This window comes from Thamnophis elegans, chromosome 6, assembly GCF_009769535.1.
Source record: "Thamnophis elegans isolate rThaEle1 chromosome 6, rThaEle1.pri, whole genome shotgun sequence".
Taxonomy (NCBI): Eukaryota; Metazoa; Chordata; class Lepidosauria; order Squamata; family Colubridae; genus Thamnophis; species Thamnophis elegans.
This window is the reverse complement of record NC_045546.1, coordinates 3,504,779-3,575,636: the sequence shown is the minus strand read 5'-3', so window position 1 is coordinate 3,575,636 and position 70,858 is coordinate 3,504,779. Positions and strand designations below refer to the sequence as shown.

Genomic DNA, 70,858 nt, shown 5'->3' with positions numbered 1-70,858 from the left:
AAACCTCCTTAACAAACATCTCACTTAATGACAAAAATTTAGTGCTGCCTTGTCCTAAGTTGGTGGACTTATCTGCATTGCCACACTGCCTTTTTTGTGAGCCAAAGGAACATCAGGATTTTATCACGGGATCTGGTTTTGAAACCTAAGAGAACAAGATGCGTTTTTGGATTTATTTATTTATTATTTATTTATTTATTTATTTATTTATTTAAAAAAAAGACAGAAAAATCCATGTTGGAACCAGAGGTCAGGCTGACGGTGTGATTTCTTCCCCAGATTCTTTTGTGCGATTCCTGCGACAGCGGCTACCACACGGCGTGTCTCCGGCCTCCGCTGATGATCATTCCAGATGGCGAGTGGTTCTGCCCACCTTGTCAACACGTGAGTTTTCATTTGGATTTATTTTCCTTATCCTACTCCTTTGCCTTTTAGAAGTGATGGGATGGTTCATCCTGTTCAAAACTAGGCTTCCCAAAAGCACGAAGCCGACTCCTCGTTCTGATAAAACCCCTTTTATTTAGGTTAAAGGGAATTCCTCTCCAGCAAAGTCCCGGCTAAGAGTCTTTCACACGATTTCACAACAATAGACCTTTAGCAGGCTTGGAGAGCTGCCAGGCCGATATCTTCTAAACGCCAAGCTGTAGCAGCAATTACTTGGCAAGAGGTCAGGAACGGATCTTCACCCTCATGAATGGAACTGATTGTCTCCTGCAAACTCCACTCCCCTTTTGTTCCTCTTCATTCCCTACGGGAGGGGCCATTCAACATCCACCTGTGCCTTTTCTCCTGAGGCAACCCTTGTTCCTTAGCTGTTGCCTCTAGCAGATCTGCGCATGCGCCCACTGGGAACAGGCTCCAGCTGTTCTTCTGCCCCACTGATGTCCGACTCTGAAGGCAGCTAATAACTGTCAGACAGCCCTACCCCCCTCTCTGCCTCCAACGCAGAGCCCTCATCAGAGCCTTCCCCAGACTCCAGGACTGGCCTATCTTCCTCCCTAACCTCCTCACTGTCCGAACTCTGCCACCAGCTCTGCTGTCCCCTGGCGAGCCACAGCATATCCATTTGGCCTCACTTCAAACTATTGGCAACTATTTTTAATACAGGCAGTCCTCGACTTACAGTCACAGTGGAGCCCAGGTTTTCTGTCCCTAAGTGAGGCAGTTGTTCAGTTAGCTTTTGCCCCATTTTATGACCTTTCTTGCTGCGATTTTTAAGCAAATCCCTGCGGTTCTCAAATTCGTCACACAGTTGTTACGTGACTCCAGCTTCCCCACTGACATTACATGTCTGAAGGTTGCAAAAGGGTAACGTGACCCTAGAACACTGTGACCGTCGTAAGTAGGAGTCAATTGTCAAGCGTCTAAACTTTGGTCATGTGACCGTGGGGGATGCTGCAATGGTCGTAAGTGTGAAAAACGGTCATAAGTCAACTTTTTTCAATGCTACTGTAACTTCAAACTGTCACTAAACGAAAGGTTGTAGATCGAGGACTACAACCATTAGTAGCTGTTACGTGGAACAGTGTTTGGGAATGGGCCCACTAAGAAACTGACTACATAAAGATATTTTTGAATTATGCTAATGCCGTTGCATTGTTTTGCTTTGATCCCACAGAAATTGCTCTGCGAGAAGTTAGAGGAACAGCTGCAGGACCTGGACGTGGTCTTGAAAAAGAAGGAGCGTGCAGAACGGAGGTATCATAATATTAATTGTATCATCTTTTAATGAACCCCATAATCCCTCGCGGGGTGGAGTTCGGGTACAGAAGGATCTTGACAAACTTGAACATTGGGCACTAGCTAATAAAATGAAATTCAGTGGTGAAAAGAGTAAAAGGTTCTACATTTAGGCAAGGAAAACCAAATGCACAGGTACATTATAGGTAGTAGCTTGCTCAATAGAAGTAACTGTGAGAGGGATCTTGGAGTCCTAGTGGACAACCATTTAAATAGGAGCCAGCCGTGTGCAGCAGCTGCCAAAAAAGCCAACACAGTTCTAGTCTGCATCAACAGAGGGACAGAATCAAGATCAAGTGAAGGGTTAATACCACTTTATAAGGCCTTGGGAAGGCCACACTTGGAATACAGCATCCAGTTTTGGTCACCACGATGTAGAAAAGATGTGGAGACTCTGGAAAGAGTGCAGAGAAGAGCAACAAAGAGGATTAGGGGACTGGAGGCTAAAACATACGAAAAATGGTTGCAGGAATTGGGTATGTCTAATCTAATGAAAAGAAGGACTAGGGGAGACATGATAGCAGTGTTCCAATATCTCAGGGGTTGCCACAAAGAAGAGGGAGTCAAGCTATTCTCCAAAGCACCTGAGAGCAGGACAAGAAGCAATGGATGGAAACTAATCAAAGAGAGAAGGAACTTAGAACTGCCTCCAGAAGTTGTGAATGCCCCAATACTGGAAGTCTTTAAGAAGATGTTGGATAGCCATTTGTCTGAAACGGTATATTGGGTTTCCTGTCTAGTCAGGGGGTTGGACTAGAAGACCTCCAAGGTCCCTTCAAACTCCGTTCATTTGTATCTGCACTTCATGGTTACCGTGAAATTGTGTGGATGCATCAATGCAGTGCATGTCATCTCAGCTTGCAGTGCTTGGATTCATTGAATGAGTTGACCAAATATGCAATTATTGCAGAATGCACAGCCTCATGCTATATTTCCAAGCTCCATTTCATGCTGAATAAACTGAATTATGAATGCATCTTAAATAGAAAACGATTTTCAGATAATTTTTTTTATTCCAAAAGCATTTTATTAAAATAAATGTGATTAAAAAAATTTAAAAATTTGATTTAAATGAAAAAAAACCAATTTAATTTTTAAAAAAATCTGATTTACATATACATACATACATACATACATACATACATACATACATACATACATACATACATACATACTAAAACCCCTTGATTTTTATCCACCCTGCTTCCCTGACCGAAGTCCCAATCATTAGGAAATGCTTATGTGCTGAGCCAAAAAGCAAGATATGCCCTTCGGTTTGTTTGACGCTTCCTGATTGGTCAATGGATAACTTTTGGAGATTTGCAGAGGTGAAAAATCTACTTGCAAACAAGCTTTTTTAAAATTCACGGTCCATTTATGAGCAGGACAGATTGACCTCCTTTTCCTCTAAGGAAACCGTGTCAACAGTTGGATCTTCTATTAATCTACTTCCTCTATTCTTTACCTGCTTCTGGCCTGTTAAATTAACCTCGCCTGAAGCCTTTTTCTCATTTACACCTGAGCGTGGCTGAAAAGGGTGTCCATTTTCGCTCTACTCTGCTTTTAACACTGCTATGTACAGAATACAGAGTTGGAAGGGACCTTGGAGGTCCTCTAGTCCAACCCCCTGCCTAAGCAAGAAACCTTATACAGGTAGTCCTCAACTTACAACAGTTCATTTAGGGACCATTCAAAGTTACAATGGTACTGAAAAAAATGACATGACCATTTTTCAAACTTACAATCGTTGTAGTATCCCTGTGGTCATGTGATTTATATTCGGATGCGGGTCAATTGACTCATACTTACTACAGTTAATACCACTTTATAATGCTTTGGCAAGGCCACACTTGGAATACGGCATTCAGTTTTGGTCGCCACGATGTAGAAAAGATGTGGAGACTCTAGAAGGAGTGCAGAGAAGAGCAACAAAGATGATTAAAGGACTGGAGGCTAAAACATATGAAGAACAGTTGCAGGAACTGGGTATGTCTAGTTGAATGAAAAGAAGGACTAGGGGAGACATGATAGCAGTCTTCCAATATCTGAAAGAAGAGGGAGTCAAACTATTCTCCAAGGCACCTGAGGGTAGGAAAAGAAGCAATGGGTGGAAACTAATCAAGGAGAGAAGCAACTTAGAACTGAGGAGGAATTTCCTGACAGTTAGAACAATCGATCAATGGAACAACTTGCCTCCAGAAGTTGTGAATGCTCCAACACTGGAAGTCTTTAAGAAGAGGTTGGATAGCCATTTGTCTGAAACGGTATAGTTTTTCCTGCCTAGGCAGGGGGTTGGACTAGAAGACCTCCAAGGTCCCTTTCAACTCTGCTATTGTATTGTATTGTATTGTATTGTATTGTAAATGAATGGATCTGACTATTTATTGGCCGGATGCCCTTCCTATTGCCAATGCAGAGTTTTTTTTCCCAGCAGATATATTCTCATTGTGCTCAGAGAGAAATATATTTTGTTACTGCTCCAAAGAACTGCAGAATATTGCTTTTCCATATTTGACCATGCTAAATCTCACCTGGACAATAATAGCATTTTTTTAATATGTTTTTCTTTTCTCTCCAAGGAAGGAACGCCTCGTCTACGTGGGCATTAGCATCGAGAACATCATTCCTCCGCAGGTAAGTGAAACATATCTCCTGATTTCTTATTGAGTTTACGACCTATACTGCTGAAAAGCATAAAAAAATTCTACCTGGGGAAAAAGCAGAATTGGCAACGTCGGTATTAGTTGTAGGTATTTGCCTCCTTGTTTTTTTAATTATTTTTTTCTTCTGAAATATTTGGTTCGTGCTATTTCGGTTTGGGGTGGGGGAGATGGGATCCCCTTTTGCGACCTTCTGACAAGCAAAGTCAATTGGGAAGCCAGATTCACTTAACAACCGGGTGTCAGCCTCTGCTTTGCTGTTGCTTCGGCTGCCATGAAACGTGGAGTGAGGGCATGGTATTTGGGAGGGGTTACTCATTGTGCTGGAGGAAGGTTCTGGAGTTCACCGGCTGATCGGACTACGCATGCGTGGGAGTTTCCCGCCAGGACTAACGGCGCCGACATTCCATCTTCGTGATGCCTTTTGAAGTTATCTCACACCTGACACTTGGGAGAATTATGATTGGACTGTAACTGTGATGCCAAGGGGAGGGGAATGGGCTATTCTATATATCAATCGCTTTCGCGCCTAAATATTCAGATTTCGCTTCGCTATGCCTTTAATCATTTATAATTAGTAAAAGTACACTTGATTTCCACGCATGGAGTCTCGTGGTCTTTCTTTCCTAATTATCTAAATGGAGAGGTGCTGACACTGGGTTACTACTAACTTAAAACAGTTGCAGCGATTCACGTAAGAAATGTGGCCAGAAAAGTCGTAAAATGGGGCTCAACTCACTTAGCAACCATCCCGCTTAGCAATGGTTGTGGTTGTAAAGCGAGGACTCCCTGGTATTTCCATTAACACAAGGCAGGATTGAGGCGGAGCATAAATGGCTGAAGAGTAGAAGGAAGTTGTGACCTTGGCTGCAACAGATGTCGTGTATCTGAAAGGCGTTCGTGTTTTTCAATAGGAGCCTGAAATTCCAGAGCCTGTCGATGAAAAGAAGAAAGAGTCCAAAAAATCAAAGACGAAGCTTCTCGAAAGGAGGTCTACCAGGCAGCGGAAGTGTATCAGCTACAGGTAAATCTATATGCGCCTGTGCGCCTCGAGCAATTTCAACCAAACTTGGTAGACAGATGACTTACTCTCTTGAAAAAAAAAAATACTGTGGGGGTTAAGACACCCCTAACAGTCCTCCGAGTATGTCCGTGTGTGTCCCCGTGTGTGTGTGTGTTCCAGCATAACTCTGGAACGCCTGGCCCGCTGAAATAAAAAGGACTGAATTATATCTATAGTGTCGTCACTGTACTTTTGACAGCGATAGTGTGCATTTTGTATTCAAGCTCTGTTAAGATACAGCCTGTTGCGCCTTAAAATGGCTTCTACTGTGCAGCCCAGTGGAGTTGCCATGGTAACGGCTTCCCAGTACTCCACAAGGGGGCTCCCTCTAATACAGGATTGGGATAACTACGTATCAGGTTATCAGCTAGTTACTAATAAAAGAACATTTGTAACTCAGTGGGAGTCCTTGGTGATCTCCGAGCTTGGTTGTTTTCTTGCAGACATTTCGTGACCCAACTAGGATACATCATCCTGAGTTGCACGAACTAAAGACAGGATAGAAATCAAATAAGTAAACGCGAGCGATATCCTGGTTTCATAAAGGAGATCCTGTGCGATTGCTAAACCAAGTTGCTATCGGTTGACACATAGTCGCCGTCGTCATCATCGTTCTGAATTCCCATTTCTGCAGGTTTGATGAGTTTGATGAGGCCATCGATGAAGCCATAGAAGATGACATCAAGGAGGCTGATGGAGGAGGTGAGCTTTGCAGGGGGGCAATCCCCTTGAGGGAAGCCATGGTGGCACAGTGGTTGGAATGCAGTACGGCAGGCTAACTCACTGCTCACTGCCAGCAGTATGACCCTGACCGGCTCAAGGATTCCTTCCATCCTTCCAAGGTGGGTAAAATGAGGACACAGATTGTTGGGGGCAAAAAGCTGACTCTGTAGGCAGCTTAGAGGGGGCTTTAAGGCACTGTGAAGTGACATATAAGTCTAAGTGCTATTGTGACGGAGGGAGGGAGGGAGGAAGGAAGCAGCCATGGTGGTGCAGCGGTTAGAACGCAGTATTTCAGGCTAACTCTGCCCACAGCCAAGAGTTCGATCCTGACCAGCTCAAATTTGACTCAGCCTTCCCTTCCATATGGAAGGGAGATCATGGAAGCAAGGGAAGAGAAGCGTAGGGTGTAAGAAGGCCTACAGTGGTTCATTGTCGCCATCCTCTTGACACTCCCTCCCCCCCCCCCCAGGTGTCGGGAGAGGGAAGGACATATCTAACATCACGGGGCATCGAGGCAAGGATATCTCCACCATTCTGGAGGAAGAAAGGAAGGAAAGCAAACGGCCCCCCAGAGCCGCTGCCCTCCGACGCAAGAAACGGCGGCGACTGAATGACCTGGATAGTGACAGCAACCTGGATGAAGAAGAGAGTGAGGATGAATTCAGAATCAGTGAAGGGTGAGGCATTTTATAATCTCTTATACTTCCTCCCTCTCTCCCTTCCTCCCTCTTTCTTTTTCTTTCTTTCTTTCTCACTCTCTCCTTCCTCCTTCCCTTCCTATTTCTTTCTTTTTTCTTCCTCCCTGCCTCCTTCCCTTCCTCTTTCTTTTTGTCTTTCTCTCCTTCCTTCCTTCCTTCCTTCTTCCTTTCTTTCTTTCTCTCTCTCACACTCCTTTCTCTCTCTCTCCCTCCCTCCTTCCCTTTCTCTTTCTTTCCTCCTTCCTTTCTTCCTTTCTTTCTCCCTCCCTCCTTCCCCCTTCCCTTCCTATTTATTTCTTCTTTCTTTTTTTCTTCCTCCCTCCCTTCCTCTTTCTTTCTTTCTGTCTTTCTCTCTTTCCTTCTCCTTCCCCGTCTTTCTTTCTTTCTTTCTTTCTTTCCCAAGCATCCAAATGTAAATCACACGACCCTGGGGATGTTGCAACAGTCGTAAGTGTGAAAAACAGTCACTAAATGAACTATTATTAGTCAAGGACTACCTGCACTTTCTTGTCAGTCACTTTAGAAGCCACAGGTAAGGTTTTTTTTCTTTTTTTTTGTTTAATAGGGTCCAAGTTCCTGTTAGTGAAAAGACGTGTTATTATTTGAAACGATTAATTCAGTGAGTGAGTCATTGCCCTCAAAGGAGGAAACCCCCAAAGCCCCAGGCTTTTTCCTACTCAAAATCCAACTCCTTCATCACCAAAGTTTATTTTTCAGTCAAAATACCTTCATTTTAAATACCCTCCCCCATTGATCCCTGTCCCCCTCAGATCTCAGGATGAGTTTGTGATATCGGACGAAAACGTAGACGAAAGTGAAGAGGATCAGCCGTCAAACGACGACAGCGACGTGGGGTTCTCCAGGCGTCGGCCGAGACGGCACCATCCTCGGCCAATGAGGCAAAGCAGACGTCTCCAGAGGAAAACGATCAGAAAAAGGTACTCGGAAGATGATGAAGACGAAGACTCTGAGGATAACATAAGTGGCGACTCCGGTAAGTCGTGACTGTCAGGGTTACAAATAGCATCCAAAAGTGAATCAGAGTCCAAGGCAAAGGATTGCTCAAAGTTCCAATTTATGAAGAGAGACATGTTGGCACATCTGGGAAAACCCGAATCTGTGAAAGCTTCCCGGTTTTCCCCACCCAGTTGAAAGTTCAGGATCTTGCCTCCACAAGTCCATCACATGGTCCAATCTCCCCCAAGTCCATCACATGGTCCAATCTCCAACTGCCATGCTGGCAGTTTGAGGTTTGAGGTTTTATTTAATTCGTATGCCACCCTATTCCCGAGAGACTCTGGGTGGCTAACAATCTGGAGGGGAGGGGGGTACAAAATAAAAATAAAAGACAAACAATTTAAAATAGAGCAACATTTGTAACCTTGAGTGGGGTTGGATAATTCAACAGCCCCAGGTCTGCCGGAACAGCCAGGACTTAGTTGCTTTGCGGAAGGCCGGAAGGGTGGTAAAGGTCCGGATCTCAACGGGGAGATCGTTCCAGAGGGCCGGAGCAGCCACAGAGAAGGCCTTCCCCCGAGGAGTTGCCAGCCAACATTGGCTGGCAGATGAAATTCGGAGGAGGCCTAGTCTGTGGGATCTAATTGGTCGTAGGGAGGTAATTGGCAGGAGGCAGTTTCTCAAGTACCCAGGTCCGATACCATGTAGGGCTTTAAAAGTAACGACTAGCACCTTGAAGCGTGTCCGGAGACCAATGGGCAGCCAGTGCAGCTCGCGGAGGAAAGGTGTGATGTGGGTGTACCAGGGTGCACCCACAATCGCTTGCGCGGCTGCGTTCTGGACAAGCTGAAGTCTTCGAACACTCTTCAAAGGCAGCCCCATGTAGAGCGCGTTACAGTAATCCAGTTCCACCCATCCCATCCAATTCCAGTCAGATGCAGAGACAAAGGATGACCTTGGCTCTCTAGAAAGAATGTTGTTATGGCTACATATCATCTAACTCCATACAATCCTCCCTCCCGCTTACCCACAAGATAAGACAGTGTGGGAGGCCAAAGACCCCAAAAGAAAAGATGGCTGCAGGCCTGACAGTGACAGCTGTCCAAATATCGAGTGGTTCTGACCAATATGTGTTTTCCCAAAGGATCCACCATCTTCTTACAGTTGAAGAGATAAGATAGGAGTATTTTGGCTTTCTGTACAGCATGGGTGTCCAACCTTAAGAGTGGTGTGGTGGCCTAGAGGTGGAGCTCTCGCCTCACAATCAGGAGGCTGAGAGTTCAATCCTAGGTAGAGGCAGATATTTCTCTCTCTGGGCATGTTATAATTATATCTGCTGAATATAACTCCGCATTGGTGACAGGAAGGGCGTCCGGCCAGTCAACCCTCAGCTCCATTCAGTTGCCCAGACTCCACCCTGCAAGGGATTAAGGGGTTGTTAAAAGAAAGAAGATGATGGGTGTCTAACCAAGACATGTGGACTTCCAACTCCCAGAATTTCCCAGCCAGCCCTGTTGAATTCGTGCGTTTTCAGACAGGGAAAACAAAGATTGAGCTGTTCTGAAACATGTTGCATAGATGCCTCCGTGCTCATTCCACCTAATAGGCTCCGACCTGGAAATGGGCTGAAATATTTGGAATGGTCCTGTTTTGAGGTCAGGAAATTTAGTATATAGCCTATCTTCCTTCTCCCATTTTTCCCGCCACAACAATCCTGTGAGGTGGGTTGGGCTGAGAGGGAGGAACTGGTCCAAAGTCACCCAGCCGGCTTTCAGGCCTAAGGCGGGACTAGAACTCACTGTCTCCTGGTGATTGGCCCAAAGTCACCCAGCTGGCTTTCAGGCCTAAGGCGGGACTAAAGCTCACCATCTCCTGGCGATTGGCCCAAAGTCACCCAGCTGGCTTTCATGCCTAGGGCGGGACTAGAACTCACCGTCTCCTGGTGATTGGCCCAAAGTCACCCAGCTGGCTTTCATGCCTAGGGCGGGACTAGAACTCACTGTCTCCTGGTGATTGGCCCAAAGTCACCCAGCTGGCTTTCATGCCTAGGGCGGGACTAGAACTCACCGTCTCCTGGTGATTGGCCCAAAGTCATCCAGCCAGCTTTTATGCCAAGGGCAGTACTAGAACTCACTGTCTCCTGGTGATTGGCCCAAAGTCACCTGCAGGCTTTCATGCTGAGGCGAGACTAGAACACACTGTCTCCTGGTTTCAAGCCTGGTACCTTCCGCACTGGACCAAACTGGTTCTTTCAAACCAAGTTTTACCTCAGAGTGGGTGAAATGGCCGGGATGACAATCATATCTGAAAAGTTACAGGTATTCAGTTTGCTTGATCGGTGTTTTTCCAACATGATGATGGTAAGATTTGTGGACTTCAACTCCCAGAATTCTCAGCAATAGACAAGGGAATTGTGGGAAATGAGGGTCACATACAGTTATTTGGGTAAGAAAATGTTATGGTGGTTCAGTGTTTCTCAACCATGACAGTGGTAAGATGTGTGGACTTCAACTCCCAGAGTTCTCAGCAGTAGACTTGCTAACAAGGGAATTCTGGGAGTTGAAGTCCACACCTCTCAATACGGCTGAGATTGGCAAACACTATCCTCGATCAACTGATGTAGACATTTTTCCTTCCTTTCTCAACTCCTGGCTTGTGGCCTCGTGCAGAAAATGACGCTTCTTCCGAATACAGCGATGAAGATTATTTGGAAACGAGACGAAGATCTCGGCGGAATCAGAAGCGGCAAGTGAACTACAAGGAAGATTCGGAAAGCGAGGGGTCTCAAAAAAGCTTCCGATACGGGAAAGAGATGAGGAGAATACATAAGCGGAGGCTTTCTAGTTCAGACAGTGAAGGTAGGACATGCATTTATTTATTTCCTACTAGCTGATAACCTGGCGTTGCCCGGGTATTTATAGATGTTGAAGCGTTTGTCTGACAGGAAGCCATTGAGAGGGGCCTTTCTTCCCCCTCTTCCTATGCCCATCATCCCTGCCCTCTCCCTTCCCCACTCCCATGCGCTCCTCTTTCCTGCCCTGTCTACAATCTTGGCACTTTGCCCCAAATCCATCCAGCGCTTCTCCATTGGTCCACTGGAGGGCGAACATCATGGCTGGCTTTCCAAAGGAAGCTGGAAAGGAACTGACATCAGAAACAATTGACACTCTAGGACACCGCATCACTCTTCTTAATGGCCCACGCTCTCCCTTCTCCCTCCCATGACATCACGAACAACACTCTAGGACACCACACTTGCTCTCCTTAACGGGCCAGGCATTCCAGAGTTATGGTGGAACACAGACACACAGACACAGGGGTGTCTCCCCCCTTCCCCCAGGTATTTGTTTCCAGAAGGTAAGTCATCTGTGTACCAAATTTGGTTGAAATTGTTCAAGGCACTCCAGAGTTATGCTGGAACATACATACATATGGCCTTTTTTTTATATAGCTATATCATTATTATTATTATTATTATTATTATCCGTCAACATTTAAACGCCATTACAATCATGGAGGACTCTCCGCACTACGGATTGGGGGAATGGGGGTCCAGATAAGCACAAAATAGCCTTGCTGATCTATTTCCTAAGGTAACTAATTCAATTTTTAGTGTGAAATTTGTATTTATTTATGATATTTTTTCCAGATGTTCAAAGGATACATTCTTTTTCTTGTTTTATCATCATAACCCCGCATGGTCGTTTAGATTGAGAAGTAGCCCAAGGTCACTCAGACAATTTCATACAATACAGGTAGTTCTCGACTTACGGCCATTCGTTTAGTGACTATTTGAACACAACAGTAGCATGGAATGAACCCGGGCTTTATGACCAGTTTTCATGACTGTTGCAGCATAGTGACACTGAAAAAAGCGACTTATGACTGTTTTTCACAGTTAACGACCATTGCAGCATCCCCCGCGGTCACATGATTTACATTTGGATGCTTAGCCGTGAGTTCATATTTATGAGAGTTGTGGCGTCATCGCCTTTTGCGACCTTCTGACAAGCAAAGTCAATGCGTAAGCCAGTTTCACTTAACAACCGTGATAGCATGGTGGCGCAGTGGTTAGAATGCAGTACTGCAGGCTAACTCACTGGTCACTGCCAGCAGTTCGATTCTGACCAGCTCAAAGTTGACTCAGCCTTCCGTCCTTCTGAGGTGGGTAAAATGAGGACCCAGACTGTTGAGGGCAAGAGGCTGTAAACTGCGTAAAGAGGGTTGGAAAGGACTGTGAAGCAGCATATAAGTCTAAGTGCTCTTGGGATGGAGGGGAGGAAGGAAGGAGCTATGGTGGCATAGTGGTTAGAATGACTATTGCAGGCTGACTCTGCCTACTGCCAGGAGTTCGATCCTGACCGGCTCAAGGTTGACAGCCTCCATCCTTCCGAGGTGGGTAAAATGACCCAGATTGTTGGGGGCAAGAGGCTGACTCTGTAAACCACTTAGGGCTAGAAAGCAGTGTGGAGTGATATATAAGTCGAAGGAAGGAAGGAGGGAGGGAAGGGAGGGAAGGAAGGAGGGAAGGGAGGGAGCGAGTTATGGTGGCACAGTGGTTAGAATCCAGGAGTTCAATTCTGACTAGCTCAAGGTTGACCCAGCCTTCCATCCTTCCAAGATGGGTAAAATGAGGACCCAGATTGATGGGGGCAAGAGGATGACTCTGTATGTAAACCGCTTAGAGAGGGTTGTGAAAGCACTGTGAAGCAGTATATAAGTCTAAGTGCTATTGTTATACCTCAGTGATTTGCTTAACAGCTGTGGCAAGAAAGCTGAGGCCAGGCTCACTTAATAACTGTCTTGCTCAGCAATGGAAATGTTGGGCTCCGTTGTGGTCGTAAGTTAAGGACAACCTGTATTCCCCCACCCACTCCCCTTCTCTGTGAAACCTTTCCACATTTCGCTCTCTTAAGTCTGATCCTTCTTGCAGAGAGCTACCTGTCTAAACATTCGGAGGACGACCAGCCGGCCAGGTTGTCAAAACGGTCGGTCCGCAAACGGAGCCACACCACCGACGAGTACTCGGAAGGCGAGGACGACCCGGAGGATGAAGGAGGCCGTCCCGTTCGCAAGCGCGTGAACCGCATCGAAACGGACGAGGAAGACAACATCCCCGACGCCGGCAAGCTGCCGTCGTCGTCACCCCCCGCTGAGAAACCCTTGTCCTCTCCCGCCCCGCAGGACCCCGTCAAGAAATCCAGCTACCGGATAGAAAGCGACGAGGAAGATGACTTTGACAATGTGAGTAAGGTGGAAAGCCCCTTGGACTACAGCTTGGTGGATTTGCCCTCCACCAACGGACAGAGCCCCGGGAAAGCCATCGAGAACTTGATTGGTAAGCCCGCCGAGAAAGCCCCCTCGACCAAGGACAGCACAGCCAATGCCACTTTGGCACCCAACGGGACGGGGGGCGGCCTGGAGGCCGGCGGACCAGAGGAAGACGAGGACGAACTGTTGCGAGTGACTGACCTTGTGGATTACGTCTGTAACAGCGAACAGTTATAAGAACTCCCGTTTTTTGTGCTAATTTATTCCATGGTAGCTCATACCAGCGGGCCAGTTATTAAAAAAAAAAGGTGTTTTATTTTTCCTAGGAAACTCCACTACAGTATCAATTTTTAAGCAGTTGAAAATTTCACCAGCCCTGCAATTTTGGGGTACCCCCTTTTTTTTTGGAGCCTCTCCCTGTCTCCTCTCCCCCCTCCCCAACCCGAGCGACTAGATTTTATTCGCTTTTTTTCCCTACAACTATTTTTCTTTTGACCCATCGCTTTCCCTCACCTCCTCCTCCTCCTCCAGTTCCATAATCCTGACAAAACAAAAAAACAATCGTCCAGATGCAGAGCTTGTAGTAAAAAAAGGAGAGAATTGTATATTTTTGACTCTATATTTCCTGAAGGGGGCGCATAAAGTGATTATGGTTGTACGTAACAAAAGCATTCCAATTTGGCCAGGGCCCAAAAAATAAACTTTGGAAGGGAAAAGGGGGTGGGGGGGCAGGAGGGGGGGGAAACAAAAGAAGTGGGGTGCGAGGACAGAAGCGCTTGTGCTCCCAACTTTTTTTTTTTTCATAGGAGATATATATTCTATTTAAATGTTCACAACTTTAGACGACAATTTAACATTGCCATTTTAAGGGGAAACGAAGAAACCAATTATCTTTAACTGTTGCATTTTTGTGAACTTGTAGGCTAACTTAACCTTAGTTGATTTTAGTAAATTGCCTTCCTGGAGGAAAAAAAAAGAAAGAAAGAAAAAGAAAGAAAGAAAGAAAAGCAACTGTTTGACAAGATCCGGAATATTATTTAGCGGAGTGGACAGATTTGGAGGAAATTTCACAGGAAAAAAAAAAAACACGAGACGTTTTTCTTGGCATCGTCTTTTAATTCATGGTCTCCCCTTTCTTCCCCCCACCCCCCCCAATAAACATATTTTAAAGGTGTTTCATACAGTAAACCGTGTAAACTCTCATGAGCTTTCCGGAGTTTGAAACGGCACGGATGGGAAGGGCACAAAGTTGCTTTTTACGAATTTTACTCCTCGGCTGGTCTCTTGCGTACAACAAACTACCGTATTTTTCAAGTATAAGAAGCACCAAGATTTTGAAGAGGCAAATTTAAAAAGTTTTTGCACTCTGCAGACCTCTGCAAAACGGCCCATTTTTCACAAAAACAGGCCCATTTTTTGTCCAAAAAAGGGCATGAATAGCCTTTAGGAGGCTTATAGAGTGCTCTGGGGGGCAGGAGGGGAGAAAATGAGCAAAAAATGGCCTGTTTTTTGTCCAAAAAAAAGGGCATACATAGCCTTTAGGAGGCTTATAGAGTGTTCCTGGGGGCTGGAGGGGGCAAAAAATGGCCTCCTATAAGCCTCCTAAAGGCTCTGCACTACCATTTTGGTGAAGGGGGCAGTTTCAGGAGGCCAAAAAATGCTGTATTCCGTGTATAAGATGCACCAGGATTTTCGGCCCTTTTTTAGGGAAAAAGGTGCGTCTTATACTCCGAAAAATACGGTAATCCTGGGAGAGATTTCGTAGCCAGAGGCGGCGTTCAGCCGGTAGCGGAAACCACAGGTGGGCCTGTCCACCTGCCTCGGTTCTTATGTCATCCTATTTAGGCACATTTTTGTGACCGGACGCATGTGGGGACAGCCACACGCATGAGAAAAGCACATGCGTGGAAGGCCAGGTGTATGCGTGGCCAGGCGCGTAGATTGGCGAACCAGTAGGGAAGGTAAGTGAAAACTATCCCTGTCTGTAGCCCAGAATTTGCGACCATTTTCAGCCGCGGCAAAGGAAAGTCTCCGCTGCTTTCAAAACCCTCGCAGCATTTTCAATGTCTGTTTCAAATTGAAGTACGGAAATAGAGCAGGATTTAATGCATTTGTTTTTCCTGGGATATTTTTTTTTTCTCTTTGGAAAACGTGTGTTTGCGTGCTTGAGTGCGTGTTGTAGTTTTACTTCTCTCTAGATGCCCTAGCAGATTTTAACCGCTGTTGGCATCTTAGGGTTTTTTTTTTTTTTAAAGGCATTTCATAGGTATTGAGGAGCCGAGGTGGCGCAGTGGTTAAATGCAGCACTGCAGGCTACTTCAGCTGACTGCAGTTCAGCAGTTCGGCTGTTCAAATCCCACCAGGCTCAAGGTTGACTCAGCCTTCCATCCTTCCGAGGTGGGTAAAATGAGGACCCGGATTGTTGTTGGGGGCAATATGCTGACTCTGTAAACCGCTTAGAGAGGGCTGAAAGCCCTATGAAGCGGTAGATAAGTCTAACTATTGCTATTGCTTTCCAAGTGGTTTTTAAAATTAAGATTTTCCTGGGAGATAGTGTTGCAAGTCTTCAGGTTTAAGATACGAGTGAAAGTATGGAGGTCAATCAGAATAGAGCTGGAAGGGACCTTGGAGGTCTTCTAGTCCAACCCCCTGCTCAAGCAGGAGACCCTGTACCATTCCAGACAAATGGTTGTCCAATCTCTTCTTAAAAACATCCGGTGTTGAAGCGTTCACAACTTCTGGAGGCAAGTTGTTCCACTGATTAATTGTTCTCACTGTCAGGAAGTTCCAGAGTTGCTTCTCTCCTTGATTAGTTTCCACCCATTGCTTCTTGTCCTGCCTTTGGGTGCTCCGGAAAATAAATTGACCAGAATGTCTAAAGAGATTCTCCGTCATCTAGATCAGTGTTTCTCAACCTTGGCAACTTGAAGATGGTCCGGACTTCAACTCCCAGAATATTCGCTGGCTGGGGAATTCTGGGAGTTGAAGTCCGGATATCTTCAAGTTGCCAAGGTTGAGAAACACTGATCTAGATCATGGTTGTCCCCAAAAGTGCTTTCTGGTTTTGCTTTTTGAAGACATTTCGAAGCGAAACGTCTTCAAACACCCCCCCCACCCCTCCCCCCAGAAAGTCCAGTTGCCTCTTGGAAAAAAACACCTTTGGGATAAGTCGGGGGTGGGATTGAAAAGCGTTAGCAACCGGTTCTCTGCCCAGGTGCTGGGTGGGCGTGGCTGTGGGGGTGTGGCCTAGTCAGCTTCCTGTACCGCGGCAGTCGGGAGCATTTTCACCCTCCCCAGGCTCCGGAAGCTTTCCGCGAGCCTCTGGGAGGGCAAAAAAGGCTTCCCCTGGCTCCGGAGGCTGGAAACGGGCCTGTATTTCCGTTGGGCCCGTTTTTCGCCCTTCCAAAGCCTCCGCACGGACCCTGCACTTACCTGGCATGATGAATGAGCTGTGTGAAGAGACCTGGGAAGGGAGGCATGGGGTGGCTGGGATCAGCCAATCTTTGTAACCACCGGTTCGACGAACCAGATTAAAATTTAACATCCGGTTTGCTCGAACCGGCTGAATCCCATCCCTGGGACCAGAAATGTTGATCTGCCAATTAATGGACATTCAAACATTTGTGGTCTTGTCTCCCACTTCCCTAGAGGTGCTGTTGTGTTTCCTTTTGGATGTGTGTGTGCGCGCGCATGCGTGCACTGTGGGGTCTTTAACAAAAAGCATTCAATTAGTCTTGTCTCACTGCTAACTGAAGGATTTCGTGTGAATTGCTGCTTTTCTTACTTTGCATTGAGAAGTGAGAAGTGTCCTTCCTTGGACTCCCCTGTCATGTTAACACCAAGTTGCATTTTAGAGATGTTTAGCCTGCTTGCTAATTGATTTTTTATTGCTTTTAAACCCAGTACCTGATCTCAGGAAATACCTCCTCAAAAATACCCAGATCCCCTAATCTTCCCGATCTTGAAACTTTGGCTCTCTCCTCTTTTCCCTTCTCTTCTTTCCCAACTTCACACATAATATTCCAGCAAAGTTTATTTCTGCCTTTTTTAAAATCCTAAAGTTCTTTTTTTAAAGGTGAGGGGGGATTGGCTTTCCTGGAACGGTATTTCTGTAGTCAAATGAAGCCGACACATTGAGCTGTGCGACATAAATTTTCTTCGAACGCACCACTTCTGACAGCATCCGCAGAAATGATCAACTCGTTCTTTTAAATGTTAATTTTTCCTTTCATATGGGTGATGCTTGAAGGCAGGATATATATAGCATTAGCTGGAACCCACTCCGGCTAACATCCTAGATAGAAGATAGGCTCAAGATCCAGATCTCGACAGACTTGAACTCTGGGCCCTATCTAACAAAATGAAATTCAACGCAGAGAAAAGTAACGTCTTACACTTAGGCAAGAAACATCAAAAGGACACATATAAACTGGGTGAAACCAGGCTTAATATCAGTCACCGTAAGAGGGATCTTGGAGACTTGGTGAATAACCAGCTAAACAGGAGCCAGCCGTGTGCAGCGTCGGCCCAAAAAGCCAGTGCAATCCTAAATTGCATTAACAGAGGGATACAATCGAGATCAAGGGGCGTACTAATACCACTCTTACCCTGTTTCCCCAAAAATAAGACCTCCCCGGATAATAAGCCCAATCGGGCTTTTGAGCGCATGCGCTAATATAAGCCCTCCCCGAAAATATTTAACTGCATGCGCAGTCGGTCCCCGCCATTTCCTGAGGGGGAGGAAGGGGGAAGATGCCCCTTGCACCCCATATGCACCTGCCATCCACGCGCAAACTGGATGCCACTCCCGCAAACCCTAGCTATCGTGCTGCTTCTCTTAGTGGCGGCTGCAATAAGACCGGCAGGCCCAGCGACGTTAGGGCTGTCGAGAGTGTGCCAGAAACAGAGACAGAACTTCCGTCCCTCTCTGATCAGTTGATCTGCGGGCCGCAGGCCAAGGTTAAGGGGCCTCCTGCACCTCAAAAATAATAAACCTCTCCAAAAATAAGGCCAAGCACCAGTGGTGGGTTTCAAAAATTGTTCGAACCTACTCTGTGGGTGTGGCCTCCTTTGTGGGAGTGGCTTGCTGCCCATGTGACCGGATGGGAGTGGCTTGCTGCCCATGTGACCGGATATGAAGATGCCGACGACACTTGTCAGAACAACCTTAAATGACCTCACACACAGCACTGGCATGCATAAGAATATGATGTAAACTTGTTTTTTAAAAGGCATCTTTGGTTTGCGTTAAAACAACTTCAACACACGCAATGTTCGGATTGCACCACAAACGCAGTAGTCATCCTTACCTTTCACAGAGGCACTGAGTTTTATAAATATGAGCATGATTGTGTAGAATAATCCTATCCAAGGCACCTATTTCGAAGACCGAAAGAAAATAAGACCCTGTCTTATTTTCGGGTAAATACGGTACTACCTCGACAGTTCTGTATTTAAATATTTTATTTATTGGAGTTTTTCCCATTTGCAAAGATACTCTCCTTTCGAAGTGTTCTTAAGTCTGGATTTCCATCCCACCAGGGCAGTTCAGTCTTTAAAATCATAGACGAGAGCTTGGAGATCATCAAGTCCACCCTCCTGCAAACTGCTGGATTTGTCATTACAGCTAGCCTTCGACTTACAACAGTCCGCTCGAAGTTACAACAGCACTGAAAAAAGTGACTTAACGGCCATTCTTCACACCGTTGCAGTATTCCCCACAGTCACGTGTTCAAAATTCAGACACTTGGCGACCAATTCGTATTTATGATAGCTTGCCATGTTCCGGAGTCACCTTTTGCCACCTTCTGACAAATAAACAGCTCAGCACGGGAAAACCAGATTCATTTAACAATTACGTTAACAACTGCAGTGATTCACTGAACAACTGTAGCAAGGAAGATGGGCCAAATTTACTTAACAAATGTCATTGTGGCCCGCCAGTGGCCAGCACAGCTGGCAGCAGATTCAGACAGTGAGGAGGTTGGGGAGGAAGATGGACCAGTCCTGGAGTCTGGGGAAAGCTCGGACGAGGGCTCTGTGTCGGAGGCAGAGAGGGGGCCTGGGCCGTATGCCAGTTATCAGCTGCCTTCAGAGTCAGATATCAGTGAGGCAGAAGAACAGCTGGAGCCTGTTCCCAGTGTGTGCATGCGCAGAGTTGCCAGATGAAGGGAAGAGCTAAAGAACAGGGGTCGACTTGGGAGGAAGGCTACAGATGGACGATGAATGGCCCTTCCCAGAGGGAATAAAAGAGGAACGAAAGGGGAGTGGAGTTTGCAGGAGACCATTAGTTCGCTTAATTGGTTCGTGACTCTCCGAGATTCCTTGCCAAGTTTTGCAGAGATCGGCCTGGCAGCTCTCCAAGCCAGAGAAGGTCTGTGACTGTAAATCCTCTCTCGAAAGACTTTGCTGGATGTGAATGAGCAGAATTCACAGGAAATTAATAAAAGTTTTTGTCGGGACAAGGAGTATGGGAAGCCTAGGCCGGAACATGTCTCACTTTAACAACGGAAACATTGGGCTCAATTGTGGTCATTAGTCAAGGACTAACTGTACACCCATTACTAAGAACTAACAGCAGCACAGGAGGCCAGGCAAGGAAAACATCTGGGTAGCACACCTGTCTGAATAATAATAGTGCATTTAATATTTTTTAAACCACCTCCTCCTCCGTTGAGTCCCTGAGTTGCAAGTTAACATTCTCATCTCTTAAGAATATTTTACTAAGCCCTGTTTAAAACTCACAACCTGATTTTGCTTTTCAATAAAAATATGAATCGGTTTGTAGGGAAATAAATTCTGGGTTTTACGCATGGGGTGTACGCCTTTCGGGGTGCACAAGAATCTGTAAATACACAACCCATCCCAGGATTGGGTGTCTCGGTCCCAAGCTGGTTGAGACGAATTTGGAAACGATGTGCAGTTTTTCATCTACCGGTGTGTGTGTTGTGTGCCTACCTCATCCTACAAATTTTTCCTATACTGCCCTCTTATATGGATGTTTCACGTTGCTTTTTTCCTCTTTTTGGGGGGGAAATGTTGTATTTGAACTGGAGGTTTGGAGTGAGAAATAGATGATGTTTCTTCATATTGTGCAAAATTCTTTTTTTTTGCCAATGTTTTTCCCCCTCTTCCATACCATTTTAAGTATACATTCACATAATTGTTATTCTCCTTTACGTTTGTCATTCTTATACATTTGTTATTCAATTTAATAGGTTATAATATACAGTTTGGGTTGCTTTATTTCCCATCCCTTCCTTCTTTTGTAACACCTCCTTGTTTTCTCTTTCTTTTCTCCCTCCCTCCCTTCTCTACTTCCTTCCTCCTTTCCTTCTTCCCTTACCTCTCCCCTACTCCTGCTCTTCCTCTTGCCCTTCCTACCCTCTCTCCTTCTCTTTCTCTCCCTTGCACCCTCCTCTCCTTCCCTCTTTCTTCCTTCCCTCCTCTTCCTCTTGTTCTCTCCTCCTCTCTCCCTTTCTTTTTCTGTTGTTATAGGTGTCTCTTTCAAATCTCAGTTTACGTTTTCTTGGATGGCATTTCCGCGAACCCAAATATAATTTAGCATCATTTTTATTCCCTTTCCTTCGCTAATCTATCCAAACTGTGTTCCTCCCCCCTTCTATATATCACTCTTGAATATATACTTGTATATTTAATATTTTCTTTTCTGTTTCCCCCCTCTCCCCTCCCTTTTTCATTTAATATTGTACAAAATTCTGAGCTTGCTTTATTGCCATATTTTGATTTTTCTTCCCTCCCCCTCAACCCAGTCCATTCATTTGCATGGATCCTTTTTTTTTGCTTGATCTAGAGTGTTCGAATTCTCTCAGCCCACAAAACTAGTGAACTGCTTGTTGACTAACAGCTGGTGTTCTTAGCTTTGAAGTACATGACTGTTTAAATACTGTATTCCTTGTAAATTGAAGGTGTTTTTTTTAAGAAAAATGTTATGGCGGGTGCCAATATTTTTATTAACAAAATGTTCAGTGTTTTGTCACTATGGTCTGGTCAGAACCTTTAGTGTGTAAGCTGGGCCTGCGGCCTTTAAAAAAAAAAAAAAGCTCAGAGGCCTGATTGTGTAACTTTTTTTTTCATAACATTTTGTTTATAATATCTGATGTCCTTTCTTTCATATAAATATGACATGTAAATTGTCATAATAAAAAAAACCATTTAAATAAGCTGGTGCACTGAGTACCTATCAGAAGAGACATAAAGGTATCCTTTTTTGTCAAAAAGTTTTTATTTTATTTTTAATCTCTTACATACAATTACAGGTATACATTCACATAGTTATTTATTCTTATTTATATTTATCACTTTTTTAAAAAAAGTTTTATAAATAGGAGGCTGATAGTGTAGAATAATCATATCCAAGGACCAGTGATGGGTTTCAAAAATTTTTGGAACCTCTTCTGTAGGTGTGGCCTGCTTTCCGGGTCATATATATATATATATATATATATATATATATATGTATGTATGTAGGTAGGTAGGTAGGTAGGTAGGTAGGTAGGTAGGTAGGTAGGTAGGTAGGTAGGTAGGTAGGTAGGTAGGTAGGTAGGTAGGTAGGTAGATAAGAAAGACAGACAGACAAATGAAGGAAGGAAGGAGGGAGAGATGACGGAAGGAGGATAGATGGATGGAGGAAGGATGGATGAATGGACAGACGGACAGACATAATGGAAGGAAGGGGGCAAGGAAGGATGGTAGGTAGGTAGGTAGGTAGACAGACAGACAGGAGAAGGAAGGAAGGAAGAAGGGAGGGAGATATGACGGAAGGAGGAGGGAGGAAGAAAGGATGGATGGACAGACAGATACATAATGGAAGGAAGGAGGCAAGGAAGGATGGTAGGTAGGTAGGTAGACAGGCATGCAAAGGAAGGAAGAAGGGAGGGAGAGATGACCGAAGGAAGGAGGAGGGAGGGAAGAAGGATGGGCAGACAGACAGATAGATAACGGAAGGAAGGAGGCAAGAATGGATGGATAGATGGAGGGAGAGAGCGTGCGCGCGCAGGCCGGGAGAAAGTCACGTGACACCGCCACAATCGGTGCTGGGAAGCGCCGTCTTCTCATCTCTATGGTGACGGCCCTAGGCGCGCGGGGCGTTCACTCTCTCCCTCCACTCTATGGTGACGGCGAAAGGAAGCGGCGGGGCGTTTCGGGGTCAGCCTTGGGCGGGTTGTCCTTCCTGTGTCTCGGGGTAGGCCTGGCGCTCGCTATGAGCTTCTTGAAGCGCATCCCGGAGCCGAGCGAGGGGATCCGGCTGAGGCAACCCGATACGGAGGCCGTGCTCGCGGGACGCGGCCTGGGCACCGGCAGCCTCTACATCGCGGAGAGGTGAGGAGGGCGCACCTACACATACCCGAGGAGAGCTGCGGAACTCCCTGCCACTGGAAGGGCAGGGAGGAATAATGCTGCAAATCGGCCTTTTTTTTCGGAGGAGGAAGAGAGCCTGCCCGTGGTCAGATTTTTCCAGCCTGCAGCTCAGGAACCTCGTCCTGCCACAATATAATGGCATTTTCCATGAGGGACCATGGACCCTCCTGGATGCCTGGTTTCTAAGGGGTCCCCGGCGACTGTTGACGGCTGGTTGCCCTTCATCGAATCATAATTTTAGCAATGGGGAGACTTTGGGTCAGCCCCTCTCTGTGCCTGGACTCATTGGGTGGTTGTGGTTGTGGTTGGGGAAATGGGAGGGAGAAAGCACGTTGGATCTCTGCTCGCCTTGGGTTGATTTGTAAAAGAGGCAGGCAAGCAGATAGGGTAGAGATGGATGGATGGACAGATAGGATACAGATAGGCTATAGATATAGTTAGGATATATAGATAGATGGGATATGGATGGATGGATGAAGAGAGAGTGATATAAAGGATATAGACAGAGAGGATATAAATAGACAAATGGGAGATACACAGACATGAGATAGATGATAGGATAGTTAGATAGATAGATAGATACATACATACATACATAGATACGGATGGATGGATGGATGGATGGATGGATGGATGGATAGGATATAAACAGAGATAGGATATAGATATAGTTAGGATATATAATTAGATGGGATATGGATGGATGGATGGAGAAAGCAAGAGTGATAGAAAGGATATAGACAGAGAGAGGATATAAATAGACATGGGAGATAGACAGACAGATGAGATAGATGATAGGATAGATAGATAGATAGATAGATAGATAGATAGATAGATAGATAGATAGATAGATAAATAGATGATAGATAGATAGATGATAGATAGATAGATAGATACGGATGGATGGATGGATGGATGGATAGATAGGATATAAACAGATAGATAGGATATAGATATAGTTAGGATATATAGTTAGATGGGATATGGATGGATGGATGGATGGAGAAAGCAAGAGTGATAGAAAGGATATAGATAGAGGATATAGATAGATAGATGGGAGATAGACAGACAGATGAGATAGATAGATAGATAGATACGGATGGATGGATGGATGGATAGGATATAAACAGATAGATAGGATATAGATATAGTTAGGATATATAGTTAGATGGGATATGGATGGATGGATGGATGGAGAAAGCAAGAGTGATAGAAAGGATATAGATAGAGGATATAGATAGATAGATGGGAGATAGACAGACAGATGAGATAGATAGATAGATATATAGATAGATAGATAGATGATAGATAGATAGATTAGATAGATAGATAGATTAGATAGATAGATTAGATAGATAGATAGATACGGATGGATGGATATGATATAAACAGATAGATAGGATATAGATATAGTTAGGATATATAGTTAGATGGGATATGGATGGATCAACAGAGCAAGAGTGATAGAAAGGATATAGATATAGAAAGCAGATAGATAGATAGATGGGAGATAGACAGACAGACAGATGAGATACATACTACACAGAAAGACAGACAGATACTGTATTTAAGGCTCAAATGTCCAAGCATGTGGCATCCTTACAGTTTAACCCAGTATTGTTCAAACTTGGAAAAAGTATGAGACTTCAATTCCCAGAATCTGCTGTACTGGCTGGGGATTTTTTGGACTTGGAAGGTCGGTGTCCACCTGTAAATGTCATTGAGACACAGGTGGCTTCTGCCTTCAAGCTACAGTAGCTATAATGGCCATAGGTGATCTCAGGATATATGTGGCAAAATGTGTAAACCCTTAAAAATGTTTACCTGAGATCCTAGCTGTCGGGTCACAACAATAGCAAAAACGGCTGAGCCCACCGTTGTTATGGCTGATTCTGTTTTAGATGGCTACAGTCTATGGTTTGGATAACTTTATTTTATATTGGTTTGATGGTATGTTTTTGAACTCAAAAGTGGCGAATAAATCTTTCTAATTTTTATTTATTTGTATCCAGCCTTTATTATTTTATAAATAACTCAAGACAAAGAACGTATACCACACAATTTCTTCCTCCTATTTTCTCCGCAACAACAACCCTGTGAGGTGGGTTGTTACCCAAGAAAGGGTGACTGGCCCAGCCCTGAATCCCTCTTCTGTATAATCCCGACTAATACTCCCACCTCCTGTATCCATTAGCAATCTGTGTCTTGGATCCAGGTTTTATTCTGTAGCAGCTTTAAAAAATAATCAAGTATGTCATTCTTATGGCTCAGATCAATGTTAACAGTGATTTATGAGTAGGTTGCTGTAAAATTCTGTTCTTATCAACTCGGTTATAACTTATTTTTTTGTGTGTTGCTTTGTATTCTTAGTCGTCTGTCATGGATAGCAGATTCGGGCCTAGGATTCTCATTGGATTATCCCATCATAAGTTTACATGCCATCTCCAGGGATTTGAATACTTACCCGTGGGAACATTTGTATGTCATGGTGAATGCAAAGTTTGAAGGTAAGTTGGACTAGTTAGCAACGGCCCTTAGATTTATATACCACTTTACAATGCTTTACAGTACAGCCCTCTCTAAGCGGGTTACAGAATCAGCCTATTGCTGTTGTGGTCTGCCAGCGGTCAGCACAGCTGGCAGCAGATTCGGACAGTGAGGAGGTTGGGGAGGAACCTGGGCCAGTCCTGGAGTCTGGGGAAGACTCGGATGAGGGCTCTGTGTCGGAGGCAGAAAGGAGGCCAGGGTCGTATGCCAGTTATCAGCTGCCTTCAGAGTCAGATATCAGTGAGGCAGAAGAACAGCTGGAGCCTGTTCCCAGTGTGCGTATGTGCAGCGTTGCCAGATGAAGGGAAGAGCTAAAGAACAGGGGTGGACTTGGGAGTAAGGCCACAGGTGGACGGTGAATGGCCCCTCCCAGAGGAAATAAAAGAGGAGCGACGGGAGTGGAGTTTGCAGGAGACCATTAGTTCACTTCATTGGTTCGTGACTCTCCGAGATTCCTTGCCAGGTTTTGCAGAGATCGGCCTGGCAGCTCTCCAAGCCAGATAAGGTCTGTGACTGTAAATCCTCCCTCGAAAGACTTTGCTGGATGTGAAGGAGCAGAATTCACAGCAAATTAATAAAAGGGTTTTTTGCTGGGACAAGGAGTTTGTTTCATGCTCTTGGGAAGCCTCGGTCACAACAATTGCCCCCAACAATCTAGCTCCTTGTTTTACCGACCTCGGAAGGATGGGAGACTGAGTCAACTTTGAGCGGAGAATCAAACTGCTGGCAGTTGAGAGAGTGTCAGCCTGCAATGCTGCATTTTAACCACTGCGTTACCACGCTGCTTTTCTTCTTCCTTCCTTCCTTCCTTCCTTCCTTCCTTCCTTCCTTCCTTCCTTCCTTCCAGTTGTGGTGAAGAAAAACGCTCAGGCAGGAAGAAGGTTAATGGGAAGGCACACCGAACAGCTTGTGGGAGCTCCTTTTTATTGTCATACACAGTCTCTGTGGCAGAAGCTGATTCATTGATCAAAGTATTATTAAGGAAGGATCATTGTGCTGACGTTGCATTCCTCAGCGTGGTTGGCCAGCTACTGAGAAAACAACTATCCCCACACCTACCTACCTACCTACCTACCTTCCTTCCTTCCTTCCTTCCTTCCTTCCTTCTTTCTTTCTTTCTTTCTTTCTCTCCTCCCTCCCTCCTTCCTTTCTTGTATTGTATTGTATTGTATTTGGTTTATTTATATGCCGCCCTTCTCCAGGAGGGACTCAGGGCGGTGAACAACTCAAAGGGGAAAGGGAACATAAACAACAGTACACATAATTAAAATACACGAAAATCACACAGCCATACCAGTCGAGAGGGGAGGGGAACTCATCAACCCCAGGCCTGCTGGCACAGCCAGGTTTTGACGGCTTTCCGGAAGGCCTGGAGAGAGGTGAGGGTCCGGATCTCCGCGGGGAGTTCATTCCAAAGGGCCGGATCATCATCTTCCTTCCTTCACAATAGCATTTAGACATATACCGCTTCACAATGCTTTACATCCCTCTCTAAGTAGTTTATAGAGTCAGCATCTTCTCCCCAGCAATCTGGGTCCCCATTTTACCCACCTCTGAAGGATGGAAGGCCGAGTCAACCTCTTTATTCCAATCCTTTATTCTCTTGAGTCTTCCTTTTGCCTCCCTCCATGTCTGTGGAGATTCTCCATCATCCAGGGCGTGGTTGTCCCAAAGGAGCTTTTTCAAGAGGCAAATGGACTTTCTTGTTTTTCTCTGAAGATATTTCACTTCTTATCCAAGAAGCTTCTTCACCTCCCCACCATCCAGTCAGAACTGAAGAAGCCTCTCGGATGAAAAGCTAAATGTCTTCAAAGAAAAACAAGAAAGGCCAGTTGCCTCCTGAAATAGTGACTTTGGGTTTTTGCCACCCTCCCTCTTTTTCTCTCTCTTTTTTTCTAGCCCTTTATTGTCTTGAATTTCTCCTTCCCTCCCTCCCCTTTTATCTTCCTCACCCTCTTTCTCTCTCTTCTCTCCATTTCATTCTCTCTCTCTCTCCCCCTTTTCCCTTGCTCTCCTTTTCTCCCTTCCCCCTCTTTTTTCTTTCATTTCTTATACCAGAAACCAAAATTGTGTAAGCTACACCCAGTTATTGGGTTTTAGTGATTATCCCTGGCCATTAGCTATCTTTGCTGGAAATGACAGCAGGAGCTCCCAGTGGCTCTACTTCTTTGGAGAAGTGAGGCAGGAACGCCAGGTTCCTTGACAGGCATCTTCATTTTTGATTTCTTAGTAGAAGAATCCAGAGAAAGTCCCATTCCGGAGGAGGAAGAGGAGGAGAGCGACGATGAGTTTGAACCCATCTCAGAATTCCGATTTGTTCCCAGCGACAAATCAGCGTGTAAGTAGGGGAAAAAGATCACACAAGTTTTGGCATAGAGAATATATCCTATTCTCTAGAATAGAGACTAGAACTCAACATCTCCTGGTGATTGGCCCAAAGTCACCCAGCCGGCTTTCATGCCTAGGGCGGAACTAGAACTCTCAGTCTCCTGGTGATTGGCCCAGTCACTTAGCCAGCTTTCATGCCTAGGGCAAGACTAGAACTCTCAGTCTCCTGGTGATTGGCCCAGTCACCTAGCCAGCTTTCATGCCTAGGGCAAGACTAGAACTCTCAGTCTCCTGGTGATTGGCCCAGTCACTTAGCCAGCTTTCATGCCTAAGGCGGGACTAGAACTCTCAGTCTCCTGGTGATTGGCCCAAAGTTACCGAGCTGGCTTTCATGCCTAGGGCGGGACTAGAACTCTCAGTCTCCTGGTGATTGGGCCAAAGTCACCCAGCCGGCTTTTATAACTAAGGCAGGACTAGAACTCACCGTCTCTTGTTTTCTAGCCTGATGCCTTAACCACTGCATCAGACACAGTTGTTTTTTCAGAATAATGCTGGCACCCATTTAACTGGCAAGCAAACACTATAATTCTGATATACTCTCCTCCTCCATAGATTTTCAGTCCGTGGGGCAAACACCAGTAGCCCTCGACTTACGACCAAATTTCCACTGCTAAGCAAGAGAGTAGTTCAGTGAATAGCCACCCCCAAATTTACGCTCTTCCTTGCCACAATTGTTAAGCACACCATTGCCGTTTTTCAGTGAATCATTTGGTCGTTAAGCGAATCTGGCTTCCCCCATTGGCTTTGCTTGTCGGAAACAAGGTGGGAAGGTCCCAAAAGGTGATCACATGACCCTGGGCCGCAGCCACCGTCATCGCCACACCCCAGTTGCCAAGTGCCTGTCAAAATACCTTCATGGAGCAATTACTGAGTGAAGTCAATTTTTGCTCTTGTGTTTGAACCTAGTGGAAGCCATGTTCACCGCCATGTGTGAATGCCAGGCCCTGCACCCCGACCCGGATGACGAAGACTCCGATGGCAATTACGATGGGGAGGAATATGATGTCGAGGCTCACGGTGAGTGGGGCTTGGATTCCCCTAGTGTGCCATTCCCCCCCCCCCCCCCCCAATTGACTTTGACCCAGGTTAGGCCCCATTAACTGGCAGTTTTGCATCTGTGCCAAGAGGCCAAAATGAAAAAGGAAAAAAAAAATTATTTATTAATGTCCCAAACGGGCTTTTTTTTTTTTTCAAGAGGCCACTGGACTTTCTGTTTTTTTCTTTTGAAGGCCTTTCACTTCTCACCCAAGAAGCTTCTTCAGCTCTGACAGGATGGAGGGGGAATGGAAGGATTGATCCTCCTTGCAGACAGCTGGTCATTTGCATCCTTTTAGAGGGTCGTTGAGGCCACCTGGAGGCTTATCTGTGTCTTCAGGGTCACCTGAGTGGTGCAAATGGTTCCTGTAGCCTGCAATTTTTCCCTCTGGAAATCCATTCCTACTCCCACCTCATTCCAAGGGTCTTCACCACAAATTGCATAGCTAAAAGTCCATAGAGATTCTCCGCCATCCAGGTCATGGTTGTCCCCAAGGTGCTTTTTTCAGGAGGCAACTGGACTTTCTTGTTTTTCTTGGAAGATGTTTCTCTTCTCATCCAAGAAGCTTCTTCAGTTGTTATTGGATGGTGGGGGAATGGAAGGATTGATACTCCTTGCAGGCAGCTGGTCATTTGCATCCTTTTAAAGGGTCGCTGAGGCCACCTGGAGGTTTGTCTGTTTCCTTAAGGTCACCTAAGTAGTGCAAATGGGTGTGGAGGCATCTTGGAACTGCTGAAACATCCTGCAGAAAGCACAGCTCCACAACACAATCCTTTCAGGAGCTCCAAGAAGGCTCCACATCCATTTGCACCACTCAGGTGACCCTGAGGACACAGATAAGCCTCCAAGTGGCCTCAACGACCCTCTAAAAGGAGGCAAATGACCAGCTGCCTGCAAGGAGGATCAATCCTTCCCCACCACCCGGTCAGAGCTGAAGAAGCTTCTTGGATGAGAAGCGAAACGTCTTCTAAGAAAAAAACAGAAAGTCCAGTTGCCTCCTGAAAAAAGCATCTTTGAGACAACCCTGACCTGGATGATGGAGAATCTCTACAGACTTTTTAGCTATACAATTTGGGGTGAAGACCCTTGGAATGGGGTGAGAGAAGGAATGGATTTCCAGAGGGAAAAATTGCAGGCTACAGGAACCATTTGCACCACTCAGGTGACCCTGAGGACACAGACAAACCTCCAAGTGGCCTCAACGACCCTCTAAAAGGATGCAAATGACCAGCTGCCTGCAAGGACTATAAATCCTTCCATTCCCCACCATCCAGTCAGAGCTGAAGAAGCTTCTTGGATGAGAAGTGAAATGTCTTCAAAAGGAAAAAGCAAGAAAGTCCATTTCCCTCCTGAAAAAAAAGCACATTTGGGACAATCGTGACCTGGATGGCGGAGAACCTCCAGAGACATTCCTTGATTAATCATCGTTTTAGTCTGTAAGGTAGTCCTCACCTAACGACTGGTCGCTTACTCACTGCTTGAAGTTACAGGCTTTCCCTGAGTTACTTATGACCTCTCCGTAAGTTTCTGAACACTCCCTTGTTACAGAGGGGAGGGGGGCGATGTGATCGTATTGTGGGCGCTTGGCTTGCATTTATGGCTGTCCGTCATGCTCTAAAGTCATGTGACTGTTTTACTCTTCTACTGGTTTCTGGTCTTTCCTTCCAATTTCTGCCAAACAAGGTTCATTGGGAAAAACAGGCTTTCTTAACGACTGCAGTGTTCACTTAATGACTGTGCTTTCTGCTTAATGACTGTGCCATTAGCTTAACGGCCACCACCACCCCTCCACAAAGATAGGTAATAGAATCAGGTTACTTATTGAAATAATTCCTGGAAAGTAACACAGGTAGTCCTGGATTTACGGCCACAATCAAGCCTAAAATTTCTGTCGCTAACTGGGACATTTGTTAAGTGAGTTTTGCCCCGTTTTGCGACCTTTCTCACCACCGTTGTTAAGCGAATCGCGGCAGTGAGGTGAATGACGTGGTGGCAGAGTGGATGCAGCTTCCCCATTGACTCTGCTCATCCGAAGGTCGCAAAATGGGATCACCTGACTCCAGGAGGCTGTGACCGTCATAAGTACAAGTCAATTGCCCGGCATCTGAATTTTAATCACATGAGCAGACCATGTTGTGTTCTCTTCTAAGGCAGAGTTCCCCAAACTTTTTGGGTTGGCGGGCCAGAGCAGTGGGAGAGGGGAAAGATGGGGTGGTTTTATGGGCCTGCACGAGCGCCCACAACATTCACAGCGAGTTGTGCGACCCGGCTGCAAGTAATAATGAGGCTCGCGTGAGTGGGACCACGAGCGCCTATGGCAACGCTCGTGTTCTGACCTAGCTCCACAACCACGACCAACCCTCTGACGTGAACTCCACAGATTCCTTTATTAGGAGCACCGGCAGCCCTGGCAAAAAATTTCTCGCACCGCTGTCTAACAAGTCTGTCCGGCTGGGAGATGAATAGTTGTCTGCCACACCTATTCATCACTGTCCCCTGCCTTCTATCCCCAGAGCTAAGGTGGGGCTTTTCTAGCAGCTTTGGCTCTTCTGTCCCAAGGATCAGCCCATAGATTTCCACTGCTCTCCTCTCCTCTGCCATATCTATTCATCTCCGCCCCCTCCCTTTGATCCCCAGAGTTAGGGTGGGGCTTCGCTAGCAGCAGTGGCTCTTCTGTCCCGAGGACCGGCCCATAGATTTCCATTGTTCTCCTCTCCTCTGCCACATCTATTCATCTGCGCCCCCTGCCTTTTATCCCCAGAGCTAAGGTGGGGCTTTTCTAGCAGCTTTGGCTCTTCTGTCCCAAGGATCAGCCCATAGATTTCCACTGCTCTCCTCTCCTCTGCCACATCTATTCATCTCTGTCCCCTGCCTTTTATTCCCCAGAGCTAGGGTGGGGCTTCGCTAGCAGCGGTGGCTCTTCTGTCCCAGGGACCGGCCCATAGATTTCCACTGCTCTCCTCTCCTCTGCATTCTGTGCATCCGCGCATCAGGCACTGGACCCAGCTGTTCTCCTCTTCCTCATAGGCCACCTCCAGACCTGGGGGCTGTTGACGCTCCATCTGAGGGCTGACGGCGGCCCAGGCTCCGCCTCTGTCTCTCTCTCTCTGCCAGCTCCATTCCCTCTTCCCCCTTGGAGCTCTCATATTGCCCTGACTCCCACTCTTCCCTCTCCTTCTCTGATTCTTCTGCCCAGTGGCCAACAGGCTACAACAGCTCGCACAAGTGAGGCCGCATGAACGCACGCACTCTGGCCGGCCACTCCTGTGGCTCAGCGGTAATTAAGCCGCGGCCCCCAGACATTTGGGACCCCTGTTTTAAAGGCTAACCTGCGTTTTGGGTTTTGTTCTTGGCACAGAAATCGGTCAAGGCGATATCCCGTCCTTCTACACGTACGAGGAAGGCTTGTCGCGTTTAACAGCCGAGGGTCAGGCGACCTTGGAGAGGCTGGAGGGCATGCTGGCCCAGTCCGTAAGCACTCAGTACCACATGGCCGGGGTGAGAACGGAAGAGACTCTGAGGGATTTTGAAGGTACGGATTCGGCGTGCAGCTTTTCTTGAGACACCTTGGAATGTTTGAGGGGCCGTCTCTGGTGGTTCACCCACAAAACCGTGCCCTACTAAACCGCGCCCGACTAAACCGCGTCGCTGACATCATCAACAGGGCGACAACAGCGCAGAGACAGGAGCACGCTGTAAACCCTAAACCTAAAATTAACCCCTAAACCTAAACCTAACCCCCCTAAACCTAACCCTAAACCTAACCCTAAACCTAACCCTTAACCTAACCCGAAACCTAACCCTAACCCTTCACGTAACCCTAAACCTAACCCTAACCCTTAACCTAACCCTAAACCTAACCCTAAAGCTAACCCTAAACCTAACCCTTACCTTAAGTTGAATCGGCTTGCTTTCAAAGCGCTATTTAAAGCGCCCTTCTTTCTCCGCGCTGGCTGTTGTCACCCTGTTGATGACATCAGCGACGCGGTTTAATCGGGCGCGCTTTAGTCGAGCGCGGTTTTGACGGGTCACGGTCTGTGGTTAGGATTTAAGGCAGGCACCTCCAAGCTCTGCAAAAGATTTTTGTTGCTCGACGCAACTCTCTTCCTGTGTCGAAATGTAGAGAAATCTGCCAGTGGTGGGTTGCTCTTATCTTCGGTACTCGTGGCCCATTCGTGCACACGCAGGACGTGTGCTCTGCTGATATGTGCTGCCCACGCATGCACACCGATCCTGCGACACCAGGCTGCTTGTCGGAGGTCGCACAGGCGGCGTGCGGGTGTGCACAATTGCCCCGGTTGCCTTAAAAACAGGTAAGGAACGCGCGCAGGTGGGCCAAACGAGCCACTGTACCAGTACGGTGGCCGCTGCTCCTGACTACTACCGGTATGGCTGTACCGGCTGAAACCCACCCAATCATTTTCAACAAACTTTCCTTCCATCTAATGAGAAAGAGATTTGGATGCCGCAGTCATTAAGTGAATCACTGCAGTTTATAACACGGTTGTTAAGTGAATCTGATTTCCCCATGGATTTTGGCTTGTCAGAAGGTCATAAAGGGATCACGTCACACAGATGCACACGAACACTGTGACCGTCGTAAATGTGAACCAGCTGCCGAGCATCTGAATTTTGATCCCGTGACCACGGGGATGTTGCAACATTTTTGTAGGTGTGAAAAACGGTCATAATTCACTTTTTTCGGTGCCGGTGTCCCTTCAAATGGTCATTTAAATGAATGGTCGTAAGTTGAGGACCACCTGCAGTAGCCGTGGCGGCGCAGTGCTTAGAATGCAGTACTGCAGGCTACATTTGCTGACTGCCAGCTGCCAGCAGTTCGGCAGTTTCATCCTGACCAGCTCAAGGTTGACTCAGCCTTCCGTCCTTCTGAGGTCGGTAAAATGAGGACCCAGTTGGGGGTGAGAGGCTGGTTCTGTAAAACCACTTAGAGAGGGCTGGAAAGCACTGTGAAGAGCAAGGAAGGAAGGAAGGAGGAGGAGGAGGAAGGAGGGAGGGAGGGAAGGAGGAGGAGGAGGGAGGGAAGGAAGGAAGGAAGGAGCAAGCCATAATATTGCAGTGTTTCGAGTGCAGTATCCTGTTTCCCCGGAAATAAGACCTCCCTGGATAATAAGCCCAATTGAGCTTTTGAACGCATGCACTAAAATGAGCCCTCCCCCGAAAATAAGCCCTCCCCGAGAATATTTAAGCGCATGTGCAGCCAGTCCCCGCAATTTCCTCTGGTTACTTGCCGCGCAAACAACTTGAGGAGAGGAGGCAAAGGGGGGGAAGGGGGACATGGCCTATGCATCCCACACGCCCTTACCTAACAGCCACTCCCCACAACCCTCACCATCGTGCCTCTTCTGTCACGCTAACGGCCGTCGCAAAAAGAGCGGCAGGCCAAGTGACTCGCCTCGCTGCAGCAGCCCTGAGGTGACCCCGCTCTCCGCCTCCTGCACCTCAAAAATAACAAGACCTCCCCGAAAATAAGGCCAAGCGCTTATTTCGGGAGTCAGAAGAAAATAACCACCTGTCTTATTTTCGGGGGGAAACACGGTATTGTAAACTCTGCCCACAGCCAGGAGTTAGAATCTCACCAGGCTCCAGCCTTCCGTCCTTCCGAGGTGGCTCAAACGAGGACCCAGATTGTTGGGGGCAAAAGGCTGACTCTGTAAACCGCTTTGAGAAGGCTGTGAAAGCACTGAAGCGGTATATAAGTCTAAGTGCTATTACATCTATCTATCTATCTACCTACCTACCTACCTACCTACCTACCTATTATCTATCATTCTATATCTATCTATCTATCTATCTACCTACCTACCTACCTACCTACCTATCTACCTACCTACCTATCTTCATCCATCCATCATCTATCATATGAGCCATGGTGGCGCAGTGGTTAGAGTGCAGTACTGCAGGCTGCTTCTGCTGCCTGCCTGCCATTTGGCAGTTCGAATCTCACCAGGCTCCAGGTTGACTCAGCCTTCCGTCCTTCCGAGGTGGGTCAATTGAGGAGCCCACATTGTTGGGGGCAAGAGGCTGACTCCGTAAACCGCTTTGAGAAGGCTGTGAAAGCCCTGTGAAGCGGTATATAAGTCTTAAGTGCTGTTGCGATCTTCATTCCGTGGCTGTTTTTGCTTTCAGATGGAATGGAAGTCGATGCAGCCCCAGTGGTTACGGGACAATTTGAAGATGCCGATGTTGAGCATTAAAGGAAGGTAGGAACGATGGCCAGGTTGGCCCTCCTAATTATCTCTCTTCAATGCGTTGACCCTCTGGCTTCCTTTCCTTGCTTTAGCTCAGACCAATAATCCAGTTTGTTAAAAACCCGAACCCTCTGCTCTGCGGTTTGTTAAGTGAATCCTTTGGTTGTTAAGTGAATCCAGCTTCCCCTCCATTGATTTTGTTCGTCAGAAGTTTGCAAAATGGTAATCCCATTCGCTCCGGGACACTGCTCCGTCCTACGAACCAAGTGCTCGAAATTTGTTCGCCTCATTGTGAAGGATCCGTGATGGTCATAAGTATCAGTCACTTTGTAAGCCATTTTTTTTCAGCACCGTTGCAACCTGGAACGGTCAATAAGCAAATGACAAGCCCTCCACTTATGTCCACATGATGATGTTAAATGAGACATTTGTTAAGGGAGTTTTGCCCCCTTTTACAACTTTTGTGGCCTCCGTTGTTAAGTGATTCGCCACCGTCGATAATTTAACAACACGGTTGTAAAGTGACTCTGGCTGTTGACTTTGCTTGTCAGGAGGTCACAAAAGGGGATCATGTGACCCTGGGACCCTGCAATCATCCTAAATATGAGTTAGTTGCCAAGCGTCCGAAATTTGATCACATGACCACAGGGATACTGCAGTGGTCGTAAGCGTGAAAAAGAGTCATAAGTCCCTTTTTTTCGATGCCGTTGTAACTTCAAACGATCACTAAATGAACTGTTGTAAGTTGAGGAATACCTGTATGCCAAAGGCCCATGGAAAACCTGTTGCCTTCCCACGGGTGGTACCTATTCATCTACTCACATTTACAGCTTTTCTAAACTGGTAGGTTTTTACATTGTGAGCTTTTCAAAGCTTACTTGAAAAGAACGTGACCCGTCAAAACCGCGGACGGCAAAATCGCGCTCGACGAAAGCGCACATTTGACGTCATCACAGCGCAACGAAAAAAATTAAAAATTGAAATAAAAATAAAATTAAAGCACTTAGGTTTAGGGTTAGGTTTGGGGGGGGTTAGGGTAAGGTTTTCGCTTTATTTTTACATTTATCGATCACAGCGCGATGTTTTCGTCGCGCTGTGATGACGTCAAATGCGCGCTTTCTTTTTTTTGCCGTCCGCGGTTTTGTGGTGGAACCGAAAAGAAAACTAATGTGAAACTCTGTCAGGAGATTCTTTCTTTCTTTCTTTCTGTCCTTCTTTCTCTTTCTTTTTCTCTTTCTTCCTCCCTTCCTCTTTCCTTCCTTTCTTTTCTTATTCTTTCTTTCCCTCCTTCCCTTTTTCTTTCTTTCTTTTTTACTTTTCCCCTTTCTTTTTCTTTCATTCATTTATTTTCTTTCTTTCTTTCATCCTCCCGCTCTTCCTCTTTCCCTTCCTTTCTTTTCTTTCTTATTCTTTCTTTCCGTCCCTCCTTTTTTCTTTCTTTCTCCTTTCTTTCTCCTTTTTCTTTCATTCATTTATTTTTTCTTTCTTTCATCCTCCCTCCCTTCCTCTTTCCCTTCCTTTCTTTTCGTTCTTTCTTTTTCTTTCTTTTCCTCCCTCCCTTTTTCTTTCTTTCTCCTTTCTTTTTCTTTCATTCATTTATTTTTTCTCTTTCTTTCATCCTCCCTCCCTTCCTCTTTCCCTTCCTTTCTTTTCTTTCTTTCCTTCCTTCCCTCCCTTTTTCTTTCTTTTTTCTTTCTTACTTTTTCCCTTTCTTTTTCTCTTTCATTCATTCATTTATTCTCTTTATTTTTCTTCCTTTATTTCTTTCCCCTTTCTTTTTCTTCTTTCTTTCCTTCCTTCCCTCCCTCCCTTTTTCTTTCTTCTTTTTCTCTTTCTTTTGTTTTTTCCTTTCGTTATTTCATTTTCTCTTTTCTTCCTCCCTCTGTCCCTTCCCTCCCTCCCTCTTTCTTTCTTTTTTCTGAAATGCAACTTCTTGTGTCTTTCAGATTCTATTGGCGTCTTCAAAGCAGGATTTCCCCAAGATTGAGAAGATTACAAGAATAAACACAGTTCAACAACCTCTAATTAGACCCAAACATGGAGACTCTGCAAATGGTTTTGTAGCTGCGCTTATAAAACACGATTTGACCTTTTTTCATACACATAGAATGCAACACACACACACACAGAGGGGAAGTTACATCTTGGCTCTGATCGGAGACTTAATTATGGCTTGCAATTAGGAGAGCCTTTACATGAAATACTAGAGCATGGAAATCCAACTTCTACAGGTTTTTAATACTAGTGAACTTCAACTCCCAGAATTCCCCAGCCAGCCATGCTGAATTGAAAGTCCCAAAATCTTAAGTTCTGGGAGTTAAAAGTCAGCAAATCTTAAAAGGTTGCCAAGATTGGACACACCCTTGTATTAGAGCAGTGTTTCTCAACCTTTTTCAACTTGAAGATGTCCGGACTTCAACTCCCAGAATCCCCCAGCCAGCATTCGCTGGCTGGGGGATTCTGGGAGTTGAAGTCCGGACATCTTCAAGTTGCCAAGGTTGAGAAACACTGTATTAGAGAGTAAGGAATAAAATTGTAACTTAGGATTTTAGATGTTTCCAGGATCTTTCCCGTAGGTTTTAATGCTTGTTTGTCTACAGCCAGGTTCGCACAACAGGGATTATTATGCTATTATCTAAGGCAGTGTTTCTCAACCTTGGCAACTTGAAGATGTCTGGACTTCAACTCCCAGAATTCCCCAGCCAGCCATGCTGAGTTGAAAGTCCCAAAATCTTAAGTTCTGGGAGTTAAAAGTCAGCAAATCTTAAAAGGTTGCCAAGATTGGACACACCCTTGTATTAGAGCAGTGTTTCTCAACCTTTTTCTCGCTGGCTGGGGGATTCTGGGAGTTGAAGTCCGGACATCTTCAAGTTGCCAAGGTTGAGAAACACTGTATTAGAGAGTAAGGAATAAAATTGTAACTTAGGATTTTAGATGTTTCCAGGATCTTTCCCGTAGGTTTTAATGCTTGTTTGTCTACAGCCAGGTTCGCACAACAGGGATTATTATGCTATTATCTAAGGTGTCTAGAGTTTACGACAGAGATGCAAAGTTAAGGAAATTGTGGATACCCTGCAAAGAATTTGACTCCGTCTCTCCGAGAATCTTGTCTGATGTTTCTAGGGGCTCCTTTTGGCACCCAAGCAAATGGTTCTCAGCTCCAGATAAATCTTTTTTTGTTATTTCCGCTATAAAATGACAATGAAGTGGTTCAATAAAGATGATTTTTGTATCTTACAGCTTATTAGCTTGCTTATTGCTGGGAACTTATTAATATTTTCACGTTTCTGCTCAGGCTAAAAGCGACTGGTGTTTACCTCGGTATTCAAAGTGGGACACCTATAGTAACCACGGTACAGGAAGTCCTCGGCTTACGGTCATAAGTCATGATGGTCATAAGGTGGGTCAACAGGTAATTAGATCTGTTTTTATGGCCTTGTTTTCATAAAGCAAAGGTGAAGGTCCCCCTCGCACATATGCGCTAGTCGTTCCCGACTCTAGGGGACGCTGCTCATCTCCGTTTCAAAGCCGAAGAGCCAGTGCTGTCCGAAGACGTCTCCGTGGTCATGTGGACAGCATGACTCAACGCCAAAGGCGCACGGAACGCTGTTCCCTTCCCACCAAAGGTGGTCCCTATTTTTCTACTTGCATTTTTCGAACTCTTCGGTTGGCAGAAGCTGGGACGAGTCACGGGAGCTCCCTCCGTTAAGCAGCGTTATGGATTCGAACCACGAAGCTTTCTGATCAACAGGCTCCGCGTCTTAGCCGCTGAGCCATCGCGTCCCTAATCAAGCAAACTCGGTCCTTAAGTGAGTCCACCTTCGCTATGGGGCGATTTTGGCCAAACTCAGAAATAAACACTGGTTTTCAGCAGAAATGTTATCAATTGTGGTTAGATGATTGCAGGAGGCTGCAAAGGGCAATAAATGCCACATGGAATGTGGTTGTGAGGCCTTCAGAAACGGAGCATAAGTACCTTGGGGGGGGGTGTCGGGGGTTGTATGATCTGTTGTAACTTTGGTCATTTTAGCAACCAGTTGTAAGCTGTGATCTTAACTGTATGTTCAGCTCAGTATGTAGTTAGCAACACCGTTGTTAAGTGAATTTGGCTTCCCCATTGACTTGGCTTATCAGAAGGTCACAAAAGGGGAATCACGTGACCCCGGGAGACTGCGTCCGCCATAAATATGAGTCAGTTGCCAGGTGCCTGAATTTTGATCTCGTGACCACGTGGCTGCTGCAAAGGTTCATAAGTGTGGGAAACGGTCGTAAGTCCCCTTTTTTTTAAACTGCTGCTGTTCTGTCTTCGTAAACTTCATTGAGTGACTTTGAACGGTCGCCGAACGAACGGTTGTAAGCCGAGGACTATCTCTACTGCCATCTGATCATGAGAAATGCAGCGTCTCCCTGTTCTGACCCAGATCCCCGAACACAACCAACCCTCTGACGTGAACTCAAAAGATTCCTTTCTTAGGAGCGCCGGCAAAGTTTCTCAGGCTGACAAATCCAGCCAGAGGGCAGATGAGTAGTTGTCTGCCACCTCTATTCATCTCCGCCCCCCACCTTTTATCCCCAGAGTTAGGGTTGGGCTTCACTAGCAGCAGTGGCTCTTCTGTCCCGAGGACCGGCCCATAGATTTCCACTGCTCTCCTCTCCTCTGCCACATCTATTCATCTCTGTCCCCTGCCTTTCATCCCCAGAGCTACGGTTGGACTTCACTAGCAGCAGTGGCTCTTCTGTCCCGAGGACCGGCCCATAGATTTCCATTGTTCTCCTCTCCTCTGCCACATCTATTCATCTGCGCCCCCTGCCTTTTATCCCCAGAGCTACGGTTGGACTTCACTAGCAGCGGTGGCTCTTCTGTCCCGAGGACCGGCCCATAGATTTCCATTGTTCTCCTCTGCCACATCTATTCATCTCTGTCCCCTGCCTTTCATCCCCAGAGCTAGGGTTGGACTTCACTAGCAGCGGTGGCTCTTCTGTCCTGAGGACCTGCCCATAGATTTCCATTGTTCTCCTCTCCTCTGCCTTCTGGGCATTCATGCGTCAGGCACTGGACTTGACTGTTCCTCCTCTTCCTTATCAGCCACCTCCAGACCTGGAGGTGTTGACTCGCCATCTGAGAGCTGATGGACAGCCCAGGTTCTGTCTCTCTTTCTCTTTCTCTCTCTCTGACTCTCTCTCTGTCTCACTCTCTCTGTGTCTCACTCTGCCAGCTCCATTCCCTCTTCTCCCTTGGAGCTCTCAGATTACCTTGATGCTGGCCCTGATTCCCACACCTCCTCCTTCTCTGATTCAGCTGCTGGAGGGGCCAGTGGCCGACATTCCCTGATATTGAACCATAAGGAAGACTGAGGGCCAAAGAATGGAGACCTTTGAACTCTGGTGCTGGAGAAGACGCCTGCATTGAGTCCCTTGGACTGCAAGGCCATCCAACCGGTCAGTCCTAGAGGAGATCAACCCTGGCTGCTCTTTAGAAGGCCAGATCCTGCAGAGGAAACTCAAAGGCTTTGGCCACCTAATGAGAAGGAAGGACTCCCTGGAGAAGGCTTGGAACGACAGAGGGCAAAAGAAGAAGGGATGACAGAGAAGGAGGTGGCTGGATGGAGTCACTGAAGCAGTAGGCATGAGCTTCAATGGACTCCAGAGGATGGTAGAGGACAGGAAGGCCTGGAGGAACGCTGTCTATGGGGTTGCAATGGGTCAGAACACAACTACGCAACTAATAACAACAGCAAAGTTTTGGGGAGGAAAAAAAAACATCACAGAGTTGTAAAAGTAAACTCTTCTTTATTAAGAAAATAATCTACTCTTTTAAGACAATATTTAACCCCTTATGCAAAGTTGTGGGTATTTTGTGCAGGTGCTCGCTTCATTTTCCATGACTGGACGTGCCACGTTCAAGTTTCACAGGGGAAGGGAAATTGGAGATGATTTTTCTAATTCAATTAGCGCCAAGATTAGAACTCCATATCCCCCCTGCTTTGCTGCAGGAATATTTCAATGCCTCCTTTTCTGCAGCAGCGCTACAATGACAACATATCAAAGGCGTGTAATATAAACGATTACAGCGCGAATTTCACCGTTGTTGCGAAGGAGACAACCGTTAACATTAACAGAAATCCTTTAGCTGGAATTCAAGGACCATTGGTGATCGCTTCAGGGTTCTTTAAATATAAACTGTGCAAAAAACAAACCGCAACAAACTCTTTCATCCACCCAAAATATTAAGGGTATGTTCTTTTTTTAAAAAAAAAAAATTTGGGGTACTTCCAGGCTCCATCCTGTCAACTCTAGTTCGCATTAAGGCATTTTTAATAGTCCAAAAGACTCCTTTAAAAGTGCTTCCAACATTTAAACGGGTCGGAAATTTCACGTTTTCCTGAAACAAAACCTTCACTTTCTTTCTAAGATTCGGGGAGGGAGAATTAGCTTAACACAACAAAATAGAAACCGTTTCGTATTAACAGAACAAAATAGAAATTCTAGAAGGACCACGTTCGCTCCAGCACAGATGCTCTCAGAAAAATTATGGCACACACTCTTGTTTTATTTCATAAGCTGCTGAATTTCCAGATTGTGCAAATAATTGAGGGAACTCTTGTATGGATGCCTAAAATCTTGAAGCATATGTGAAACCATGCAATTGTCATAACGATGCGATGGTTTCTCCTTTTTGCGCCTTGTTTGCCGCTTTAGCAATAAAGAGCTGCTTTTAAAAAGGTAATGTTTCAGCCCTTAGTTAACGATATACCTGCTGGGTTTTGTGCTTTTTATATGCATAAAGTTATATGCATGAAACCGTGCTTTATAAACTATCATTTATACAAAGGTGGCTGACACTTTTTAAAAAAAATAGTATCAAATAGTATAAATGTTTTTAAAGGGGTTTGAGGCTGCCTCACCTTATATGAGCTGGTAGAAACAATATTCTGCAGAAATTTAAATGATTTGGATAACCCACAAAAGAATCTCAGAATTTCAGAATTAAGACCTAGTTTAGGATGTAGCTTACTGAATCATTTTCAAGCCCAGTGTTTCTCAAACTTAGCTGCTTTAAGAATGAATGGAACTACAACTCCCAGAATCCCCCAGTCAAGGTTGGGCTGAGGAATTCTGGGAGTTGAAGTCCACGCATGCAAAATGGTTGAGGTTTTTTTTAAAAAAAACAAAAAACGGTGATCTAAACCAGTGTTTCTTAACCTTGGCAACTTGAAGATGTCCGGACTTCAACTCCCAGAATTCGCTGGCTGGGGAATTCTGGGAGTTGAAGTCCAGACATCTTCAAGTTGCTAAGGTTGAGAAACACTGATCTAAACATCCAGCGAAACGGTCCCAATAATCTTTTCATTGGGACCATTTTAGCTGCCGTCCTATTGCCCAGCTACATTTTTTTTAATGAAAAAGTCTTTTTTTTTCCCTATGACACTTTTTTTGTGGGCTACATTTTTTTTAAATGAATTGTTTGTTTTCGCTTAAAACGGTAACTTATTTCCTGAAAAAGGGATGAAATGGGCATAAAAGGAAAATAACTTCCCTTGTAAAAAAGGTGTACAGATGTTTGGCTTTTCAAGTTTTCAAGGATCTGAAAAACACATCCCGGTGATTTTTCCCCCACATGTCTTAGCGCAGGAAATTTTTAAAGCACAAGACAGGCTCAAAATCAAGCTCTGAAAGATGTTAAGAATACTTTGACGTCGGTCTCCAGGAAAAGGCGAGGAAAATTGCATCTGTTTTTGTAATGGGATGCTTGAACCTCTGTCGTCTCGGGCCTTAAACATATCTGTGCCTCCCAGGGAGAACGTCATCCCATATAACAGAGACAAACAAGGATCCTGAAAGAGACCAATAAGATTTTTTTGAGCTATTTGAAAAGGGAAGAAAAAAAACAGATTAAAATAGCAGTGGATGCCCCTTGGGTTGAACGATTTTCAAAGAGTGTGAACTATCTGTAAAGGTGATTCTTGACTTACAAACATCCATTTGGTGACCGGAGTTACAAGGCAGTGAAAAAATTGATTTCTGAATTCAGATTTTGGAGGCGTCTGAAATGGTATTGGTTTCCTGCTGAGCAAGGGGGCTGGACTAGAAGACCTCCAAGGTCCGTTTAAACTCTCTTCCATTCTCTTCCTCCTATTTTTTCTATTCTATTCTATTTTCTATTCTATTCTTATTCTATTCTATTTTCTATTTTCTCTATTCTATTTTCTATTCAATCCTCCTTCTATTCTATTCTTATTCTATTCTATTTTCTATTCAATTCTTATTCTATTCATATTCTAAGTCTATTTTCTATTTTCTCTATTCTACTTTTGATATTTTCTATTCTTATTCTATTGTATTCTATTTTCTATATTTTCTATTCTATTCTTATTCTATTCATATTCTTATTCTATTTTCTATTTTCTCTATTCTATTTTCTCTATTTTCTATTCTATTCTATTCTTATTCTATTCTATTTTCTATTCTATTCTTATTCTATTCAAATTCTTTTTCTATTTTCTATTCTATTCTTATTCTATTGTATTCTATTTTCTATATTTTCTATTCTATTCTTATTCTATTCATATTCTTATTCCATTTTCTATTTTCTCTATTCTACTTTCGATATTTTCTATTCTATTCTTATTCTATTCCATTCTATTTTCTAAATTTTATGTTCTATTCTTATTCTATTCATATTCTTATTCTATTTTCTATTTTCTCTATTCTATTTTCTATATTTTCTATTCTATTCTTACTCTATTCTATTCTTTTTCTATTCTATTCTATTTTCTATTCTTATTCTATTCAAATTCTTTTTCTATTTTCTATATTTTCTATTCTATTCTTATTCTATTCTATTCTATTTTCTTTTCTATTCTTTTTCTATTCTATTTTCTATTCAATTCTTATTCTATTCCATTCTATTTTCTATACTTTCTATTCTTATTCTATTCCATTTTATTTTCTATTCTATTCTTATTCTATTCATATTCTTATTCTATTTTCTATGTTCTATTTTCTATATTTTCTATTCTATTCTTATTCTATTCATATTCTTATTCTATTTTCTATTTTCTCTGTTCTATTTTCTATATTTTCTATTCTATTCTAGACCATTTTTCATGTCACTATTGCAGCATAATACACGTGATCAAAATTCAAACACTTGGCAACTGGCATGTACTTATGCCGGTTGCAGCATCCCAGGGTGAAGGGATGACCTTTTGCAATCTTCTGACAAGCAAAAGTGAAAGGGGAAGCCAGCTGGTCTTTTGGGTTTCCGTTCGGGCACTGAGTGTCAAAAAGATTTACCACCACTGTTTTAGACCCCTTGCTTCCTACAATTTAGGGATCCTTGTCTGCCCAAGAAATAAAAATACAAAACTGCTCACCGGCGCATGGTGCGATGCAATACACCGCCAGGTAATTCCAGAACTGGTCTATGAAGCAGTTTCCATGCAGAGAAAAAGCCAGGGCTGGGTTAAATAACGCACCAGTGAGGTGTCCTCCTAGGAGAGAACAGAAAACGTTTCTCTTTTAAGACCTCATGCAACTTTTAAGAGGCAATCAAATTAGCTCGCTGGCATAAGAATCAGGTAGTTCAGAACCATTGATGATCTATATATATATATATAAAACCCAAGTACCATTCACTCATCACAAAATCTCCAGAACCGTAAAGCCTACAAACTTGAAATTTGACACGGATTTTCCTCTTGGCTTCTAGGTGCTCGCTAAGAAAGGATTTTTCGAAATGGTCATCAGATCATTAGTATTTCTTATATAGTAATTAACACGCCTTGATGCTAAGGAGTTCTACTCCCCCTCCCCACCTGAAAATAATTCTGTTCCAACTGCCACTTGCCTCACATTCCGTTACCTCAGTTCAAACTGGCAGACGGTCCACTCCTTCACTCAGGAGCAGCCTGAGACTCCCTACAGTACTAAATGTTGGTACCTCACAAAAATGTCTACGCTCTCCATCTACGGAACTGATTCCGGACTCAAGGCGGCGGGAGCGATATTCCCTCAGGTGTTTCAATCACCAACCACCACTAAGCCAATAGATTGAACCGTAGTGAACCGGATTTCTCCTGCATTGCCTGATCACATAGTTTCATCGCGAAGCACGGGTATCCAGCTAGTACATTCCTATCAGAGAGTGATATCTCTAGAGTTCTACCAAATACTAGACCCAGTTTTGGCTGGAAGGGTGCTGGAGGTGGCATCCATCTTGTCTTTCCCCTTCTCCCCCCCCCCCCCGCCCACAGAGAAGAACTACAATGCTAATCCGCCCCCTCAAAGAAGTTCAGTTTGACACTCCTACACTAGACCATGGAACGTGTCTATTCCATGGACCACCCAAACCATCTCTTGCTCTCAATTTCTGCATCTCAAATAGACATGAGAAGGAGGAGAAGGAGGGAATATTTGACCAGGCATGGCAACACAAAAGCCCCATCTTGAAATCCTGCAAGAAGGCGCTTTTTCACTAATGGACGCGGCGCTTGGATTTAATCGCCAATTCCAGTAGGTGCTGATCTGGAGATTTTGGAGTGAGTCCCAAATCGAACAGATTCCAAAGTTCAGGGATTGTTGATGTTTGCATTTGGGGGTTTGCCAAACTCTTCAGAGGAAGGTTAATGATCGATGATGGTCGGCGTAGGTGGTGGGCGGTATAGGTTCTTCAGATCTTTTCAGGAATCCTTAGGATAGTCTGGCGAGGGAAGGCGTCGTGGGTGACGCGCTAACCAGCCTGCTCGCCAACAGACAACTATCAGGGAAGGTGGAGAGAAGGCCTTGAGATGTGAGGATGATTTGGGAGGGGGAAACTCTGGTTCCAAGGTCACCAACTCTGAGAATGTCTGAGGCAAACAGATTGTTCTCAAAACAACCCAGGAGGAAACGAAGGACCATAGGAGGACAGGGAGAAGGGAAAAGCGGGGGAATTTATCTTATGCTTTTTGCGCGCGAAATGCTAGAGCGGGCTTTTCCGCTTCTGTACCTACATAACTTTTTAGCTCAGTTAGTCCTTGACGTACGACCACAGTTGAGCTCAAACTTTCTGCTGATAAGCGAGACCTTTGCTAAGTGAGTTTGGGCCCCATTTTACGACCACTGTGAAGTGAAACACTCCAGCTGTTAAGGCAGGGACATGGTTGTTAAGGGAATCCGGCTTCCCCATTGATGTTGTTTGTCAGAAGGTCGCCAAAGGGAATCACGTGATCTTGAGACACAGCAACGGACATAAGTATGAGCCCGTTGCCAGGTGTCGGAATTTTGATCGTGTGATCAAGGGGAAGCGGCAAAGGGTTTTAACTCCGAAAAGCAGTCGTGAGTCACTTTTCGAGATGCGGTTGCAACTTTGAGCGGTCACTAAATGAAGTGTTGCAAGTTGAGGACTATCTTCATACCCTGGAGGAGGGGGGGAAATGTTTCAGGAGTTTCTTTTGCTGGCTAGCGCATTAGCAGAGTGGGAGTTGCGGTAAGGAGGAAGACTGTGGGGTCCTTGGTGGTCTCTGAGCTTGGTGGTTTTCTAATTAAATGTCTGCAAGGAAACCACCAACCTCAGAGAGCACCAAGGACCCCACAGCCCTCCTCCTCCTCCTCCTCCTCCCTTCCTCCTCCTCCACAACCCCTCTCCCTCCTAGCACTGATGATGTTATCTAGTTTGGTAATGAAACGTCCACCAGAAAACCACCAAGCTCAGAGAGCTGCAAGGACCCAACAGCCCTTTTCCTCTTCCTGTTCCTCCTCTTCCACTCTGCAAACCCCACTCCCTTCTAACACTGATGATGTTACCTAATTGGGTAATGAAACGTCTGTAAGAAAACTACCAAGCTCAGAGAGCACCAAGGAGCCGACAGTTTTCCTCCTCCTCCTCTTCTTCCTCCTCTTCCTCCTCCTCCTCCTCCTCAAACCCAGTCCACTGATGACATTATCTAGTTGGGTAATGAAATGTCACAGTTCTCCTCCTCCTCCTCCTCCATAGTTCTCCTCCTCCTCCTCAAACCCCACTCCCTTCTAACACTGATGTTATTACCTATTTGGGTAATAAAACGTCTGCAAGAAAACATCCAAGCTCAGAGAGCACCAAGGAGCCGACAGTTTTCCTCCTCCTCCTCCTCTTCTTCCTCCTCCTCCTCCTCCTCAAACCCAGTCCACTGATGACATTATCTAGTTGGGTAATGAAATGTCACAGTTCTCCTCCTCCTCCATAGTTCTCCTCCTCCTCCTCAAACCCCATTCCCTTCTAACACTGATGTTATTACCTATTTGGGTAATAAAACGTCTGCAAGAAAACATCCAAGCTCAGAGAGCACGAAGGTCCCCACAGTTTTCCTCCTCCTCCTCCTCCTCCTCCTCCTCCTCCTCCTCCTCCTCCTCCTCCTCCTCCTCCTCAAATCCACTCCCTTCTAGGACTGATGACATTATCTAGTTGGGTAATGAAATGTCACAGTTCTCCTCCTCCACAGTTCTCCTCCTCCTCCTCAAACCCCTCTCCCTTCTAACACTGATGACATTACCTAGTTGGGTAATGAAACGTCTGCAAGAAAACATCCAAGCTCAAGAGAGCTCTAGAAACCCTCTCATTTCAACCCTGAGCTACAAATATTCTCCTTTGTGGAAACCCTTAGTATGGTAAGAAAACCACAGTCCAAGCATATGAAAGTTCTCAACAACTTCTAACATTCGCTTTACATTAGAATTGGAAGCGGCTTTTTCTTTCTTTCTTTCTTTCTTTCTTTCTTTCTTTCTTTCTTTCTTTCTTTCTTTCTTTCTTTCTTCTTTTCTTTCCTTCTTTCTTTCTTTTCTTTCTTTTCTTCTTTCTTTCTTTCCTTTCTTCCTTCTTCTTTCTTCTTCTTTCTTTCCTTCTATCTTTCTTTCCTCCCTTCTTTCCTTCCTTCCTTCCTTCTTCTCTTTCTTTCTTTCTTTCTTTCCGTCGATTACACACGGCATGGGATATTGTTCCCAAGGCTTTTGAGTCAGCCCAGCGAATGCTGGAACCGAGCAGTAAAAGCCGCAATTGTGATTCGGCAGGAGCGGCTGGCCGAAAGACTCTTAATGGAAGAGGCAACGCAGTTGGCAGATGGAAGGATTTGCAGAAGACAATGCCCTCTTCTTCTTACAAGAGGCTCCTTCGGGAGGCTCTTCAGCAAAACGATCGTCAAGTGAAACCGTGACTGCGCTCACAATCTTACTCCAGCTTTCCTTCCCTTTGCAAGACCCGCAGAGGTTGCAAACGTCGAGGCGTCAACTTACAAGGAGCAAAGGAACAACGTTGCCTCCAGAAATTGTAAATGCTCCAGCACTGGATGTTTTTAAGAAGAGAATTGGGCAACCAATTGTGTAGCGAGAAGCAGTGTAGGGTTTCCTGCCCGAGCAGGGGGTTGGACTAGAAGACCTCCCAGGTCCCTTCCAACTCTGTTGTTCTATACTCTACACTTTTTCATCCCTGTGGTGACCGCAAAGGCTCAATAAACGGCAGTCACTAAGCGAGGACTACCTTTCCAAGTTTAAGCCTTACTGCGAATTTCCCTTTCTGTTTTCGTAACTTGCTAGCGGATGCTTTTTCCCCCAAGACTGCATTCTAACTACTAGCGCCATCGTGGGTCTAAGTGACATTCACAGTTGCCCTGCTTAGCCACAGAAATGTTGGGCTTAATTGTGGTCGTATGTCGAGGACTGTCTGTATTCCAAACTAGCCGATAATCCGGCGTTGCCCAGGTATTTATTTATAGGGGGGAAAATGTCCGGACCAAACGTAATTTCTAATGTTGGATTATTCCTCTTACCAGAGGGAGCCCCCCCCCCCTTGTGGAGGACTGTGAAGCCATTACCACGGTAACTCCACTGTGCTGTACAGTAGAAGCCATTTTACGGCAGTACAGTAGAAGCCATTTTAAGGCACGATAGGCTGTATCTTAACAGAACACACATTACGAGGGGTTTTAGGAGTGTCTTACCCCCCACAGTATTTGTTTCCAGAGACTAAGTCATCTGTGTACCAAGTTTGGTTGAAATTGCTTGAGGCATTCCAGAGTTATGCTGGAACACACACACACACACACACACACACACACGATAGAAGATATAGGAGGAGGAGGAGATAGAAGAAGGAGAAGATGGTAGAAGAAGATAGAAGGAGAAGGAGAAGAAGATATAGAAGTAGGAGAAGATATAGAAGGAGAAGAAGATAGAAGGAAAAGGAGGAGATATAGAAGGAGAAGGTAGAAGGAGGAGGAGGAGGAGTAAAAGAAGATATAGAAGGAGGTGAAGAAGAGAAGAAGATAGAAGGAGGAGAAGCTATAGAGAGAAGATATAGAGGAAAGAAGGAGAAGGAGGAGGAGGAGAAGATATAGAAGGAGAAGATAGGAGGAGGAGGAGGAGGAGGAGGAGGAGGAGATATAGAAGGAGAAAAAGGTAGAAGGAGGAGGAGACGAAGGAGGAGGAGGAAAAGAAGATATAGAAGTAGGAGGAGAAGAGAAGAAGATAGAAGGAGGAGGGGAAGATATAGAGAGAAGATATAGAAGAAAGAGATAGAAGGAGGAGGAGAAGAAGATAGGAGGAGGAGGAGGAGGAGGAGGAGGAGGAGGAGGAGGAGGAGATATAGGAGAAGAAGGTAGAAGGAGGAGGAGGAGGAGGAAAAGAAGATATAGGAGGAGGAGGAGAAGAGAAGAAGATAGAAGGAGGCGGAGGAGGAGAAGGAGAAGATATAGAAGAAGGAGAAGAAGATAAAAGAATGAGGAGGAGGAGGAGGACGAGGAGAAGAAGAAGAACAACAACAACAACAACTACCCGATCCGAGTTTTAAGCCGTGGGAGCAAACGAGGGATAAACCCACCAACCTGTGTAGACAAAGGAGGTGATCAACAGAGCGATCAGGTGGACTTTCATGGTGGGGCTCGTGGACTCAAACTGGAGTAAGGTCAGGTGTAGCAGGAAGGAGAAGAGGAACTCCAGGCCGAAGGCGTTGGGGATGGTGGTCTGAATGGGGTTGCTGCAGACGTCCGGCTGGGCTCTCTGGTGGCCGGAGGTCAGGCCCAGCATCCAGAGGAATTTCATGCCCAGGTGAGCCAAGACGGCCGCCGTCAACTGCCCCGCCGTCTGCAGGCACCACCCGTGGGACCTCAGCTGCCCCTTGTAAAGCTGTTGGATGCTGCTGGCCGGGTTGCCCACGCTGCCCGTTAACGTCCAGCCGTGGAGGACGGTGAAAATGTAGGTGAGCCACAGGGCGATCTCCGGGCGGGGCAGCAGGCCGCCCAGCAGGCAGAGTTCGTGGGTGCAAGCGCAGATCTGGAAAGTGGCAGCCAGCTCCTGGGCGGAAAGTGAACCAATCGGAAGCCCGCCGTACCACCCGGTGGGCGTGCTGTCTGAAGATGCCCACCAGGAGGATGATGCCCGCCATCACGAGCAGGGAAATCAAGGCTTCGTCGGTTATTCATGGCTGCAGGGGGGAAAAAGAAGGAAGGAAGGGGGAAAAAAAGAGGAGCGCTGATACGGGAAGTCCTCGGGTTACAACCTTCCGTTAGTGACGGTTGCAGCGTCTCGGGAGTCACTGCGATATCCTCCCCCCCTTGACGGCCTTCTGACAAGCGGAGTCAACAGGGAAGCCGGATTCACTTAAGAGCCATTTACAAGTAGTCCTCGGCTACGACGGTCTGTTTAGGGACCGCTCCGAGTTACGCCGGCACTGGAAAAAAGGGACTTGGGGCCTTTCCCCCCCCACACTTACGACCGTTGCAGCATCCCCATGATCGTGCGATCCGAATTCCGACGCTTAGCAACTGGCTTGTTTTTATGACGGCCCCACCCTTTTGGCGGCCTTCTGACGAGCAAAGTCGATGGGGGAGCCCGATTCACTTAACAACCGTCTGGCTAACTTAACAAACGCAATGATTCGCTTAACAACCGTGGCGAGAGAAGTCGTGAAAGGGGGGGGGGCAAACTCACTTAAGGAAACGTTTTCACTCAGCAACGTAAATTTCAGGCTCCTAGGTTGCGGTCACGAGGATCTCACCCGTACGGAGAATCCTCAACCTAGCGACCGTTCATTTAGTGACAACAGCACCGAAAAGGGTGAGTTAGAACCGTTTATTCAAACTTACGACCGTTTGCAGCCTCCCTGTGAACAAAATTTAGATTTAATTTTAAAAAATGGATGTTGCGATGTTATCATTATCTTTAACTTTGCCAAAGAGAGTGGAAAGTCCTTGTCTGTTATTCTTTTTCTCTTTCCATCCCACATTTTCTCGTTCCCCTTTTTTTCCTTCACTTTGGATTTCTGTATCTTGTATTTTGATAAAAGAAAGACAATTTGATATGGAAAAGAAATGGCAACTGACTAGTGTTATGACAGTTGCAGTGTCCGGGGAGAGACCAGGGCCGGATTTCCCTATAGGCTAACTAGGCTTCAGCCTAGGGCCTCAAGATCAAGAGGGGCCGACAGTCAAATTGTTAGCAAATTAAAATTACACTAGTCTAAAAACAGTGAACACTAAAACACTGAACCGAAAATAAGGAGAAATTCGACGCATATGACTAATAAACAACATAAAAATGTATTGGTTAAGATCGTTCAGCGCCGCGGCAGTTGGGGAGCCTGCCCACGTTCCCGGCACCGGCGGTCGGGTGAGAGGCGCGGCTGCTACCCAGTAGTAGCTGCCCCGTCGACGCGGAGCCCACCAGCGGCCAGGCAGGGGGAGGGCGAGGGGGGCCGAGCCGGGCAGCTGAGCACATCAGGGGACGGCAGCTGGCCTCGCTGCCTTTGCCGCAGAGCGGAGCCGCCCTCCGTCGGGAGGCCGGGTATATATATTGATATATATTGATTTATATCACAGTAATGATGTATTTTATTGTCTCTCATGTAATTTACAAACTTAAAAATTCCATAAGTGGAATAGCCTAAATCTGGCCCTGGGGGAGACCCGCGATATCCCTTTTGCGACCGTCTGGCAAGCAAAGTCCACGGGGAAGCCAGATTCGCTTAACAACCGTGTGACTCACTTAACACCCGCAGCAATTGCTTAGTGACTGGAATGGGAAAAGGTCGTAAAACAGGGCAAAACTCACTTGACTGTCTTGCTTAGCAACAAAAACCTTGGCTCAATTGTGATCAGAAGTCCCAAAAAACCGACCATTATTGGCACCCCTTGCTGGATTCACTTAACAACCATATAACTAACTTAACCACTGCAGTAATTCGCTGAACAACTTGCGGCCAGAAAGGTCGTAAAATGGGACAAAACGTCACTACGTTACAACAGCACTAAAAAAAAAAAAAGGTGACTTATGACCATTCCTCACACCCAGTGGCAGTATTCCCTATGGTCACGGGATCACAATTCAGTCCCTTCGCCATCGATTCATACATATGACGGTGGCGGTGTCCCGGAGTCACCTGCTTTTGCGACCGTCTGAGTCGGTCCAAGGTCAGAAGCCAGATTCATTTAACAAGTTACCTTAACTGACGCCGCGATTCGTTTAACAACGGTCCCAAGAAAGATGGGCCAAAGTCACTTTTTTGAAAAATAATAAAAATGTCTCGCTTAGCCACAAAAAAAGTGGAGCTCCATTATGGTCATAAAGCGAGGACTATCTTTATCCTTGAAACCAAATCTTGCTGTGCGTGGGAGGGGGGGGTTGGGGGGGGGGGTTCAATCCTCTTCCCGGGGGTCCTCTGAAGCAGCAGGTCGGGCTCAGCCTTCCGGGGACCGAGTTTCAAATCCTGCTCTGCCAGGGTGGGAAGCAGCCCCCGCTCTCTCTTTCCTCCTTCCTCTCCCCCCCCCCCCCACCACCAATCCACACCAAAGGAAAGGAGACCACAAGGAGAGGCTCAGCTCTGCAGAAGCCTCGGGGGAGGGAGGGAAGGAGGGAGAAAAAAAGGGGGGAAATTAACCCTTTCTCGGGGCGATGGGACCGCAGCGGCTGACCGAAAGGCTGCTCCCGCTTCTTCGGGGCGGCCGCTCCGGGCTCGGCCGTTGCTCGGGCTTCGTTCGATCGATCGATCGATCTCAAACGGCCGCTCGATCCACCCCACCAACCACCCCCTCCTGCCCGCCCGCGGAACGGCTCGCGCGATCCCGCAAGCCCGGCTCTTGTTGCAAGGCTGCGGCTGTTTGGGGTTTGGTGCAAGCAAGAAGCAAGCCGGCCTGGCTTCGGGATCCAGATCCTGGTGGATCTTGTAGATCGGGGGGATCTGGGGAAGCCTTCCCTTGCTTGCACCTACCCGCCCTGGAGCTGCCAATCTGGCCCCGGTCGCCTTTGCAAGTGGCGGTGGCGAGGAGGAGGAGGAAGAGGAGGAGGAGGAGGAGGAGGAGGCGTAGTACCTGCTTGGGCTCTCGCCGGCTCCGAGACGGTCCGGGACACGCGGGGGGACGTGTGGGGGGGGGAAACTTTGCCCTTGCAAAAAGTCTCTTGCACGCGCGCAGACCGTGCGAAATAAAGACCCGGGCATGGGATTTGTTTCCCTGGGGGGGGGGGGGCGAGTGGGTGGGTGTTGGTTTCTTTGCTGGCTTTGTGGTCTTCGTGTAGTGGTGTCTGCATGAGAGGTTGTGACCCTTGGAGAGCTGGATACAAACCCACCCACCCACCCCCGAAATTTCACTTTCATGTATGGCCGATTAGGGTGCCTTCAAAGTGAGAATAAAGTTATTCTGTTCTGATTTCATTCTATTCTATTAATCGTTATTCTATTCTATTAATTGTTATTCACCCTATCCTATCCTATTAATTATCTTTGCATTCTGTTAATTTTTATTCTATTAATTGTTATTCTATTCTATTAATCGTTATTCTATTCTATTAATTATTATTCTACCCTATCCTATCCTATTAATTATTCTTTTGCATTCTGTTAATTTTTATTCTATTAATTGTTATTCTATTCTATTAATTGTTATTCTATTAATTATTATTCTACCCTATCCTATCCTATTAATTATTCTTTGCATTCTGTTAATTTTTATTCTATTAATTGTTATTCTATTCTATTAATTGTTATTCTATTAATTATTATTCTACCCTATCCTATCCTATTAATTATTCTTTTGTATTCTGTTAATTTTTATTCTATTAATTATTCTATTCTATTAATTGTTATTCTATTCTATTAATGGTATTCTATTCTATTAATTATTATTCTACCATACACTATCCTTATTAATTATTCTTTTGTATTTTGTTAATTTTTATTCTATTAATTATTCTATTCTATAATTGTTATTCTATTCTATTAATTATTGTTCTATCCTATCCTATCCCATTAATTATTCTTTTGTATTCTGTTAATTTTATTCTATTAATTGTTATTCTATTCTATTAATTGTTATTCTATTCTATTAATTGTTATTCTATTAATTATTATTCTACCCTATCCTATCCTATTAATTATTCTTTTGTATTCTGTTAATTTTTATTCTATTAATTATCTATTCTATTAATTGTTATTCTATTCTATAATGGTTATTCTATTCTATTAATTATTATTCTACCATACACTATCCTATCCTATTTATTCTTTTGTATTCTGTTAATTTGTATTCTATTAATTATTCTATTCTATTATTCTTCTTCCTATCCTATCCTATTAATTATTCTTTGGTATTCTGTTAATTTTTATTCTATTCTATTGATTATCCTATTCTATTAATTATTAGCCTATCCTATTCTACCCTATCTCTATTCCTAGGTCCCATTCCATTCTCTCTTCTCTCCCATTCTATTCTGTATTCTATTATCTATTCTATTAATTATCCTATTCTATTCTTCTATTAATTGTGATTCTATCCTTCTATTAACTTTATTCAATTCTATTAAGTATTATTCTATCCTACTATCCTATCCTACTGTATTCTATCCCTATTCCTATGTTCCATTCCATTCTCCATTCTATTCTGTCCTATCCTATCCTATTCATTGCGCATATCCGGCCCAGAGGACGTACTTTGAGGACCCTGATTAGTGCAATATAAAAATGCAAATAAGTTTTCGCGGACCACCAAAATTTTATCACGGACCACCGTTGGATTATAAAACTCGAAGGTCCCTTTCAACTTCGATATTCTGTTAGTATTAACACCACAATATGTATAACCCATGCAAATGCGTAAGGGCATTTTCATATATTTAATGTTATCTAGGTGTGATTTTCTTTGCTTGAAAAATGGTGGGTTTTTTTAGGGAAAACCTTAATCCCTGAAAGAAATAATATCTTTGCACTTCAGTCCTGGGCTCTGTTCCATTATTGCTCTTTTATTTCTACTTTTTAAAATGAAAAGATGACATCCAGATTTTCCACTGTCTGCTTTCCAGCTTTTAATGAGCTTGCATTCATCCTTAATGAGTTTCTTTGTCCTGAAACGTCAAACTATTCCATGTTCTGCCTTCTTCCACAGTCTAAATATTCTCAATGGTGGTCTAAATGTTTGTAAAAGCTGTATAAAGAAGGAAGAGGTTGGAAATTAAATATTTACTAATGTTTCCCAAGCAGCCTTTTCCACCCACTAACTGCATATCAAAAATGCTTAAAGAAATTCTGGCTTAAAGTGATGTTTTTCAAAGTTGGTAACTTGAAGAGGTGTGGACTTCAGCTGGCTGGGGAATTCTGGGAGTTGAAGTCCACACCTCTTCAAGTTACCAAGTTTGAAAAAAAGGCCAGGTTACATAATTTTTGGCATTGGTGTCCCAAAGACAATGCCACACTGGGAGGAAATTCATGCTACAATTTACTGGTAGCGTGGTGATTAGTGCTTGCTGGAATACATGCAATATTCAAATGCGGCAAGTTTTTAAATTGCTTCCCAGTGGCATTTGACACAACCCAAAAATTTCTGCGGTGTCAGGCTAGGGTGTACACAATCCGCTGCAGGGGTTTTGCGCGCTGTTCATCTTCGTATGCGAAGAAGGAAGAGTTTCAGAGGAAAACAAGTGCAACTTTTTTAAAAAGTCCTTTTCATCACCGTCCAATTTACCTTTAGGAAATCTATTTACAAGAGGGGGGGGGGGTTCATTTTGCTGTGACTTTGTGAACCCTATGTTTAATGATAAGTACACCCTATTTTGCTCTTCACCGTAATATTTTCATTAGTATACATATTAAATTTTATGCTTAATGTTTTTATTGCTTACTAGCCGATAATCCGGGTATTTATTTACAGGGGGAAAACATCCAGGCTACATATAATTTCTACGTTGGATTGTTCCCCCCTTACCAGAGGGAGACCCCTTGGGAGTACTGTGAAGCCGTTACCATGGCAATTACACCTGCCTGTACAGTAGAAGCCAATTTTCCGGCAGTATAGTAGAAACCATTTGAAAGCACAAAGGCTGTTCTTAACGCAACACACACCCTGAGGGGTGTTAGGGCTGTCTTACTCCCACCGTGTTTTTCTCCAGAGAGTAAGGTCAGCTAGTGTTATGCTACCAAGTTGGTTGAGATTGCTCGTGGCATTCCAGAGTTTATGCTGGAAGGACAACACACAGACACACACAGACAGAGACAGAGATAGAGAGATAGAGAGATAGATAGATAGATAGATGTATATATATATATATATGGAACAATTGTCCTATTTTTCCTAGAAATATTTTCCTAGAAATAACACTTCAGATTGGAATAAGCAACACTTCTTGTGTTCATCCCTTGTGTGTGCAAAAACAGTTTTTAATGCAATTATTATATATACCCCCATTTCCCACCAGAGGGCAGCAGAGACTTTCTGTACTTTTTCCTGATTGTCTGTCTAGGGAGAGTCATTCAGGTCATTTATTTATTTTTTTTGGTCCCAAAAGTACTTTTTTCTGAAGAATCATTAGATGAGAAGCGAAAGGTCTTCAAAGAATAGCAAAGAAAGTCCAGGTGCCTCTTGAAAAGCCCCTTTTCTGGTTGTCTGTCTCCTTCAAGCAGCGTTTCTCAAATCTCACCAACTCCGAGATGCCTGCAGTTCCAGAATTCCCTGGGGAGCATGCTTAAACTGAGGAATTCTGGGAATTGTAGTCCACACATTTTAAAGCTGTTTTAAAGTCTTCTCTTCCCCCAGATCCCTGGTCAGGCTGATTAAAGGCACTCCTTGACTTACAACAGTGACTGTTCAAAGTTACCAAGGCACTGAAGAAAGTGACTTAGCCGTGAAAGACACCCAGCTGGAAGGACTATAACTCACCATCTCCTGGTAATTGGCCCAAGTCACCCAGTCCCGCTATTATGCCTCAGGCAGGATTAGAACTGACTGTCTCCTGGCAATTGGCTCAAAATCACCCAGTCAACTTTCATGGCTAAGGCAGGACTAGAATTCACTGTCTCCTGGTGATTGGCCCAAAGTCACCCAGTCCAATCATGCCTCAGGCTGGACTAGAACTCCCTATCTCCTGGGGGTTGGCCCAAGGTCACCCAGTCAACTTTCATGGCTGACTAGAACTCACAGTATCCTGGGGATTGGCCCAAAGTCACCCAGTCAACTTTCATGGCTTAGGCAGGACTAGAATTCACTGTCTCCTGGTAATTGGCCCAAAGTCACCCAGCTGTTCTTCATGACTAAGGCAGGACTAGAATTCACCATCTCCTGGTGATTGGCCCAAAGTCACCCAGTCCAATCATGCCTCAGGCAGGACTAGAACTCCCTATTTCCAGTTTTTTGGGCCAGCACCTTCACCACTACAGCAAATTGTCTTTGAATTATCCTACTTGGCATATGGTCTTGATACGAAGACCATTCACTCTGGAGAAGGCTTTGATGCTGGGGAGGTGTAAGGAAAGGAGGAGGAGGAGGGGAGGAGGAGGAGGAGGAGGAAGAAGAAGAAAGGAGGATCCGATCGTGGGGAGGTGTAAGGAAAGAAGAAGAAGAAGAGGAGGAGGAGGAGGAGGAGGAGGAGGAGAAAAAATGGAGGAGGAGAAAAAGAAAGGAGGAGGGAGAGGAGAGGAGGGGAGGAGGAAGAGGAAAAGAAGAAGAAGAAGATGATGATGATGGATGGACTCACAGTTGTGTAGCTATAGATGGTCTTCAAAGGCCGAATTAGGAATAGATCATCCTGGAGAAGAAATCTATCTATGGGGTTGCTAAGAAGTGACATCAAGTTGATGGCACTTAATCAACCAACGCAAAGACTCGGCTCCCTGGAGAATTGTACAGTGCTGGGAAAAAGGGGAAGGAAGGAAAGAGAAGAAGAGAAGGACAGCATCAAAGGAGATGGACTCGTTTATTTCAGAGACGGAGCCTGTGTTGGGAGACAGACATTTTGGTACCCTTTATGGTTAAGCCTATTTTCCAGTTCTATTAGGAATTTCAAAAATATACCTTCTTTCTTTCTTTCTTTTTCTTTCTTTCTTTCTTTCTTCTCTCTCTCTCTCCCCTTCCTTCCTTCCTTTTCTCTTTCTCTCTCTTCCTTCCTTTCTTTCTCTTTCCTTCCTTCATTTCTTCTTTTCTTCCTTCCTTTCTCCTTCCTTTTTTCATTCCTTCTGTCAGCACCTCTTCATTGAGTAATTAGGAAAGAAGACCACGAGACTCCATAGGTAGAAAACAAGTGTACTTTTACTAATTATAAATGATTAGAAGCATAGCAAAGCAAAGACTGATTATTTAGGCGCAAAAGCGATTGATATATAAAATAACCCATTCCCCACCCCTTGGCATCCCAGTTACAGTCCAATCATAATTCTCCTAAATGTCAGGTGTGAGATAACTTCGAAAGGCATCACCAAGATGGAATGTCGGTGCCGTTAGCCTTGGCGGGAACCTCCTCCGCATGCATAGTCCGACAGGCAGCAGAACTCCAGAATCTTCCTCCAGCACAATTAGTAACCCCTCCCAAATACCATGCCCTCCCTCCCCGTTTCATGGCAGCCGAAGCAGCAGCAAAGCAGAGGCTGACACCTTCCTTCCTTTCTCTCTCTCCTTTCTTCCTTTTTTCCTTCCTTCCTTCCTTTTCTCTTCTCTCCTCCTTCCTTTCCTTTCCTTCCTTCCTTCTTCTTTTCTTCCTTCCTTTTTCCTTCCTTCCTTTCTCTTCTCCTTCCTTCCTTTCTCTCTTTTTCCTTTCCTTCCTTCCTTCCTTCCTTCCTTCCTTCCTTCCTTCCTGAGCTTTACACTCAATTCTGGTTAATAAAAGTCCAGTTGCCTCCTGGAAAAAGAGCACATTTGGGACAATCACTGTCCTGGATGACAGGGAATCTCGACAGAAACGGAAATGAAAGTTTGTTGACCAAGAATCTCGGATTCTCGTAGGCCGTAGCTGTCGGGGGCTCTAAATCCAGAGATGAACCCCCATTCTGCCTCCTCAGAGGCTGAGATCAGTTTGAAGCCATCTGCCAGCTCGTTGCCTACTTCCCAGTAACACTTGAAATAACAGCTTTGTTATGTAAGGCCCACTTGAAAACCTGACAATTTTGTAAGGGAGGGAGGGAGGTCAAGAGAGGTGCCTCCCCCTCGTATAAATATAGCACTCCCAGCAAACAAATTGTTCACAACTGTGGTGTTAAATCACACTTGAAGTGACTCACAGTTGAGTCAAACTGCACGGGGAGTTTTCTCAGCAACGGGTGGCATGGAGCAAAAGGGAAAAGGAGAAGCAACTTGGACTTCTCGTCCTGCGGTTCACCTGGCCCAGAAGAGCAGCCAGGAAGCTGGCGGGAGTTGTCGGCCCTTTGGATGAGAGGCCACCAGGAGAGGCGAGGAATGCAAGTTAGAAAAGCGCATTTTGTAACCTGCGTTCCTGGCCTCTCCTGGTGCTAAACTGCAGGTGAGCAATTTTCCGGTATTGGAGGGGCTGCCATAAAGAAGAGGAGGGGGTCAACTTATTCTCCGAAACACCTGGAAGCAGGAAGAAGGCGTAACAGATGGAAACTAATCAAGGAAAGAAGGAGGAATTCCCTGACAATGAGAAGAATCAACCAGTGGAACGATTTGCCTCCAAAAGTTGTGGCTGCTCCATCATTAGAAGAGATTTTAAGAAGAGCTTAGAAAAACCATTTCTCTGATCCAGGTATAGGGTTGGACTAGAAGACCTCCAAGATCCCCTTCCAACTTCAACTCCCAGAATTCCCCCAGGGGAAGTTGAACTCCCCAGGCTTAAAGTTGCTAAGGTTTGGAGACCCCTGTTTTAAGATTTTAAAGATTAAAATGCTTATTATAAAAGGCAGGAAATAAGATTCTCGAGAGATGATTTTCCTGAAGTTGGTGACCTGTATGTGTAGGGGTTACGATGCCGAAAGTCCCTGCAATCGGGCCAGGTTTAAATCTGCAAAACTTAAGCCCTGTTTTTCTCAATCTTGATAACATTAAGATCACGTGAAGTGTTAATACTGCGTCCAGTTTTGGTCGCCACGATGTAGAAAAGACGTGGAGACTCTAGAAAGAATGCAGAGAAAAGCAACAAATAGGATTAGGGGACTGGAGGCTAAAACATATCAAGAACGGTTGCAGGAACTGGACATGTCTAGTTTAATGAAAAGAAGGACTGAGGGAGACATGATAGCAGCCTTCCAATATCTCAGGGGTTGCCCCAAAGAAGAGGGAGTCAAGCTACTCTCCAAGGCACCTGAGGGCAGGACAAGAAGCAATGGGTGGAAACTAATCAAGGAGAGAAGCACCTTAGAACTGAGGAGGAATTTCGTATTTGTAAGCCGCCCGGAGTCTTCCGGAATTGGGCGGCAAATAAGATCATTAAATTACGAATTACGAATTCCTGACAGTTAGAACAATTAATCAGTGGAACAACTTGCCTCCAAAAGTTGTGAATGCTCCAACATTGGAGGTTTTTAAGAAAAGACTAGATAACCATTTGTCTGAAGTGGTGTAGGGTTTCCTGCCTAAGCAGAGGGTTGGACTAGAAGACCTCCAAGGTCCCTTCCAACTCTGTTATTCTGTTCTATTCTATTCTATTCATTTAATTCCTATTCTATTCTTCTTGACTCTACTCTAATTACAAGTCTAATTATAGACGTACGACAGCGATGGAGCCTAAGTTGCTAAACGAGGCAGTGGTTATGCGAGTTTTGCCCCATTTTACCACCTTGCTTGCCACGGTCGTTAAGCAAATCATTGCACTTGTTCAACCAGCCACATGGTTATTAAGTGACTGTGGCTTCCCCATTGACTTTGCTTGCCAGAAGATTGCCAAAAGGGGTCAGGTGACCCCAGGATGCTGCAACCCGTCATAAATATGAATCAGCGTCCGTAATTTTGATCAGGTGACCAAAGGGACTACTGCAAAGGTCTTACTTAAGTCAATCGGAGAAGCCAGATTGGCTGTACAAACCTGTGTAACCTATTTAATGGCTGCGGTGATTCATTTAACCGCTGTGGCAAGAACGGTCGCGAAAAGGGGGTCAACGGTCCCTTAACATCTGTCTCGCTTAGCAACAGAGATTTGGGGCTCCCATTGTGGTCGCAAGTCGAGTACTTTCTGCAATACGGATTTCCTCACTGTTTGGTACGATGGAGAAAGCCAACCGTTGGGCCTTAGAGGCAGGGATGAATTTGCATTTGCTGTCTGCATGCTTTGCAGAAAAAGGAAGCATAGGATCACGGGCATTTCTTAGAAGATTCTGCCTTTTTGGTTGTTGTTGTGTTGTTATTTATTTATTTTAGCAATAGCAATAGCAGTTAGACTTATATACCGCTTCATAGGGCTTTCAGCCCTCTCTAAGCGGTTTACAGAGTCAGCGTATTGCCCCCAACAACAATCCGGGTCCTCATTTCACCCACCTCGGAAGGATGGAAGGCTGAGTCAACCTTGAGCCGGCGAGATTAGAACCGCTGAACTGCAGATAACAGTCAGCTGAAGTGGCCTGCAGTGCTGCACTCTAACCACTGCGCCACCTCGGCTCTATATCTTGCAATCTCCACAGTTGGATTTCATTAGAAGGTTTCCCACAGCATCTGATGTAGAACCAAGGTGTTTTAAGTCGGACCTAGGCTTAATAGAATCCCGAAGCAGACTCCGTGTCCCGACAAAACCCATTTTTTTATGAAGCTCATGCGAATTCCTCTCATTCACCTCCAGCGACGTCCCAGCAAACAGCCTTTCAAGGGTGAATTGACAACCACAGTCCTTTATCAGGCTTGGAGAGCTGCCAGGCCGATATCTTCTAAACGCCAAGCTGTAGCAGCAATTACTTGGTAAGAATTCAGGAACAGATCTTCACCTTCATGAATTGAACGCCTGCAAACTCCACTCCCCTTTCGCTCCTCTTTATTCCCCATGGGAGGGGCCATTCACCGTCCATCTGTGCCTTTACTCCCGAGTCAGCCCTTGTTCCTTAGCTGTTCCCTTCTCCTGGCAGCTCTACGCATGCACAAATCGGGAACAGGCTCCAGCTGTTCATCTGCCTCACTGATGTCTGACTCCGAAGGCAGCTGATAACTGGCATACAGCCCTGGCTCCCTCTCTGCCTCCGACACAGAGCCCTCATCAGAGCCTTCCCCAGACTCCAGGACTGGCCCATCTTCCTCCCCAACCTCCTCGCTGTCCGAATTTGCCGCAACAAATTCTGTGTACTAGTCCAGCCTATCTGGAGGGTAGTTGCGTCCCTTATGAAGTTGTGTCCCTTATCAAATGACCCGAGTCACAATCGCAAACTTGTGAGCGAAAACTGGCAGTAGTATCTGAACGGTTACCATTCTTAACCACAGCTCTTATCTAATGGCCCTAAGTTAGGGTCCAGGTCCAGGAGGACCCCCAGAATCTGGCAGGCCAAAACACACGCTCTCTCTTTTTACTGGATCCCCCCCAAAAATATTGGAATTTGTTTTCAAAAAATAAATTTTTGCAAAATGCAAAAAAAAAAGTTGGAATTGTTGGGAAGAGACCCGAGGGAAGTTTTTTTTATTATTATTATATGGACATGATCATCATTGAGCCCAACATAGTTGGTTAGGTGGGTTTGCTCCGTTTTACGACCATTCTGGCCACGGAGTCACCATTGAGTGAATCGCTCTAGTTCTTAAATTAGCCACACGGTTGTTAAGTGAATCTGGCTTCACCATTGACTTTGCTGGTCAGAAGTTTGTAAAAATCGATCACGTCACACACACACACACACACACACACACACAAACACGGGAACACTGCAATTGTCATAAATACATGTTTATGTTTATTATGGGTCCCAATTTTGATTGTGTGACTCCCAAGGAAGCTGCAATGCTTATGAGCGTGAAAATAGTCCTCCCTGCAGCGACTCACTTAACAACTGTGGCAAGAAAGGATGTAAAACGGGACGAAGCTCGCTTAACACCGTCTTGCTTAGCCATCGTTTTGGGCTCCGTTGCGGTCGTAAGCCGAGGACTACCTATACTGGAAAAGTCATAAAATCAGGTTGGTCACGTGAAATGACTTGTTTTACGATCCTCACCAGTTACGACCGTGATGGCCAGGCTCTGTTTATGGTCATAATTTGAGGATTACGTGCCCTTTGGTGTCAAAACTTCGAACGCTGGTTAGAAGGCGGCTGGGTTAGAGAAAGGGGGGAGCTTTATAGAGGGCTGGGGTGTTTTTTTTGGGGGGGGGGTCCCTGCTTGGCTGCTGTGACCCCCTCCCCTCCCCCCGGAGCAGCACTGGATGGGCCTTTGACCTGATCAGCTTCAGGACAAGCCTTATGGGTGTGAGACACTCCCACTTTCTGTCTTTTTCACCAAGTAACCGGAAAAACATGATCTCATTGTTTTGATTATTCATGACTGTGTGGATTCATCCATGCAGGTTTTTTTGGCAGCCACACAGAAAGGGGGGGGGGTGCCAATGTCTCCTTTCGCAACTCTCCTTTCGGCTGCAAATTCAGCCTACCATTCAGGCCCTTCCTGCCACTTCTCCCAGCCAAGCATTGGGAGCACCGTTACAGGTGGTCCTCGAGATATGACGGGCTCCATTGCGGATGCATCTCTACTGTGGAACTGACTCTGCTTGGTGAGTTCCACTAAAACCGGGGTAGGGAGCGATGGCCCTTTTATGACTTGTGGACTTCAACTCCCAGAATCCCTGAGCCAGCATGCTGTTGAAGTCCACGAGTCATAAAGGGGCCGTCATTTCCCATGTTGGCTCAGGAATTCTGGGAGTTGAAGTCCACGAGTCATAAAGGGGCCATAATTCCCCATGTTGGCTCAGGAATTCTGGGAGTTGAAGTCCACAGGCCATAAAGGGGCCATATTTCCCCATGTTGGCTCAGGAATTCTGGGAGTTGAAGTCCACAAGTCATAAAGGGGGCATAATTCCCCATGTTGGCTCAGGAATTCTGGGAGTTGAAGTCCATAGGCCATAAAGGGGCCATAATTCCCCATGTTGGCTCAGGAATTCTGGGAGTTGAAGTCCACGAGTCATAAAGGGGCCATAATTCCCCATGTTGCCTCAGGAATTCTGGGAGTTGAAGTTCATGAGTCATAAAGGGGCCATCATTTCCCATGTTGCCTCAGGAATTCTGGGAGTTGAAGTTCATGAGTCATAAAGGGGCCATCATTTCCCATGTTGCCGCAGGAATTCTGGGAGTTGAAGTTCATGAGTCATAAAGGGGCCATCATTTCCCATGTTGGCTCAGGAATTCTGGGAGTTGAGGTCCACAGGCTATAAAGGGGCCATCATTCCCCATGTTGGCTCAGGAATTCTGGGAGTTGAAGTCCACAGGCCATAAAGGGGCCATAATTCTCCATGTTGCCTCAGGAATTCTGGGAGTTGAAGTCCACAGTCCATAAAGGGACCATCATTCCCCATGTTGGCTCAGGAATTCTGGGAGTTGAAGTCCACAAGTCATGAAAGGGCCATAGGTTTGGGAGGAGGAGGAGGAAAAAGACTGAGATCCTTGGTGCTCTCTGATCTTGGCGGTTTTCTTGCAGACATTTCACGACCCAACTAGGTAACATCATCAGTACACTTTTCCCACTTGAGCCCCAGAGAGCACGAACAATAGCGATGCTCAAGTAAGTCCCACTTTAGAAAAATGGATAGAGAGCTGATTGTTTTAATTTCCCCAGCTTCTTCGAAATGACACACAATCCATTTGATCTGGTTTATTCCTGAGCAGTAAATACCCATCCATTGAATCACTTCGGGTGAGTAATCAGTGCTTAAGGATGACCAGGAGGCAAACTTTTAGAAACTTACTCCCTTTGTTTTTCTCACTGATGAGCTACAGATGGCTTGGTTGGGAAACAGGTGCACGCGCAAAGCAGGCTTGCAGGATCAAACCAAGGTTTATTTTGGTTTTGCATTTTATTTTATTCCACTAAGGCCAACCAGAGGTCTCAAAATATTGAGATATGCCCCTTAGCCCCACAGATTATCTTTGACTTACAACTATTGGTTTAGTCAGTGACTCTTTGACGTTACAACAGCTCTAAAAAAAGTGACTTACAATTGGTCCCCACACTTATAACCGTTGTGCTGTCCCCATGCTCGCATGATCAAAATTCGGGCACTTGGCAATTGGCATGTATTTATGACTGTTGAGGGGGTCCTGGGTCAGGTGATGTCCATTTGGGACTTTCTTAGCCAGCTTCTGACCAGCAAAATCAATGGGGAAAGCCAATTTGCTTAACAGCCGTGTGATTCATTTAATAACTGCAGCAAAAAGGTAGTAAAATAGGACATAGCTCACTTAACAACCCCCTTGCTTAACAACAGAATGATGATTGATAAATACATGGATGGATGGATGGAATGGAGAGATAGATAGATAGATAGATAGATAGATAGATAGATAGATAGACAGACAGACAGACAGACAGACAGACAGACAGACAATAGTGGATGGATGGATGGATGGATGGAGATAAATGATAGATACTAGGTGATTGATAAACATGGATGAATGGAAGATAGATAGATAGATAGATAGATAGATAGATAGATAGATAGATAGATGATAGATATAGATAGATAGATAGATAGATAGATAGATAGATAGATAGATAGATAGATAGATGATAGTTGATAAATGGATGGATGGATGGATGGAGATAGATGATTGATAAATACATGGATGAATGATAGAAGATAGATAGATAGATAGATAGATGATAGATAGATAGATAGAGATAGATAGATAATAGTTGATAAATGGATGGATGGATGGATGGATGGATAAATGATAGATACATAGATGATTGATAAATACATGGATGAATGGAAGATAGATTAAATAGATAGATAGATAGATAGATAGATAGATAGATAGATAGATAGATAGACGGAGATAGATAGATAGATAGATAGATAGATAGATAGATGATAGATAGATAGATAGACAGTTAGATAGATAGATAGATAGATAGATGATAGATGATAGATAGATAGATAGATAGATAGATGGATGGATGGATGGATGGATGATACATATGGATGGATATAGTAGATACATGATAGATACATAGATGATAGATAAATGGCTGCCTGGCTGGATGCATAATGGAAGGAAGATAGATAGATAGATAGATAGATAGATAGATAGATAGATAGATAGATAGATAGATAGATAGATAGATGATAGACAGACAGACAGACAGACAGACAGACAGATGATTGATAGATAGAGAGATACTGTAGACAGCTTCATTTTCCACTTGTAAGAGTCCTGTGTTTGTTTTGTAAAATATTTTTAAAATGTCTTATGATCCTTTCATTTTATTTAAAACAAAGGCATATTTTCAAAAAGACCTGTTATCTCTGAATGAACAGATAACTAACCAGGCCAGACAACTGACTCCTACTGATTTTTCTGATTATACTGTAGACTAAAATAACCATTACCCCCCCCCCCCCCCCCTTCTGCAAAATCGGCTCCTGAAATTCCAAAGCCCCCATTCCGGGTTCTTTCATATCCCCCTTCTCTGCCTCCTCCCCCCCACCCCGCCTTGGATGAAGAGGAGCTAAACAAAGCAAGGAGCGACCCCCCCCCACCCCTCCCCGGAGGCAAATGAACAAGGAAAAACTGTCAGAAGCCATGAATTGCTGGCAGGGCTGATTAATCAACTTCTCCATAGGGTGAGGAGGACACCGCCCCCCCCTCCCCCATGGCCTGGGGGGTCTGATTGTGGAGGTTGTCAGAAGATGTTAGTTTCACAAATGGGGTGGAGGAAGGGAGCTGGAAGGTTCCAGAAAGAAGCCCCCAACCAACCAACCAACGGACCCTCCTGGCTTTCCTTTCCTTCTGTTTTCTTCCCACAAAGCCATCCAAGATCATTCACACACATCGGCTGAAGTCTATCTGAGCTGCTGATACTATGATATCCCACTCAGTCCTGGAGTGTCAGGGCAATTGGCTTTCAATTAGAACGATAATAAGTCAATGCACATAAATAAAGTGGCATTTACAATCTCTATCTATCTATCTATCTATCTATCTATCTATCTATCTATCTATCTATCTATCTATCTGTAGGTCTTTGGTTATTCAGGTTTTCTCCTGCATAAATTTGGAAGTGTCTTGGCCAAAGACCTACTTTATATATATATTATATATATAAATATATATATGTATGTTTTTTATTTGTGCTGATAAATAAATAAAGGGAGACTAGTATAGATCTATTTCAAGCTATTTAGCTCTCATCAGCTAGCCATACCCTTACTGGGATTTGAACCTGGGCTATATTGCATACTAGGCAGACATCTTAGCCATTAGGCCACTGGCTCTTATCCATTATCAGCGAAGCCAGGGTGAAAGGTATCTATTAGATTTGGGGCTTACCAGGGGTTGTAAAAATCATACATACATACATACATACATACATACATACATACATACATACATACATATATATATATATATATATATATAATTTATCAGCACAAATAAGCACACACACACACATATATATATAGAGAGAGATATAGATATAGATAGATAGATATAGATAGATGATAGAGAGAGAGAGAGAGAGACAAATAGCTAGATAGCTAGAGAGGAGAGAGAGAGAGAGAGAGAGAGATAGATAGATAGATAGATAGATAGAGGAGAGAGAGAGAGACAAATAGCTAGATAGCTAGATAGCTAGATAGCTAGAGATAGAGATAGAGAGATAGATAGAGATATATAGATATAGATATAGATATAGATATAGATTGATGCTCCCTACCAAGGATGGTCCAGCTATTCCATCTCTCAGCCTGGGGCATGAAATTATATGCCCCTCAGAGAGGGCCCGCAATTTGGGAGTCCTCCTGGATCCGCAGCTGACGCTGGAACACCATCTGTCGGCTGTGACCAGGGGGGCTTCGCCAGGTTGGCCTGGTGCACCAATTGCGACCCTATCTGACCGGGAGGCCCTTCGGATGATCACTCACGCCCTCGTCACCTCAACTGGATTACTGTAACACTCTACATGGGGCTGCCCTTGAAGATGTTCGAAGACTCCAGTTAGTCTAGAACGCAGCCGCGTGAGCTATAGTGGGTGTACCTAGGTACACCCACGTTACACCTATCCTCCGCGAGCTGCACTTGGCTGCCCATTGGTCTCCGGACATGCTTCAAGGTGCTAGTCGTTACTTTTAAAGCCCTACATGGCATCGGACCTGGGTACTTGAGAGACCGCCTCCTGCCAATTACCTCCCTACGACCAATTAGATCCCACAGACTAGGCCTCCTCCGGATTCCATCTGCCGGTCAATGCTGGCTGGCGACTCCCGGGGGAGGGCCTTCTCTGTAGCTGCTCCAGCCCTATGGAACAATCTCCCCGTTGAGATCCGGACCCTTACCCCTCCCGGCCTTCCGCAAAGCGACCAAGACCTGGCTGTTCCGGCAGGCCTGGGGCTGTTGACTTTGTCCAGCCCCACCCTAAGTTGTGAATGTGTGGAGCTTTTAATGTTGTTTTGTTTTTGTATGTGTTCCCCTTCCCTTTTTTACTTGTAAGCCGCCCTGAGTCTCTCGGGAGTGGGCAGCAAAGAAACAAACAAGATAGATAGATAGATAGATAGATAGATAGATAGATAGATAGATAGATAGATAGATAGATAGATAGATATAGAGATAGATCTCTCTATCTCTATCTCTATCTATCTATCTATCTATCTATCTATCTATCTATCTATCTATCTATCTATCTATATCTATCTATCATCTATCTATCTACTATTTTCTCCAACAAGAGGGGGTATTGGTAGTTGAGGGTTCAACTGCGGGGTTATTGGTCGTCTCTGAACTTGGGTTCCCCCCTCCCGCAGACGTTTCATTACCCAACTAGGTAACATCATCAGTGCTAGAAGAGAGGTGGGGGAGGAGGAAGACTGTGGGGTCCTTGGTGCTCTCTGAGCTTGGTGGTTTTCTTGCAGATATTTCATTACCAAAGTAGGTAACATCATCAGTGCTAGGAGGAGGAGGAGGAGGAGGGGAAGGACTGTGGGGTCCTTGGTGCTCTCTGAGCTTGGTGGTTTTCTTGCAGACGTTTCATGACCCAACTAGGTAACATCATCAATACTAGGAGTGGAGTTTGTGGAGTGGAGGATGGAGGAGGAAGAGAATGAATGACAGATGATGTGGGGGAGGAGGAGGAATGAGGTTTGAGGAGGAGAAGGAGGAGAGGAGGAGGGGAGGAGGAGGAGGAGGAGGAGGAGGAGGAGGAGGAAGAGAACTGTGGGATCCTTGGTGCTCTCTGAGTATGGTTGTTTTCTTAAAGGTAAAAGTTCCCCTTGCACATGTTCCCGACTCTAGGGGGTGATGCTCGTCTCCGTTTCAAAGTTGAAGAGCCAGCGCTGTCCAAAGACATCTCCATGGTCATGTGGCCGGCATGACTAAACACCGAAGGCTCACGGAACGCTGCTCCCTTCCCACCAAAGGTGGTTCCTATTTTCTACTTGCATTTTTTACCTGCTTTCGAACTGCTAGGTTGGCAGAAGCTGGGACAAGTCATGGGCGCCCTCCGTTACACGGCGTTAGGGCTTCCAACCGCCGAACTGCCGACCTTTCAGATCGACAGGCGTCTTAGCCACTGAGCCACCGCAACCCTGTTGTTTTCCTACAGACATTTTATTACCCTACTAGGTAACATTATCAGTGCTGGAAGGGAGTGGGGTTTGTAGAGAGGAGGAGGAGGAGGAAGAGTGGAGGGCTATTTGATATTATTAGCTGCAGAGAATCAAGAGAAGCAATCTGAAAATTTCTGCTTGCAATGTTCAGTGAACTAACATCCAGCTAGAATGTTTGAATTCAAGGCTATCAATTAACTAATTAAATGGACTACAACATGTTGATAGTAATTAACATACTTGGATATTTTTTTAAGTGGGTAATGCTAATGCATAAATAGCATTCTCCAGTTAAGGAAATGGTTTTCCGCCAGAAATTGTGAGCAGCAAAAGTCAGACATGGTTAGGAATCATCTATTTATAGGTAGTCCTCAACCTACATCCACAATTGAGCGCAGAACTTCTGTTGCTAAGCCGGACAATTTGTTAAGTGAGTTCTGCTCCATTTTACGAATTTTCTTGCCACTGTTGTTAAGTGAAGCACGGCAGTTAAGTTAGCAAACCGGTCGTTAAGCGTCTCCGTTGACTTGGCTTGTCAGAAGGTCGCCGAAGGGGATCACGTGACCCCTGGACGTTACAACCGTCGTAAATATGAGTCAGTTGTCAGACAGCTGAATTTTGATCCTACGATGGTGGGGCTGAAGGTGTGAGAAATGGGGATGAGTCATTTTTTCCCCCAGTGATGCTGTAACTTGAACAGTAACTAAATCGGCTGAATATCACATCAGCCTAACATCTTCTGCCTCGCCAGCTCATCAGAGATGGAGAGGAGCAGACCCCGAAAGGCTGCTTGGTTGAGCCTTGCCCCATGGCGGAAGCCGCGCATGTGCAGAAGTTGGGCACGCGTGCATTCGTGGAAGCCATGTGGAAGCACGAGTGCGCTCACATTTTTGGTGAACCGGTGGTGGAATTATTTGAAACCCACCACTGATGTAAGGGTCCCTTCCCTTAAGCAGTCCCATTTGGCGGGGCCAAGAAGAAGAAGGGCCTTCTGTGTGGTGGCTCCCACCCCCTCCCCGTGGAATGTCATCCCTGCAGAGATAATGGCCTCCATCTTGACAGGCTTTCGAAAGGCCCTGGAGACCTAGTTCTCCTAACAAACTTTGGGACCCCAAGAGGCTACGGAGCCCATCAGGTGGCCGGTCTGATTGTTATTGCAGGTGGTATATGGGGGGTTATTGGATTTTGGATTTGGGGTTTTATTTCAAAGTCACCATGAATGAGTTGGGTGGGGAAATTTTTGGAAGGAAGGGAAG

General features: G+C 45.2%; 3 protein-coding genes across 5 annotated transcripts in view; 2 read left to right on the top strand and 1 right to left on the bottom strand.

Annotated features, from left to right (window-relative positions):
• Positions 1 to 14,286, top strand: part of RSF1 (remodeling and spacing factor 1) — a 56,241-nt gene extending 41,955 nt beyond the window's left edge. For both annotated transcript variants that reach the window (XM_032219821.1, XM_032219820.1), the window contains exons 8-16: positions 280 to 384; positions 1,619 to 1,698; positions 4,320 to 4,374; positions 5,315 to 5,424; positions 6,098 to 6,165; positions 6,656 to 6,863; positions 7,655 to 7,878; positions 10,511 to 10,699; positions 12,775 to 14,286. In XM_032219821.1, the coding sequence (XP_032075712.1) occupies positions 280 to 384; positions 1,619 to 1,698; positions 4,320 to 4,374; positions 5,315 to 5,424; positions 6,098 to 6,165; positions 6,656 to 6,863; positions 7,655 to 7,878; positions 10,511 to 10,699; positions 12,775 to 13,349 (1,614 nt within the window). In that variant the 3' untranslated portion in view covers positions 13,350 to 14,286. The remainder of the gene's footprint in view (positions 1 to 279; positions 385 to 1,618; positions 1,699 to 4,319; positions 4,375 to 5,314; positions 5,425 to 6,097; positions 6,166 to 6,655; positions 6,864 to 7,654; positions 7,879 to 10,510; positions 10,700 to 12,774) is intronic.
• A 7,995-nt stretch (positions 14,287 to 22,281) lies between these two features.
• Positions 22,282 to 36,877, top strand: CLNS1A (chloride nucleotide-sensitive channel 1A). 2 transcript variants are annotated; one of them, XM_032220336.1, is made up of 7 exons: positions 22,282 to 22,454; positions 24,864 to 25,000; positions 27,274 to 27,378; positions 28,335 to 28,445; positions 31,823 to 31,996; positions 34,612 to 34,685; positions 36,620 to 36,877. In XM_032220336.1, the coding sequence occupies exons 1-6, from the start codon at positions 22,336 to 22,338 to the stop codon at positions 34,677 to 34,679; spliced, it is 714 nt and encodes a 237-aa protein (XP_032076227.1). In that variant the 5' UTR covers positions 22,282 to 22,335; the 3' UTR covers positions 34,680 to 34,685; positions 36,620 to 36,877. The 2 variants fall into 2 exon arrangements, with proteins under 2 accessions (XP_032076227.1, XP_032076226.1); XM_032220335.1 differs by having other exon boundaries at positions 22,284 to 22,454; positions 27,271 to 27,378.
• Positions 36,878 to 42,135: 5,258 nt separating this feature from the next.
• Positions 42,136 to 50,066, bottom strand: AQP11 (aquaporin 11; the record flags this gene model as incomplete). Its single annotated transcript, XM_032219700.1, has 3 exons — positions 42,136 to 42,508; positions 44,051 to 44,167; positions 49,508 to 50,066. Coding segments are annotated over 3 exons (738 nt in total), but the record flags the coding sequence as incomplete, so codon positions are not given.
• Positions 50,067 to 70,858: the final 20,792 nt, after the last annotated feature.

Bases quoted from the DNA above. Each gene is read 5' to 3' on its own strand.
- CLNS1A (XM_032220335.1), top strand. From the start codon at position 22,336: ATGAGCTTCTTGAAGCGCATCCCGGAGCCGAGCGAGGGGATCCGGCTG. The intron at 25,001-27,270 runs GTAAGTTGGACT...TTGATTTCTTAG, and splicing joins GGTGAATGCAAAGTTTGAAG to TAGAAGAATCCAGAGAAAGT. The intron at 27,379-28,334 runs GTAAGTAGGGGA...GTTTGAACCTAG, and splicing joins TCCCAGCGACAAATCAGCGT to TGGAAGCCATGTTCACCGCC.